The 71,807-nt window shown below is 47.9% G+C and overlaps 4 protein-coding genes and 1 pseudogene across 4 annotated transcripts; 4 read left to right on the top strand and 1 right to left on the bottom strand.

The window, feature by feature from the left end:
• The first annotated feature begins 10,890 nt into the window (after positions 1-10,890).
• On the top strand, positions 10,891-11,334 carry LOC147976277 (uncharacterized). Its single transcript, XM_087520804.1, has one exon. The coding sequence runs from the start codon at positions 10,891-10,893 to the stop codon at positions 11,332-11,334; it is 444 nt and encodes a 147-aa protein (XP_087376930.1).
• An 18,611-nt stretch (positions 11,335-29,945) lies between these two features.
• On the top strand, positions 29,946-30,659 carry LOC147976276 (uncharacterized). Its single transcript, XM_087520803.1, has one exon. It carries the CDS (start codon positions 29,946-29,948, stop codon positions 30,657-30,659), a length of 714 nt encoding a protein of 237 aa, XP_087376929.1.
• Positions 30,660-34,276: 3,617 nt separating this feature from the next.
• LOC147976275 (uncharacterized) lies at positions 34,277-35,375 on the bottom strand (annotated as a pseudogene).
• Positions 35,376-43,585: 8,210 nt separating this feature from the next.
• Positions 43,586-47,928, top strand: LOC125552282 (nucleotide-sensitive chloride conductance regulator (ICln) family protein). The gene is made up of 7 exons (XM_048715781.2): positions 43,586-43,904; positions 44,010-44,133; positions 45,202-45,319; positions 46,463-46,522; positions 46,608-46,697; positions 46,776-46,852; positions 47,569-47,928. Exons 1-7 carry the CDS (start codon positions 43,744-43,746, stop codon positions 47,632-47,634), a joined length of 696 nt encoding a protein of 231 aa, XP_048571738.2. The 5' UTR covers positions 43,586-43,743; the 3' UTR covers positions 47,635-47,928.
• A 4,920-nt stretch (positions 47,929-52,848) lies between these two features.
• Positions 52,849-53,914, top strand: LOC147976274 (uncharacterized). The gene is made up of 2 exons (XM_087520802.1): positions 52,849-53,488; positions 53,874-53,914. The coding sequence occupies exons 1-2, from the start codon at positions 52,849-52,851 to the stop codon at positions 53,912-53,914; spliced, it is 681 nt and encodes a 226-aa protein (XP_087376928.1).
• The last annotated feature ends 17,893 nt before the right edge of the window (positions 53,915-71,807 follow it).

Here is a 71,807-nt window from a genome sequence, read left to right as displayed (position 1 = left end):
ACACTCGGCAGGACTAGGGGTATTATCTCTCCGGAGAGCCCCGAACCTTGGTATGCCCGGCGTCCCGCGCCCGCTCATGCCAACCTCGCCTCTAGAGCCTACCAGCGCCCTCGATCCTCCTCCTCTCTTTAGCCATCCCTTGGCATCTGCCATGCGTCCACCACGACAGTTGGCGCCCACCGTGGGACAGCTCGAGGAGCTGGCCGGGAACATGCTTCAGACGGGGCCCTTCTCCTACACCGACGAGTCTGTCGTGCTGGCGGACGACGTCGTCGGCGTGCTTGTCGCCTCCTTCGCCTCACTGCGCATCTCCGATGCGTTCGCGGCCGGCGAGTACCCCAGCGAGGTGCTCAGCTACTCCGACTCTCCCCTCTCCCTCGGCGGCGGCATTTCCGCCGGGGCAATGGACGTCCACGTGGAGGTCTTTGTCACCGGCGACGGCGCCTCCTCCTCGTCGAGCAAGACGAGGAAGGCCGCCGAAGCTAGGGCCGCAGCGGATCGGATCGAGCCGTTTGATCCGTTGCGCGCCGCGATGCAAAGCCTCCGCATCCCCATCGGCACCGACGTCGACGCCACCAACGTCGCCGAGGTCCGAACCCAGCTCAAGGAAAGGCGCCAGCAGATTCTGGACCTGTCCAAGACGCTTGCCGCCACTCAGCATCGCCTGGACGCGCTCAGCTAGAGCGCGATGCCGCCTACGGATTCACGCCCGCCGCGGCCGACCCAAGCCGGGTCGCCGACGTGCGTGCCCGGGGAGGAGCGATCGGCCGGGCCCTCGGCGCCGTCCCAACCATCTACGAGACCCCAACAAAGAATATGCGCGCTGCCCATGCAGCCGCAGCCGGCCTGGACCAGCTCGCGGGTGAGGAGCTGAAAGAGCGCATCGGGCGGATGCGCGAACTCCTCCACGTCGCCAACACCCAGCAGGACCGCCTCAACCAGTTCGCCAAGCCGGCGGGATCCGGATCCGCCCGCCTTGGCGGGCCTGGCAAACTTCTGCACACCGCTTCCTCGCCACCTGGCGAGGCGCACTCTGGCCGAGCCCGGACTCGGCGCGACCCGGCCGCTACAGCCGCCGGCGGATTGGGCGACGAGTCCGTCCTAGAGATCCAGCGCGGACCCGGCCAGCATGGCCGGCGTCCGGCTCCAACCGACCCGCCCCCCCGTGGCCTGGCCGCAAGTCGACTTGGCCCGCGCGCCATCAACGACGCCGACGCTCGGCACCGCCTCGATCGGCTCGCACGCTCCCTGGAGGTGGAGGAGAGCGGCGCTATCGGGCCGGCGTGCTTTGGCCCGCGCATCCGGGAGGAGCCCTTCCCCAAAGGATTCATGCTCCCCCGCTACACCCCAAAGCACAATGGGATGGTGAAGCCAGAAGACTAGCTCACCGACTACACGACGGCCATTGGCATCACCGGTGCCAATCGTCGTCTCGCCGTGCGCTACGCACCGCTCATGCTCCAAGGGTCGGCCAGCACGTGGTTGAACAGCCTGCCGATGGGCAGCATCAACACGTGGGTGGACTTCAAGGAAGCATTTGTTCGCAACTTCATAGGGACCTACAAGCGGCCCGGCCGCCCTAGCCAGCTCGCCATGTGCGTGCAATGGCCTACGGAAACCGGTCGCGAGTACCTCACACGCTGGACCGAGCTCCGGAACAGCTGCGAGGGCGTCCCTGAAGTCCAGGCGATCCAGTACTTCGTCAGCGGGTGCCGAGACGACACCCTCCTCAAGCACTAGCTCTTACGCTCTGAGCCGGCCACCATGTCCGCGCTCATGGTGACGGCGAACAAGTACACCACCGCCGACTCCGCTATGAAGATCCATGTGGCGTTGGATGAAGCCGGCAAGACAAAGCCGGTTCCCCCTCCGAAGCCGGCCGGCGAAAGCAGCCGGCAGCAGCATCACCAGAACAACAAGCGCAAGGCCGACCAGTCGGCGCCGCGTCACGACAACCGGCTCGTCGCGGCCGCCGAGCTCGCGGCGGACCCGGCGGCGAAGCACTGACAAACCGGCAAGAAGGCATGGCAACCCGCCATGAGCTTCGAGTAGATGCTCGACGCCCCCTGGAAGCACCACAGCGGCGCAAAACCCTCCACGCACACGCTTCGGCAGTGCGCCATCACCAAGCACATCATGAGGGGCGACGTCCCGCCCCCTCCGGCTCCGGCTCCCAGCGCGGGACAACCGCCTCCGCCTACACCGCCGCCTATAGCTGGCGGCGCGATGCGCGACGACGCCTACCCGGACCAGAACGTGGCCTACGTCGTCTTCACCAGCCTCGGTGACGACTGCTACATCTTGAGCTTGCATTGGTTTTCCCCGAAGAGGAAGGGATGATGCAGCAGAGTAGCGTAAGTATTTCCCTCAGTTTTTGAGAACCAAGGTATCAATCCAGTAGGAGCCCACGCTCAAGTCCCTCGTACCTGCACAAAGCGATAGCTACTCGCAACCAACGCGATTAGGGGTTGTCAAGCCCTTCACGGTCACTTACGAGAGTGAGATCTGATAGATAGAATATTTTTGGTATTTTTGATATAAAGATGCAAAGTAAAAAGTAAAAGCAAAGTAAATAGCAAAACAATATAAAAGTGATGGAGACTGATATGATGAGAATAGACCCGGGGGCCATAGGTTTCACTAGTGGCTTCTCTCAAGAGCATAAGTATTCTACGGTGGGTGAACAAATTACTGTTGAGCAATTGATAGAATTGTGCATAATTATGAGAATATCTAGGCATGATCATGTATATAGGCATCACGTCCGTGACAAGTATATCGAAACGATTCTGCATCTACTACTATTACTCCACTCATCGACCGCTATCCAGCATGCATCTAGAGTATTAAGTTAAAAACAGAGTAACGCCTTAAGCAAGATGACATGATGTAGAGAGATAAATTCATGCAATATGAAATAAACCCAATCTTGTTATCCTCGATGGCAACGATACAATACGTGCCTTGCTGCCCCTTCTGTCACTGGGTAAGGACACCGCAAGATCGAACCCAAAGCTAAGCACTTCTCCCATGGCAAGAACTACCAATCTAGTTGGCCAAACCAAACGGATAATTTGAAGAGACTTGTAAAGATAACCAATCATGCATAAAAGAATTCAAAGAAGATTCAAATATTATTCATAGATAGGCTTGATCATAAACCCACAATTCATCGATCTCAACAAACACACCGCAAAAAGAAGATTACATCGAATAGATCTCCACGAGAGAGGGGGAGAACTTTGTATTGAGATTCAAAGAGAGAAAAGAAGCCATATAGCTACTAACTATGGACCTGAAGGTCTGAGGTAAACTACTCACACTTCATCGGAGGGGCTAGAATGATGTAGAAGCCCTCCGTGATGACGGCCCTCTTCCGGCGGAGCTCCGGAACAGGCCCCAAGATGGGATCTCGTGGATACAGAAAGTTGCAGCGGTGGAATTAGGGTTTTGGCTCCTGTTCTGATCGTTTGGGGTACGTGTGTGTATATATAGGAGGAAGCAGTACGTCGGTGGAGCACCGAGGGGCCCATGAGGCAGGGGGCGCGCCCTAGGGGGGGCCCACCCTCGTGACCACCTCTTTGATCCCTTGCAGTAGGGTCCAAGTTTCCTGGATCACGTTCGGTGAGAAAATCACGTTTCCGAAGATTTTATTCCGTTTGGACTCCGTTTGATATTTTGTTTATCCGAAACACTGAAATAGGCAAAAAACAGCAATTCTGGGCTGGGCCTCCGATTAATAGGTTAGTCCCAAAAATAATATAAAAGTGGAAAATAAAGCCCAATATAGTCCAAAACAGTAGATAATATAGCATGGAGCAATAAAAAATTATAGATACGTTGGAGACGTATCAGGCATCCCCAAGCTTAATTCCTGCTCGTCCTCGAGTAGGTAAATGATAAAAAGAGAATTTTTGATGCGGAGTGCTACTTGGCATAATTTCAATGTAAATCTTCTTAATTGTGGTATGAATATTCAGATTAGAAAGATTCAAGACAAAAGTTTATATTGATATAGAAAATAATAATACTTCAAGCATACTAACAAAGCAATTATGTCTTCTGAAAATAACATGGCCAAAGAAAGTTATCCCTACAAAATCATATAGTCTGGCTATGCTCCATCTTCCCCACACAAAGTATTTAAACCATGCACAACCCCGATGACAAGCCAAGCAATTGTTTCATACTCTAACTTTTTCAAAACTTTTTCAATCTTCACGCAATACATGAGCGTGAGCCATGGATATAGCACTATAGGTGGAATAGAATGGTGGTTGTGGAGAAGACAAAAAGGAGAAGATAGTCTCACATCAACTAGGCGTATCAACGGGTTATGGAGATGCCCATTAATAGATATCAATGTGAGTGAGTAGGGATTGCCATGCAATGGATGCACTAGAGCTATAAATGTATGAAAGCTCAACAAAAGAAACTAGTGGGTGTGCATCCAACTTGCTTGCTCACGAAGACCTAGGGCAATTTGAGGAAGTCCATCATTGGAATATACAAGCCAAGTTCTATAACGTAAAATTCCCACTAGTATATGAAAGTGACAACATATGAGACTCTCTATATGAAGAACATGGTGCTACTTTGAAGCACAATATATCAGACTCACTATATCATGGTGCTACTTTAAAGCACAAGTGTGGAAAAAAGGATAGTAGCATTGCCCCTTTTTATTTATTTATATTTTTTTGGGGCCTTTTTTTTCTTTGGCCTTTCTCTTTTTTTGGGGGACAATGCTCTATTGAATGATGACCATCACACTTCTATTTATTTACAACTCAATGATTACAACTCGATACTAAAACAAAGTATGACTCTATATGAATGCCTCCGGTGGTGTACCGGGATATGCAATGAATCACGAGTGACAAGTATGAAAGAATTATGAACGGTGGCTTTGCCAAAAATACTATGTCAACTACATGATCATGCTAAGCAATATGACAATGATGGATATGTCATGATGAACTAGATGGTGGAAAGTTGCATGGCAATATATCTCAAAATGGCTATGGAAATGCCATAATAGGTAGGTATGGTGGCTGTTTTGAGGAAGGTATGGTAGGTGTATGATACCGGAGAAAGTTGCATGGTATTAGAGAGGCTAGCAAGGGTGGAAGGGTGGGAGTGCGTATAATCCATGGACTCAACATTAGTCATAAAGAACTCATATACTTATTGCAAAAATTGAGAAGTTATCAAAGCAAAGTATTACGCGCATGCTCCTAGGGGGATAGATTGGTAGGAAAAGACCATCGCTCGTCCCCGACCGCCACTCATAAGGAAGACAATCAATAAATAAATCATGCTCTGACTTCATCACATAACGGTTCACCATACATGCATGCTACGGGAATCACAAACTTCAACACAAGTATTCTTTAAATTCACAACTACTCAACTAGCATGACTTTAATATTATCACCTCCATATCTCAAAACAATGATCATGCTTCAATCTTTTCTTAGTATTCAACACACTCAAAAGAAAGTTTCACAAATCTTGAATACCAAGCATATTATTATTAGGCAAATTACCATGCTATTAAGAGACTCTCAAATTAATTTAAGTGAAGCATGAGAGATCAATAGTTTCTTTAAAACGAATCCACCACCATGCTCTAAAAGATCTAAGTGAAGCACATAGAGCAAAATTATAACGCTCAAAAGATATAAGTGAAGCACATAGAGCAAAATTATCTAGCTCAAAAGATATAAGTGAAGCACATAGAGCAAAATTATCTAGCTCAAAAGATATAAGTGAAGCACATAGAGAAAAATTATCTAGCTCGAAAGATATAAGTGAAGCACATAGAGCAAAATTATCTAGCTCAAAAGATATAAGTGAAGCACATAGAGCAAAATTATCTAGCTCAAAGGATATAAGTGAAGCACATAGAGCAAAATTATCTAGCTCAAAAGATATAAGTGAAGCACATAGAGCATTCTATCAAATTTTAATTCATGTATGGCTCTCTCAAAAGGTGTGTACAGCAAGGATGATTGTGGCATACTAAAAAACAAAGACACAAATAATACAAGACGCTCCAAGCAAAACACATATCATGTTGGTGAATAAAAATATAGCTCCAAGTAAATTACCGATGGAAGTGGACGAAAGAGGGGATGCCTTCCGGGGGATCCCCAAGCTTTGACTTTTTGGTGTCCTTGGATTATCTTGGGGGTGCCATGGGCATCCCCAAGCTTAGTCTCTTGCCACTCCTTGTTCCATGATCCATCAAAAGAATTCACCCAAAACTTGAAAACTTCACAACACAAAACTCAAAATAGAAAACTCGTGAGCTCCGTTAGCGAAAGAAAACAAAAGACCACTTCAAGGTACTGTAATGAACTCATTATTTATTTATATTGGTGTTAAACCTACTGTATTACAACTTATCTATGGATTATAAACTATTTTACTAGCCATAGATTCATCAAAATAAGCAAACAACACACTAAAAACAGAATCTGTCAAAAACAGAACAGTCTGTAGTAATATGTAGCTAGCGCAAGATCTGGAACCCCAAAAATTCTAAAATAAATTTCTGGACGTGAGGAATTTATCTTAAGCATCTGCAAAAATAATTAACTAAATAGCACTCTTCAAATAAAAATGACAGCAGTTCTCGTGAGTGCTAAAGTTTCTGTTTTTTACAGCAAGTTCAACAAGACTTTCCCCAAGTCTTCCCAACGGTTCTACTTGGCACAAACACTAATTAAACACAAAAAACACAACCAAAACAGAGGCTAAATAATTTATTTATTACTAAACAGGAGAAAAAGGCAAGGAATAAAAATAAAATTGGGTTGCCTCCCAACAAGCGCTATCGTTTAACGCCCCTAGCTAGGCATAACAAACAAGGATAGATCTAGGTATTGCCATCTTTGGTAGGTAATCCATAAGTGGCTCTCATGATAGTTTCATATGGTAATTTTATTTTCTTTCTTGGAAAGTGTTCCATGCCCTTTTTAATTGGAAATTGAAATCTAATATTCCCTTCCTTCATATCAATAATCGCACCAACCGTTCTAAGGAAAGGTCTACCAAGAATAATAGGGCAAGAAGGATTGCAATCTATATCAAGAACAATGAAATCTACGGGCACATAATTCCTATTTGCAACAATAAGAACATCATTAATTCTTCCCATAGGTTTCTTAATAGTGGAATCCGCAAGATGCAAGTTTAGAGAGCAATCATCAAAATTACGTAAATCTAGTAAATCACACAAAGTCTTGGGAATAGTAGAGACACTAGCACCCAAATCACACAAAGCATAAAACTCATGATCTTTAATTTTAATTTTAATAGTTGGTTCCCACTCATCATAGAGTTTTCTAGGGATAGAAACTTTCAACTCAAGTTTTTCTTCATAAGATTGCATCAAGGCATCAACAATATGTTCAGTGAAGGCTTTATTTCGACTATAAGCATGTGGAGAATTTAGCACGGATTGCAACAAGGAAATACAATCAATCAAAGAGCAATTTTCATAATTAAATTCCTTGAAATCTAATATAGTGGGTTTAGCAACATCTAGATTTTTATTTCTTTCAATCCCACTTTCATCAATTTCATCATTAAGATCTAAACACTCCGAATTTTTAGAACGCCTTCTAGGTAAAGGAAGATCATATTCAGTTTCATCAAGATTCATATTGCAAAATAAATATTTAATTGGAGACACATCAATAACTTTTAGGTCTTCATCTTGATTTTCATAGGAATTGGAAGAACAAGCTTTAATAAAGGCATCTTTGGAAGCACGCATCCTAGCGGTTCTTTCCTTACACTCATCAATTGAAATTTTCATGGCTTTTAGAGACTCATTAATATCATGCTTAGGTGGAATAGATCCAAGTTTCAAAGCATCAACATCAAGAGCAATTCTATCAATGTTCCTAGCCAAATCATCAATCTTAAGAAATTTTTCTTCAATCATAGCATGCAAATTCTTTTGCAAAGAAATAAATTCTTCAATATTAGATTCAAAATCAGAGGGCATCTTATTATAATTTCCATAAGAGTTGTTGTAGGAATTCCCATAATTATTAGAAGGATTACTAGGATATGGCCTAGGATTAAAATTCCTTCTATAAGCGTTGTTACGAAAATTATTCCTACCAACAAAATTCACATCCATAGATTCATTATTATTCTCAATCAAAGTAGACAAAGGCATATCATTAGGATCAGAAGAAACACTTTCAGTAGCAAATAATTTCATAAGTTCATCCATCTTTCCACTCAACACATTAGTTTCTTCTATCGCATGCACTTTTTTATTAGAAGTTCTTTCAGTATGCCATTGAGAATAATTAACCATAATATTATCTAGGAGTTTAGTAGCATCTCCTAAAGTGATTTCCATAAAAGTGCCTCCCGCGGCCGAATCTAAAAGATTTCTAGAAGTAAAATTCAATCCAGCATAAAATTTTTGTATAATCATCCACAAATTCAAACCATGAGTAGGGCAATTACGTATCATTAATTTCATTCTCTCCCAAGCTTGTGCAACATGTTCATGATCAAGTTGTTTAAAGTTCATAATATCATTTCTAAGAGAGATGATCTTAGTGGGAGGAAAATACTTAGAGATAAAAGCATCTTTGCATTTGTTCCATGAATCAATACTATTCTTAGGCAAAGATGAAAACCAAGATTTAGCACGATCTCTAAACGAAAAAGGAAATAGCTTCAATTTAACGACATCATTATTGACATCTTTTTTCTTTTGCATATCACATAAATCAACGAAGCTATTCAGATGAGTAGCGGCATCTTCACTAGGAAGGCCGGCGAATTGATCTTTCATAATAAGATTCAACAAAGCAGTATTAATTTCACAAGATTCAGCATTGGTAAGAGGAGCAATCGGAGTGCTAAGGAAATCATTATTATTGGTATTGGTGAAGTCACACAATTTGGTAGCATCTTGAGCCATCGCGACAAACAAGCAAACAAACTAGCACACGAGCAAACAAAAAGGCAAGCGGACAAAAAGAGGCAAATAGACAGGGAGGATAGGGAGAGAGAGGGCGAATAAAACGGCAAGGGTGAATTGGGGGGAGAGGAAAACGAGAGGCAAATGGCAAATAATGTAATGCGAGAGATAGGGATTGTGATGGGTACTTGGTATATGACTTATTGCGTAGACTCCCCGGCAACGGCGCCAGAAATCCTTCTTGCTACGTCTTGAGCTTGCGTTGGTTTTCCCTGAAGAGGAAGGGATGATGCAGCAGAGTAGCGTAAGTATTTCCCTCGGTTTTTGATAACCAAGGTATCAATCCAGTAGGAGCCTACGCTCAAGTCCCTCGTACCTGCACAAAGCGATAGCTACTCGCAACCAACGCGATTAGGGGTTGTCAAGCCCTTCACGGTCACTTACGAGAGTGAGATCTGATAGATAGATTATTTTTGGTATTTTTGATATAAATATGCAAAGTAAAAAAGTAAAAGCAAAGTAAATAGCAAAACAATATAAAAGTGATGGACATTGATATGATGAGAATAGACCTGGGGGCCATATGTTTCACTAGTGGCTTCTCTCAAGAGCATAAGTATTCTACGGTGGGTGAACAAATTATTGTTGAGCAATTGATAGAATTGTGCATAATTATGAGAATATCTAGGCATGATCATGTATATAGGCATCACGTCCATGACAAGTAGATCTAAACGATTCTGCATCTACTACTATTACTCCACTCATCGACCGCTATCCAGCATGCATCTAGAGTATTAAGTTAAAAACAGAGTAACGCCTTAAGCAAGATGACATGGTGTAGAGAGATAAATTCATGCAATATGAAATAAACCCCATCTTGTTATCCTCGATGGCAACGATACAATACGTGCCTTGCTGCCCCTTCTGTCACTGGGTAAGGACACCGCAAGATCGAACCCAAAGATAAGCACTTCTCCCATGGCAAGAACTACCAATCTAGTTGGCCAAACCAAACGGATAATTCGAAGAGACTTGCAAAGATTACCAATCATGCATAAAAGAATTCAGAGAAGATTCAAATATTATTCATAGATAGACTTGATCATAAACCCACAATTCATCGGTCTCAACAAACACACCGCAAAAAGAAGATTACATCGAATAGATCTCCACGAGAGAGGGGGAGAACTTTGTATTGAGATTCAAAGAGAGAGAAGAAGCCATCTAGCTACTAACTATGGACCCGAAGGTCTGAGGTAAACTACTCACACTTCATCGGAGGGGCTAGAATGATGTAGAAGCCCTCCGTGATGACGGCCCTCTTCCGGCGGAGCTCCGGAACAGGCCCCAAGATGGGATCTCGTGGATACAGAAAGTTGCGGCGGTGGAATTAGGGTTTTGGCTCCTGTTCTGATCGTTTGGGGGTACATGTGTATATATAGGAGGAAGGAGTACGTCGGTGGAGCACCGAGGGGCCCACGAGGCAGGGGGCGCGCCCTAGGCGGGGGCGCCCCCACCCTCGTGACCACCTCTTTGATCCCTTGCAGTAGGGTCCAAGTCTCTGGATCACGTTCGGTGAGAAAATCACGTTTCCGAAGATTTTATTCCGTTTGGACTCCGTTTGATATTCTGTTTATCCGAAACACTGAAATAGGCAAAAAAACATCAATTCTGGGCTGGGCCTCCGGTTAATAGGTTAGTCCCAAAAATAATATAAAAGTGGAAAATAAAGCCCAATATAGTCCAAAATAGTAGATAATATAGCATGGAGCAATCAAAAATTATAGATACGTTGGAGACGTATCAACGACAAGCGCAACGAGCGCCTCCTTCAGCAGGAGGTGAACACCGTCGTCCCGACCAAGCCAGAGTTCATGCATTGGTCGGATCGCCCGATCACCTGGACCCGGGAGGATCACCCGGCAGTCATGCCGAGTCCAGGTGGTTACGCCCTCGTCCTCAACCCCACCATCATCGTGCGGCGCACATGCAAGTTTTCCCGAGTCCTCATCGACGGCGGCAACTGCATCAACATCCTCTACCGTGACACGATGACCAAGCTCGGCCTCAAGGCCGAGGACCTGGAGCCGACCCGAACAATCTTCCACGGCATCGTGCCCAGCCTCTCCTGCTCCCCCGTTGGTCGGGTCCGGCTAGATGACATGTTCGGTGACAGCAGCCACTTCCGGCGCGAACCGATCTGGTTCGAGGTGGTGGACCTGTCCAGCACGTATCACGCGTTGCTGGGCCGGCCCGCGCTCGCCAAGTTCATGGCGGTTCCCCACTACGCGTACCTAAAGATGAAGATGTCGAGTACCAAGGGCCTCGTCACCATCATCGACGATTACCGCAAGTCCCTGGAGTGCGCCTGAGACGGCCAAGTTGGCCGATTCGCTGGTCATTGCCGAGGAGCGACGCCAGCTCGACCGGATCGTCGCCCTAGCAGGCGAGGCCTCCGCCGCGTCGATCCCGACCCCGGACCCGGCCGACGAGGCCGCCTTCAAGCCCTCCAAGGAGACCAAGAAAGTGAAGCTCAACCCAGAAGACCCCAGCTGCAGCAAGTACGTTGTCATAGCCCCCGCCTCGACAGCAAATAGGAAGGCGAGCTCATCGACTTCCTCCGTGAGAATCGGGATATCTTCGCATGGACCCCCAAGGACATGCCGGATATCCTGAGGAAGTACGCTGAGCACAAACTTCACATCCGCAAGGAAGCCAAGCCTGTCCGTCAACCCCTACAACAATTTTCCGAAGAGAAGAGAAGAACCATTGGTGAAGAGGTCGCCAAGCTTTTGGCGGCCGGCTTCATAATGGAAGTGTTTCACCCCGAGTGACTGGCCAATCCAGTCCTCGTCCTGAAGAAGAACAAGACCTGGTGCATGTGTATCGACTACACTAGCCTCAACAAGGCCTGTCCCATCTCAATACCTAGTTCAATCTCGTTACCGGCAAGTCTCTTTACTCGTTCCGTAATACATCATCTCGCAACTAACTTATTAGTTGCAATGCTTGCAAGGCTTATGTGATGTGCATTACCGAGAGGGCCCAGAGATACCTCTGCGACAATCGGAGTGACAAATCCTAATCTTGAAATACGCCAACCCAACATGTACCTTTGGAGACACCTGTAGAGCTCCTTTATAATCACCCAGTTACGTTGTGACGTTTGGTAGCACACAAAGTGTTCCTCCGGCAAACGGGAGTTGCATAATCTCATAGTCATAGGAACATGTATAAGTCATGAAGAAAGCAACAGCAACATATTAAATGATCGGGTCCTAAGCTAATGGAATGGGTCATGTCAATCACATCATTCTCCTAATGATGTGATCCCATTAATCAAATGACAACATATGTCTATGGTTAGGAAACATAACCATCTTCGATTAACGAGCTAGTCAAGTAGAGGCATACTAGTGATGTTTGGTTTGTCTATGTATTCACACAAGTATTATGTTTCCGGATAATACAATTCTACCATGAATAATAAACATTTATCATGATATAAGAAAATAAAATAATAACATTATTATTGCCTCTAGGGCATATTTCCTTCAGTCTCCCACTTGCACTAGAGTCAATAATCTAGATTACACAGTAATGATTCTAACATCCATGGAGCTTTGGTGCTGACCATGTTTTGCTCGTGGAAGAGGCTTAGTCAACGGGTCTGCTATATTCAGATCCGTATGTGTCTTGCAAATCTCTATGTCTCCCACCTGGACTAGATCCCGGATGGAATTGAAGCGTCTCTTGATGTGCTTGGTTCTCTTGTGAAATCTGGATTCCTTTGCCAAGGCAATTGCACCAGTATTGTCACAAAAGATTTTCATTGGACCCGATGCACTAGGTATGACACCTCGATCGGATATGAACTCCTTCATCCAGACTCCTTCGTTTGCTGCTTCTGAAGCAGCTATGTACTCCGCTTCACATGTAGATCCCGCCACAACGCTTTGTTTAGAACTGCACCAACTGACAGCTCCACCGTTTAATGTAAACATGTATCCGGTTTGCAATTTAGAATCGTCCGGATCAGTGTTAAAGCTTGCATCAACGTAACCATTTACGATGAGCTCTTTGTCACCTCCATATATGAGAAACATATCCTTAGTCCTTTTCAGGTATTTCAGGATGTTCTTGACCGCTGTCCAGTGATCCACTCCTGGATTACTTTGGTACCTCCCTGCTAGACTTATAACAAGACACACATCAAGTCTGGTACACAGCATTGCATACATGATAGAGCCTATGGCTGAAGCATAGGGAACATCTTTCATTTTCTCTCTATCTTCTGCATTGGTCGGGGATTGAGTCTTACTCAATTTCACACCTTGTAACACAGGCAATAATCCTTTCTTTGCTTGATCCATTTTGAACTTCTTCAAAACTTTGTTAAGGTATGTGCTTTGTGAAAGTCCAATTAAGCGTCTTGATCTATCTCTATAGATCTTAATGCCCAATATGTAAGCAGCTTCACCGAGGTCTTTCATTGAAAAACTCTTATTCAAGTATCCTTTTATGCTATCCAGAAATTCTATATCATTTCCGATTAGCAATATGTCATCTACATATAATATCAGAAATGCTACAGAGCTCCCACTCACTTTCTTGTAAATACAGGCTTCTCCAAAAGTTTGTACAAAACCAAATGCTTTGATCACACTATCAAAGCGTTTATTCCAACTCCGAGAGGCTTGCACCAGTCCATAAATGGATCGCTGGAGCTTGCACACTTTGTTAGCTCCCTTTGGATCGACAAAACCTTCCGGCTGCATCATATACAACTCTTCTTGCAGAAATCCATTCAGGAATGCAGTTTTGACATCCATTTGCCAAATTTCATAATCATAAAATGCGGCAATTTCTAACATGATTCGGACAGACTTAAGCATCGCTACGGGTGAGAAGGTCTCATCGTAGTTAATCCCTTGAACTTGCCGAAAACCTTTTGCGACAAGTCGAGCTTTGTAGACAGTAATATTACCGTCAGTGTCAATCTTCTTCTTGAAGATCCATTTATTCTCAATTGCTTGCCGATCATTGGGCAAGTCAACCAAAGTCCATACTTTGTTCTCATACATGGATCCCATCTCAAATTTCATGGCTTCAAGCCATTTTGCGGAATCTGGGCTCACCATCGCTTCTTCATAGTTCGTAGGTTCATCATGATCTAGTAGCATGACTTCCAGAACAGGATTACCGTACCACTCTGGCGTGGATCTTACTCTGGTTGATCTACGAGGTTCAGTAGTATCTTGTTCTGAAGTTTCATGATCATTATCATTAGCTTCCTCACTAATTGGTGCAGGCGTCACAGAAACTGGTTTCTGTGATGTACTACTTTCCAATAAGGGAGCAGGTATAGTTACCTCGTCAAGTTCTACTTTCCTCCCACTCACTTCTTTCGAGAGAAACTCCTTCTCTAGAAAGTTTCCGAATTTAGCAACAAAAGTCTTTCCTTCGGATCTATGATAGAAGGTGTATCCAATAGTTTCCTTTGGATATCCTATGAAGACACATTTCTCCGATTTGGGTTCGAGCTTATCAGGTTGAAGTTTTTTCACATAAGCATCGCAGCCCCAAACTTTCAGAAACGACAACTTTGGTTTCTTGCCAAACCACAGTTCATATGGCGTCGTCTCAACGGATTTTGATGGTGCCCTATTTAACGTGAATGCGGCCGCCTCTAGAGCATATCCCCAAAACGATAGCGGTAAATCAGTAAGAGACATCATATATAGCACCATATCTAGTAAAGTACGATTACGACATTCGGACACACCATTACGCTGTGGTGTTCCGGGTGGCGTGAGTTGCGAAACTATTCCACATTGTTTTAAATGTACACCAAACTCGTAACTCAAATATTCTCCTCCACGATCAGATCGTAGGAATTTTATTTTCTTGTTACGATGATTTTCAACTTCACTCTGAAATTCTTTGAACTTTTCAAATGTTTCAGACTTATGTTTCATTAAGTAGATATACCCATATCTGCTTAAGTCATCTGTGAAGGTGAGAAAAAAACGATATCCGCCACGAGCCTCAACATTCATCGGACCACATACATCTGTATGTATGATTTCCAATAAATCTGTTGCTCTCTCCATAGTTCCGGAGAACGGTGTTTTTGTCATCTTACCCATAAGGCACGGTTCGCAAGTACCAAGTGATTCATAATCAAGTGGTTCCAAAAGCCCATTAGTATGGAGTTTCTTCATGCGCTTTATACCGATATGACCCAAACGGCGGTGCCACAAATAAGTTGCACTATCATTATCAACTCTGCATCTTTTGGTTTCAACACTATGAATATGTGTGTCACTACTATCGAGATTTAATAAGAATAGACCACTCTTTAAGGGTGCATGACCATAAAAGATATTACTCATGTAAATAGAACAACCATTATTCTCTGATTTAAATGAATAACCGTCTCGCATCAAACAAGATCCAGATATAATGTTCATGCTTAACGCTGGCACCAAATAACAATTATTTAGGTCTAATACTAATCCCGAAGGTAGATGTAGAGGTAGCGTGCCGACTGCGATCACATCGACTTTGGAACCGTTTCCCACGCGCATCGTCACCTCGTCCTTAGCCAATCTTCGCTTAATCTGTAGTCCCTGTTTCGAGTTGCAAATATTAGCAACAGAACCAGTATCAAATACCCAGGTGCTACTGCGAGCATTAGTAAGGTACACATCAATAACATGTATATCACATATACCTTTGTTCACCTTGCCATCCTTCTTATCCGCCAAATACTTGGGGCAGTTCCGCTTCCAGTGACCAGTCTGCTTGCAGTAGAAGCACTCAGTTTCAGGCTTAGGTCCAGGTTTGGGTTTCTTCTCTTGAGTAGCAACTTGCTTGTTGTTCTTTTTGAAGTTCCCCTTCTTCTTCCCTTTGCCCTTTTTCTTGAAACTAGTGGTCTTGTTGACCATCAACACTTGATGCTCCTTCTTGATTTCTACCTCCGCAGCTTTCAGCATTGCGAAGAGCTCGGGAATAGTCTTATTCATCCCTTGCATATTATAGTTCATCACAAAGCTCTTGTAGCTTGGTGGCAGTGATTGGAGAATTCTGTCAATGACGCAATCATCTGGAAGATTAACTCCCAATTGAATCAAGTGATTATTATACCCAGACATTTTGAGTATATGCTCACTAACAGAACTGTTCTCCTCCATCTTGCAGCTATAGAACTTATTGGAGACTTCATATCTCTCAATTCGGGCATTTGCTTGAAATATTAACTTCAACTCCTGGAACATCTCATATGCTCCATGACGTTCAAAACATCGTTGAAGTCCCGATTCTAAGCCATAAAGCATGGCACACTGAACTATCGAGTAGTCATCAGCTTTGCTCTGCCAGACATTTATAACATCTGGTGTTGCTCCAGCAGCAGGCCTGGCACCCAGCGGTGCTTCCAGGACGTAATTCTTCTGTGCAGCAATGAGGATAATCCTCAAGTTACGGACCCAGTCCGTGTAATTGCTACCATCATCTTTCAACTTTGCTTTCTCAAGGAACACATTAAAATTCAACGGAACAATAGCACGGGCCATCTATCTACAATCAAACATAAACAAGCAAGATACTATCAGGTACTAAGTTTCATGATAAATTTAGGTTCAATTAATCATATTACTTAAAGAACTCCCACTTAGATAGACATCCCTCTAATCCTCTAAGTGATTACGTGATCCAAATCAACTAAACCATGTCCGATCATCACGTGAGATGGAGTAGTTTCTTTGGTGAACATCACTATGTTGATCATATCTACTATATGATTCACGCTCGACCTTTCGGTCTCCGTGTTCCGAGGCCATATCTGTATATGCTTGGCTCGTCAAGTATAACCTAAGTATTCTGCGTGTGCAACTGTTTTGCAACCGTTGTATTTGAACGTAGAGCCTATCACACCCGATCATCACGTGGTGTCTCAGCACGAAGAACTTTCGCAACGGTGCATACTCAGGGAGAACACTTCTTGATAATTAGTGAGAGATCATCTTATAATGCTACCGTCAATCAAAGCAAGATAAGATGCATAAAAGATAAACATCACATGCAATCAATACAAGTGATATGATATGGCCATCATCATCTTGTGCTTGTGATCTCCATCTTCGAAGCACCGTCGTGATCACCATCGTCACCGGCGCGACACCTTGATCTCCATCGTAGCATCGTTGTCATCTCGCCAGTCTTATGCTTCCACGACTATCGCTACCGCTTAGTGATAAAGTAAAGCATTACAGCGCGATTGCATTGCATACAATAAAGCGACAACCATATGGCTCCTGCCAGTTGCCGATAACTCGGTTACTAAACATGATCATCTCATACAATAAAATTTAGCATCATGTCTTGACCATATCACATCACAACATGCCCTGCAAAAACAAGTTAGACGTCCTCTACTTTGTTGTTGCAAGTTTTACGTGGCTGCTACGGGCTTAAGCAAGAACCAATCTTACCTACGCATCAAAACCACAACGATAGTTTGTCAAGTTGGTGCTGTTTTAACCTTCGCAAGGACCGGGCGTAGTCACACTCGGTTCAACTAAAGTTGGAGAAACTGTCACCCGCTAGCCACCTTTGTGCAAAGCACGTCGGGAGAACCGGTCTCGCGTAAGCGAACGCGTAATGCCGGTCCGGGCCGCTTCGTCCAACAATACCGCCGAACCAAAGTATGACATGCTGGTAAGCAGTATGACTTATATCGCCCACAACTCCCTTGTGTTCTACTCGTGCATATAACATCAACACATAAAACCTAGGCTCGGATGCCACTGTTGGGGAACGTAGTAATTTCAAAAAAATTCCTACGCACACGCAAGATCATGGTGATGCATAGCAACGAGAGGGGAGAGTGTGATCTACATACCCTTCTAGACCGACAGCGGAAGCGTTAGCACAACGCGGTTGATGTAGTCGTACGTCTTCACGGCCCGACCGATCAAGCACCGAAACTACGGCACCTTCGAGTTCTAGCACACGTTCAGCTCGACGATGATCCCCGGACTCTGATCCAGCAAAGTGTCGGGGAAGAGTTCCGTCAGCACGACGGTGTGGTGACGATCTTGATGTACTACCGTCGCAGGGCTTCGCCTAAGCACCGCTACAATATTATCGAGGATTATGGTGGAAGGGGGCACCACACACGACTAAGAATATGATCACGTGGATCAACTTGTGTGTCTAGGGGTGCCCCCTGCCCCCGTATATAAAGGAGCAGGGGAAGGTGCGGCCGGCCAGGAGGAGGGCGCGCCAGGAGGAGTCCTACTCCCACCGGGAGTAGGATTCCCCCCCTTTCCTAGTTGGAATAGGATTCGGGAGGGGGAAAGAGGAGAGAGAGAAGGAAGGGGGGGCGCCCCCCCCTCTCCTTATCCTATTCGGACTAGGGGGGGAGGGGCGCGCGGCCCAGCCCTGGCCACCTCTCCTCTCTTCCACTAAAGCCCACTAAGGCCCATATACCTCCCGGGGGGTTCCGGTAACCTCCCGGTACTCCGGTAAAATCCCGATTTCACCCAGAACACTTCCGATATCCAAATATAGGCTTCCAATATATCAATCTTTATGTCTTGACCATTTCGAGACTCCTCGTCATGTCCGTGATCACATCCGGGACTCCGAACAAACTTCGGTACATCAAAATGCATAAACTCATAATATAACTGTCATCAAAACCTTAAGCGTGCGGACCCTACGGGTTCGAGAACAATGTAGACATGACCGAGACACGTCTCCGGTCAATAACCAATAGCGGAACCTGGATGCTCATATTGGCTCCCACATATTCTACGAAGATCTTTATCGGTTAGACCGCATAACAACATACGTTGTTCCCTTTGTCATCGGTATGTTACTTGCCCGAGATTCGATCGTCGGTATCTCAATACCTAGTTCAATCTCGTTACCGGCAAGTCTCTTTACTCGTTTCGTAATACATCATCTTGCAACTAACTCATTAGTTGTAATGCTTGCAAGGCTTATGTGATGTGCATTACCGAGAGGGCCCAGAGATACCTCTCCGACAATCGGAGTGACAAATCCTAATCTCGAAATACGCCAACCCAACATGTACCTTTGGAGACACCTGTAGAGCTCCTTTATAATCACCCAGTTACGTTGTGACGTTTGGTAGCACACAAAGTGTTCCTCCGGCAAACGGGAGTTGCATAATCTCATAGTCATAGGAACATGTATAAGTCATGAAGAAAGCAACAACAACATATTAAACGATCAGGTGCTAAGCTAATGGAATGGGTCATGTCAATCACATCATTCTCCTAATGATGTGATCCTATTAATCAAATGACAACATATGTCTATGGTTAGGAAACATAACCATCTTCGATTAACGAGCTAGTCAAGTAGAGGCATACTAGTGACGTTTGGTTTGTCTATGTATTCACACAAGTATTATGTTTTCGGATAATACAATTCTAGCATGAATAATAAACATTCATCATGATATAAGGAAATAAAATAATAACATTATTATTGCCTCTAGGGCATATTTCCTTCAATATCCACATGTACGTGGACGACATCGTGGTGAAGACCAAGCAGCACCTCATGCTCCTCGACGATTTGAAGGAAACATTCGCCAACATCCGCGAATACAAGGTCAAGCTTAACCCAGAAAAATGCGTCTTCGGCGTCCCGGCCAGAAAGCTACTCGGCTTCCTCGTCTCGGAACGCGGCATTGAGGCGAACTCGGAGAAGATCAAGGCCATCGAGCACATGTGCAAGCCGGCTCGGCTGCGCGATGTCCAGAAGTTCACTGGATGCTTGGCCTCGGTCAGCCGGTTCCTAAGCCGGCTGGGCAAGAGGGCGCGCTACCCCTGTACCAGCTGATGAAGAAGACGAGCCCGTTCGAATGGAACGTCAAGGCAGACGAGGCCTTCCAAGACCTCAAGCGCATGCTCTCCATCGCACCAGTCCTGGTCACGCCGACCGACAAGGAGCTGCTGCTGCTCTACATAGCCGCGACCTTGCGGGCGGTCAGCACGGTGCTGGTGGTCGAGCGACCAGAGAAGGGCAAGGTCCAAGCCGTCCAGCACCCAGTCTACTACCTGAGCGAGGTGCTCTCCAACTCCAAGCAGAACTACCCGCACTACCAGAAGATGTGCTACGGCGTGTACTTCACCGCCAAGAAGCTGAAGCAGTATTTCCAAGAGCACGTTGTCAACGTGGTCAGCACGGCGCCTATCGGATAAATCATCGGGTGCCGGGATGCCTCTGGCCGGGTTGCCAAGTGGGCGATCCTCCTAGCCGGCCACACCATTCTCTACGAGCCCCGCACCACGTTCAAGTCTCAAGCCCTGGCTGACTTCCTCATCGACTGGACCGAGACCCAGTACTTGCCGCCGCCTCCCGACTCGACGCATTGGCGCATGCACTTTGACGGGTCCAAGATGCGACTCGACTTAGGGGCTAGATCCACTTTGCCACCTCCGACAACGTCGCCGAGTATGAAGCCCTTGTGCATGGCCTCCGGCTTGCCAAGGAACTCGGCATCCGGCGCATCCTGTGCTACGGCGACTCGGACCTGGTGGTGCAGCAGTGCTTCGGCGAATGGGACGCCCGCAACTCCAACATGGCAAGCTACCGCTTCCTCGTCCAGAAGCTGTCTGGATCCTTTGAGGGCTGCGAGTTCCTCCACGTCCCGCGTGCGGAGAATGAAGCATCCGACACGCTCTCCAAGATCGCCTTGTCATGGCAAGACATCCCATCCAGTGTCTCCCTCGAGCACCTGCGCAAGCCGCCCGTCAAGCCATCACCGGACTCCGAGTCCATCCACGTTCCAGACGACCCGGCCGCACCTCAATCCGGCCTGAGGGCTCCTGAACCCTTCCCGGGGACTGTTGAACCCGGCCCGGGGGCTGCTCAGCTCGACCCGGCCACCATCGTCCCAGACCCGGCCGTCGCCATCCCCGACCCGGGGGCTACCGACTCGGAACCCACCCTAGTGGCCGTCTTCGCCGTGGTTACGGCTCCATCTTGGGCCCTCCCAATATCAAAATTTCTGGAGAACGAGGTTCTCCCCATGGGCGAGACCAAAGCTCGGCAAGTGCAGCGCCGGGCGTCCGCCTACAGCATCATCAACAATGAGCTCGTCAAGCACAGCTCCACCGGCGTGTTCCAGCGCTGCATCGAGCAGGAACGGGGCATCGACATCCTCCTCGACATACATCAGGGCAAGTGCGGGCACCACGCCGCATCACGATCCCTAGTGGCCAAGGCATTGCTCCATGGTTTCTACTGGCCCATGACCCTCCAGGATGTCGAGTCGCTCGTCCTCAAGTGCGAGGGATGCCAGCACTTCAGCAAACGCAGCCACCAGCCGGCGTCAGCACTCCGCACCATACCGATCGCCTGGCCCTTCGCGGTTTGGGGACTCGACATGGTGGGACCCTTCAAAACCGCTCGAGGTGGAATGACGCACTTGCTGGTGGCAGTGGACAAATTCACCAAGTGGATTGAGGCAAGACCAATCAAGAAACTGGACGGGCCAACAGCCGTCCGGTTCATCAAGGACATAGCAGTGCGCTACGCCTGAAGGAAATATGCCCTAGAGGCAATAATAAAGTTATTATTTATTTCTATTTCATGATAAATGTTTATTATTCATGCTAGAATTGTATTAACCTAAAACATAATACATGTGTGAATACATAGACAAACAGAGTGTCACTAGTATGCCTCTACTTGACTAGCTCGTTGATCAAAGATGGTTAAGTTTCCTAACCATAGACATGAGTTGTCATTTGATTAATGGGATCACATCATTAGGAGAATGATGTGATTGACTTCACCCATTCCGTTAGCTTAGCACTTGATCGTTTAGTTTGTTGCTATTGCTTTCTTCATGATTTATACATGTTCCTATGACTATGAGATTATGCAACTCCCGTTTACCGGAGGAACACTTTGTGTGCCACCAAACATCACAACGAAACTAGGTGATTATAAAGGTGCTCTACATGTGTCTCCGAAGGTACTTGTTGGGTTGGCGTATTTTGAGATTAGGATTTGTCACTCTGATTGTCGGAGAGGTATCTCTGGGCCCACTCGGTAATGCATATCACTATAAGCCTTGCAAGCATTGCAACTAATGAGTTAGTTGCGGGATGATGTATTACGGAACAAGTAAAGAGACTTGCCGGTAACGATATTGAACTAGGTATTGAGATACCGACGATCGAATCTCGGGCAAGTAACGTACCGATGACAAAGGGAACAACGTATGTTGTTATGCGGTCTGACCGGTAAAGATCTTCGTAGAATATGTAGGGGCCAATATGGGCATCCAGGTCCCGCTATTGGTTATTGACCAGATAGGTGTCTCGGTCATGTCTACATAGTTCTCGAACCCGTAGGGTCCGCACGCTTAACGTTCGTTGACGATATAGTATTATATGAGTTATGTATGTTGGTGACGAATGTTGTTCGGAGTCCCGGATGAGATCACGGACATGACGAGGAGCTCCGGAATGGTCTGGAGGTAAAGATTCATATATTGGATGATATGGTTTGGCCAAGGGGTCAGGCTCATGGGGCTATAAGTCGGTGCAAAAGGAGTTTTGCGGAGGCCAGGGGGCCAAACGCCGGAGATCCTGGCGTCTGGCTCTGGGCCAGACGCCGAGGCCCATGGCGTCTGGGCCAGACGCCAAGGATTGTGGCGTTTGGTCCTGGAGTCCGTGTGGGACTCTTGCCTTTCGGGCAAAACTGACTTTGAGGAGGCTTTTGCTCCAAGTTTCGACCCCAGGGCTCAACATATAAATAGAGTGGCAGGACTAGCACCAAAGAGACATCAAGAAACACCAAGCCGTGTGCCGGCAACCCCGTCCCCTCTAGTTTTTCATCTGTCATAGTTTTCGTAGTGCTTAGGCGAAGCCCTGCGGAGATTGTTCTTCACCAACACCGCCACCACACCGTCGTGCTGCCGGAACTCATCTACTACTTCGCCCCTCTTGCTGGATCGAGAAGGCGAGGACGTCACCGAGCCGAACATGTGCAGAACTCAGAGGTGCCGTGCTTTCGGTACTTGGATCGGTCGGATCGTGAAGACGTTCGACTACATCAACCGCGTTGATATAACGCTTCCGCGAATGGTCTACGAGGGTACGTAGACAACACTCTCCCCTCTCGTTGCCATGCGTCACCATGATCCTGCGTGTGCGTAGGAAATTTTTGAAATTACTATGTTCCCCAACAATGGCATCCGAGCCAGTTTTTATGCGTAGATGTCTTATGCACGAGTAGAGCACAAGTGAGTTGTGGGCGATATAAGTCCTACTGCTTACCAGCATGTCATACTTTGGTTCGGCGGTATTGTTGGATGAAGCGGCGCGGACCGACATTACGCGTACGCGTACGCGAGACTGGTTCTACCGACGTGCTTTGCACACAGGTGGCTGGCGGGTGACAGTTTCTCCAACTTTCGTTGAACCGAGTGTGGCTACGCCTAGTCCTTGCGAAGGTTAAAACAGCACCAACTTGACAAACTATCGTTGTGGTTTTGATGCGTAGGTAAGAACGGTTCTTGCTAAGCCCGTAGCAGCCACGTAAAATTTGCAACAACAAAGTAGAGGACGTCTAACTTGTTTTTGCAGGGCATGTTGTGATGTGATATGGTCAAGACATGATGCTAAATTTTATTGTATGAGATGATCATGTTTTGTAACCGAGTTATCGACAACTGGCAGGAGCCATATGGTTGTTGCTTAATTGTATGCAATGTAATCGCCCTGTAATGCTTTACTTTATCACTAAGCGGTAGCGATAGTCGTAGAAGCATTAGATTGGCGAGACGACAACGATGCTACGATGGAGATCAAGGTGTCGCGCCGGTGACGATGGTGATCATGAAGGTGCTTCGGAGATGGAGATCACAAGCACAAGATGATGATGGCCATATCATATCACTTATATTGATTGCATGTGATGTTTATCTTTTATGCATCTTATCTTGCTTTGATTGACGGTAGCATTATAAGATGATCCCTCACTAAATTATCAAAGTATAAGTGTTCTCCCTGAGTATGCACCGTTGCAAAAGTTCTTCGTGCTGAGACACCATGTGATGATCGGGTGTGATAGGCTCTACGTTCAAATACAACGGGTGCAAAATAGTTGCACACACGGAATACTCAGGTTAAACTTGACGAGCCTAGCATATAACAGATATGGCCTCGGAACACGGAGACCGAAAGGTCGAGCGTGAATCATATAGTAGATATGATCAACATAGTGATGTTCACCGTTGAAACTACTCCATCTCACGTGATGATCGGACATGGTTTAGTTGATATGGATCACGTGATCACTTAGAGGATTAGAGGGATGTCTATCTAAGTGGGAGTTCTTAAGTAATATGATTAACTGAACTTAAATTTATCATGAACTTAGTACTGGTAGTATTAGCATATCTATGTTGTAGATCAATAGCTCGCATTTAGCTCCCCTGTTTTATTTTTTGATATGTTCCTAGAGAAAACTAAGTTGAAAGATGTTAGTTGCAATGATGCGGATTGGATCTATGATCAGAGGTTTATCCTCATTGCTGCACAGAAGAATTATGTCCTTGATGCACCGCTAGGTGACAAACCTATAGCAGGAGCAGATGTTATATATGATGACTACTTGATAGTTTAGTGCACCATGCTTAAACGGCTTAGAATCGGGACTACAAAGACATTTTAAACATCATGGACCATATGAGATGTTCCAGGAGTTAAAGTTAATATTTCAAGCAAATACCCGAGTTGAGAGATATGAAGTCTCCAACAAGTTCTATAGCTAAAAGATGGAGGAGAATAGCTCAAGAAGTGAGCATGTGCTCAGATTGTCCGGGTACTACAATCGCTTGAATCAAGTGGGAGTTAATCTTCCAGATAAAATAGTGATTGACAGAATTCTCTAGTCACCATCACCAAGTTAGTAGAACTTTGTGATGAACTATAATATGCAAGGGATAACGGAAACGAGTCCCAAGCTCTTCGTGATGCTGAAATCAACGAAGGTAGAAATCAAGAAAAGCATCAAGTGTTGATGGTAAACAAAACCACTAGTTTCAAGTAAAGGGACAAAGGGAAGAAAGGGGAACTTCAAGAAGAACGGCAAGCAAGTTGTTGCTCAAGTGAAAAAACCCAAGTTTGGACCTAAGCCTGAAACTGAGTGCTTCTACTGCAAAGGGACTGGTCACTGGAAGCGGAACTACCCCAAGTAATTAGTGGATAAGAAGGATGGCAAAGTGAACATAGGTATATTTGATATACATGTTATTGATGTGTACTTTACTAGTGTTTATAGCAACCCCTCAATATTTGATACTAGTTCAGCTGCTAAGAATAGTAACTCGAAACAGGAGTTGCAGAATGAACAGGGACTAGTTAAGGGTGAAGTGACGATGTGTATTGGAAATGGTTCCAAGATTGATATGATCATCATCGCGCACTCCTTATACTTTCGAGATTAGTGTTAAACCTAAAGTAAATGTTATTTAGTGTTTGCGTTGAGCATGAATATGGTTGGATCATGTTTATTGCAATATGGTAAGTTAGAGAATAATTGTTGTTCTGTTTACATGAATAAAACCTTCTATGGTCATACACCCAACGAAAATGGTTTGTTGGATCTCGATCGTAATGATACACATATTCATAATTTTGAAGCCAAAAGATGCAAAGTTAATAATGATAGTGCAACTTATTTGTGGCACTGCCGTTTAGGTCATATTGGTGTAAAGCGCATGATGAAAATCCATGCTGATGGACTTTTGGAATCACTTGATTATGAATCAGTTGATGCTTGTGGACCATGCCTCATGGGCAAAGATGAGTAAGACTTCGTTCTCTAGAACAATGGAGCGAGCAACTGACTTATTGGATATAATACATACTGATGTATGAGGTTCGGTGAGTGTTGAGGCTCGCGGCGGGTATCGTTATTTTTATGACCTTCACAGATGATTTGAGCAGATATGGGTATATCTACTTGAAGAAACGTAAGTCTGAAACATTTGAAAAGTTCAAAGAATTTTAGAGTGAAGTCGAAAATCATCGTAACAAGAAAATAAAGTTTCTACGATCTGATCGCAGAGGCGAATATTTGAGTTACGAGTTTGGCCTTCAATTAAAACAATGTGGAATAGTTTCACAAAACTCAAGCCACCTGGAACACCACAGCGTAATGGTGTGTCCGAATGTCATAATCGTACTTTACTAGATATGGTGCGATCTATGATGTCTCTTACTGATTTACCGCTATCATTTTTGGGTTATGCTTTAGAGACGGCTGTATTCACATTAAATAGGGCAGCATCAAAATCCGTTGAGACGACGCCTTATGAACTGTGGTTTGGCAAGAAACCAAAGTTGTCATTTCTTAAAGTTTGGGGCTGCGATGCTTATGTGAAAAAGCTTCAACCTGATAAGCTCGAACCCAAATCGGAGAAATGTGTCTTCATAGGATACCCATAGGAGACTGTTGGGTACACCTTCTATCACAGATCCGAAGGCAAGACATTCGTTGCTAAGAATGGATCCTTTCTAGAGAAGGAGTTTCTCTCGAAAGAAGTGAGTGGGAGGAAAGTAGAATTTGATGAGGTAACTGTACCTGCTCCCTTATTGGAAAATAGTTCATCACAGAAATCTGTTTCTATGAATCCTACACCAATTAGTGAGGAAGCTAATGATGATTATCATGTAACTTCAGATCAAGTTACTACCGAACCTCGTAGGTCAACCAGAGTGAGATCCGCACTAGAGTGGTACGGTAATCCTGTTCTGGAGATCATGTTAATTGACCATGACGAACCTACGAACTATGAGGAAGCGATGATGAGTCCAGATTCCGCGAAATGGCTTGAGGCCATGAAATATGAGATGGGATCCATGTATGAGAACAAAGTGTGGACATTGGATGACTTGCCCGTTGACCGCAAGACATAGAAAATAAATGGATCTTCAAGAGGAAGACGGACGCTGATAGTAGTGTTACTATCTATAAAGCTATACTTGTCGAAAAAGGTTTTGACAAAGTTCAAGGTGTTGACTACGTTGAGATTTTCTCACTCGTATCGATGCTTAAAGTCTGTCCGAATCATGTTAGCGATTGCCGCATTTTATGAAATTTGGCAAATGGATAACAAAACTTCAATCCTTAATGAATTTATTTAAGAAGAGTTGTATATGATGCAACCAGAAGGTTTTGTCAATCCTAAAGGTGTTAACAAAATATGCAAGCTCCAGCGATCCATCTATGGACTGGTGCAAGCATCTTGGAGTTGGAATATATGCTTTGGTAAGTTGATCAAAGCATATTGTTTTATACAGACTTGCGGTGAAGCCTGTATTTACAAGAAAGTGAGTGAGAGCACTATAGCATTTCTGATAAGTATATGTGAATGACATATTGTTGATCGGAGATAATGTAGAATTATTCTGCAAAGCATAAAGGAACGTTTGAAAGGAGTTTTTCAAAGAAAGACCTCGGTGAAACTGCTTACATATTGAGCATCAAGATCTATAGATATAGATCAAGACGCTTGATAAGTTTTTCAATGAGTACATACCTTGACAAGATTTTGAAGTAGTTCAAAATGGTACAGTCAAAGAAGGAGTTCTTGCCTGTGTTACAAGGTGTGAAGTTGAGTAAAGACTCAAAACCCGACCACGGCAGAAGATAGAGAGAGAATGAAAGTCATTCCCTATGCCTCAGCCATAGGTTCTATAAAGTATGCCATGCTATGTACCAGACCTATTGTATACCCTACCCTGAGTTTGGCAAGGGAGTACAATAGTGATCTAGGAGTAGATCACTAGACATTGGTCAAAATTATCCTTAGTGGAGTAAGGATATGTTTCTCGATTATGGAGGTGACAAAAGGTTCATCGTAAAGGGTTATGTCGATGCAAGTTTTGACACTGATCCAGATGACTCTAAGTCTCAATCTGGATACATATTGAAAGTGGGAGCAATTAGCTAGAGTAGCTCCGTGCAGAGCATTGTTGACATAGAAATTTGCAAAATACATACGGATCTGAATGTTGCAGACCCGTTGACTAAACTTCTCTCACAAGCAAAACATGATCACACCTTAGTACTCTTTGGGTGTTAATCACATAGCGATGTGAACTAGATTATTGACTCTAGTAAACCCTTTGGGTGTTGGTCACATGACGATGTGAACTATGGGTGTTAATCACATGGTGATGTGAACTATTGATGTTAAATCACATGGCGATGTGATCTAGATTATTGACTCTAGTGCAAGTGGGAGACTGGAGGAAATATGCCCTGGAGGCAATAATAAAGTTATTATTTATTTCCTTATTTCATGATAAATGTTTATTATTCATGCTAGGATTGTATTAACTGGAAACATAATACATGTGTGAATACATAGACAAACGGAGTGTCACTAGTATGCCTCTACTTGACTAGCTCGTTGATCAAAGATGGTTAAGTTTCCTAACCATAGACATGAGTTGTCATTTGATTAACGGGATCACATCATTAGGAGAATGATGTGATTGACTTGACCCATTCCATTAGCTTAGCACTTGATCGTTTAGTTTGTTGCTATTGCTTTCTTCATGACTTATACATGTTCCTATGACTATGAGATTATGCAACTCCCGTTTACCGGAGGAACACTTTGTGTGCCACCAAACATCACAACGTAACTTGGTGATTATAAAGGTGCTCTACAGGTGTCTCCAAAGGTACTTGTTGGGTTGGCGTATTTCGAGATTAGGATTTGTCACTCCGATTGTCAGAGAGGTATCTCTGGGCCCACTCGGTAATGCACATCACTATAAGCCTTGCAAGCATTGCAACTAATGAGTTAGTTGCGGGATGATGTATTACAGAACGAGTAAAGAGACTTGTCGGTAATGAGATTGAACTAGGTATTGAGATACCAACGATCGAATCTCGGGCAAGTAACATACCGATGACAAAGGGAACAACGTATGTTGTTATGTGGTCTGACCGATAAAGATCTTTGTAGAATATGTAGGAGCCAATATGGGCATCCAGGTCCCGCTATTGGTTATTGACCAGAGAGGTGCCTCGGTCATGTCTACATAGTTCTCGAACCCGTAGGGTCCGCACGCTTAACGTTCGTTGACGATATAGTATTATATGAGTTATGTATGTTGGTGACCGAATGTTGTTCGGAGTCCCGGATGAGATCACGGACATGACGAGGAGCTCCGGAATGGTCCGGAGGTAAAGATTCACATATTGGATGATATGGTTTGGACAAGGGGTCAGGCCCATGGGGCTATAAGTCAGTGCAAAAGGAGTTTTGCGGAGGCCAGGGGGCCAAACGCCGGAGACCCTGGCGTCTGGCCCTAGACCAGACGCCGAGGCCCATGGCATCTGGGCCAGACGCCAAGGATTGTGGCGTTTGGTCCTGGAGTCCGTGTGGGACTCTTACCTTTCGGACAAAACCGACTTTGAGAAGGCTTTTGCTCCAAGTTTCGACCCGAGGGCTCAATATATAAATAGAGGGGCAGGGCTAGCACCAAAGAGACATCAAGAAACACCAAGCCGTGTGCCGGCAACCCCGTCCCCTCTAGTTTGTCCTCTGTCATAGTTTTCGTAGTGCTTAGGTGAAGCCCTGCGGAGATTGTTCTTCACCAACACCGTCACCACGCCGTCGTGCTGCCGGAACTCATCTACTACTTCGCCCCTCTTGCTGGATCGAGAAGGCGAGGACGTCACCGAGCCGAACGTGTGCAGAACTTGGAGGTGCCGTGCTTTCGGTACTTGGATCGGTCGGATCATGAAGACGTTCGACTACATCAACCGCGTTGATATAACGCTTCCGCGAACGGTCTACGAGGGTACGTAGACAACACTCTCCCCTCTCGTTGCTATGCATCACCATGATCCTGCGTGTGCGTAGGAATTTTTTAAAATTATTACGTTCCCCAACAACGGCATGCCGAACAGCATCATCACTGACAATGGCACCAACTTCGCCAAGGGCGCGCTCAAACAATACTGCTCCGTCTCCAGCATCCGCCTCGACCTGGCCTCTGTTGCGCATCCGCAGTCCAACGGGCAGGTCGAGCGGGCCAATGGACTCATCTTGTCCGGTGTCAAGCTGCGACTCGTCGAGCCACTCATCCGCTCACCCGGCAGCTGGCTTGACGAGTTGCCAGCCATTCTCTGGAGTCTATGCACCACGCCGAATCGGTCGACCGGGTTCACCCCGTTCTTCCTCGTCTACGAAGCCGAAGCCGTCATCCCGACCAACGTCGAGTTCGACTCGCCGCGCGTCGCGATGTACACCGAAGCCGAAGTCAGAGAAGCCCGCAAAGATGGCGTCGACCTGCTCGAAGAAGCACGCCTCCTGGCACTCAGTCGCTCAGTCATCTACCAGCAAGGCCTGAGACACTACCACAGCAAGAAGATCAAGCCCCTTGCGTTCCGCGAGGGCGACCTTGTCCTTCGACTCGTCCAGGAGCAGGCAGGCCAGCACAAGCTGTCCGCTCCATGGGAGGGCCCATTCATCGTGAGCAGGGCCTTGCGCGGCCGCAACGCCTACTACCTCATCGATGCACGCAAATCAAGGAAGCGGAAGAAGGACACCGCCGGTGAAGAAACGACCCGACCGTGGAACGTGGAACTCCTCCGCCCGTTTTACAGTTAGCCGCACGAGCGTATGTATCATCGCCTTTTGTAAACGCATGAAACTACAGGGTCCTCGAACAAGACTCGGGAGCTGCCTTTTGTCGACCAATTTATTGTTTCCTATTTTCTTGCATCACTATACCACTTAACCCGGCCACCGGTCCGACTCGCTCGACCCGGGGGCTCGGTGGCTGGCCGGCTCGGTCGCCGCCCCGCCGCCTTACGTGGTGATTCCTGATAAAGTTAGGATGTCGCGGTCCCCCACTTCGCCCTAAAGCCACAGATCCAGCTTTGGCTGTCAGCTGGCAAGCACAACGGGCCAAAGCTCCTTTACGCTTCATACACCAAGTCAAAGACTGCCGGGTCGATCAACCCGGCTAACCATTCATAAAATGAACAGTCGCACGACCGGTTGCTTGCCAACCGGCTTCGCCGGATTGCCGCCAACCGGCCCAGTGGGTGTTTCGCTCGCGCTCAACGTTTCGAGGGACCCAAGTCCTACGCGCTCCTCTCAAAGAACCGAACTCTTTGTCACGGACCAGAGCCTCGGCCGTCTGACTCGCGGGGGGGGGGAGGTTTGAGAAAGGAAAAACGCATGAAATCGGTCCAAAAAAACGGAAGGCAAAAAGCAAAAGCACCCACGACATCTACACAAGTATTTACGAAAAGGCCCACGGCCCGAGTTCATTACACCCTAAAACCCCCAGTGGGTGGGTGGACCTGCTATTTAACAAATTATTACACAAAGTGTCTCAGGCATCTCCAGCGCCGCGTCATGACATCGATGTCTCTCCCCTGGCGGCCTCCGGATCCAGCGAGGCGCCGGTGTCCTCCTCAGCACCCGCGTCGCGGTAGACGCCCGTCTCCTCCGAGCTCCCCTCTGGATCATGGAGGAGCAAGCCGTAGTCTTCACCGTCCACGGCCCTGCCATCTTCCGTCCACTCCGGATGGAACTCATCGTGGAAGGCGAACTCGGTGATGTAGCTGGCTCGGGAGGCGATCCGGCCGGCTTGCTCCTGCAAGTGTTGCTCCGAACCGGCCCGCTGGCCCATCAACGCGTCGAGCTGTAGGTCCGAATGCCAGGACAACGCGAACCAGAGCGCCATCTCAGCACCAGCACGAGTGGCAGAGACGCGCCACTCGCCAAGCCGGTCCGGCCCCATCTCAAACCAACGCGCCAGGCACGAGAAGCTGCTCGGTTGGACGGAGTCCGGTCATAGGGCCGCCGTCATTGCGGTGCCGGCCTGGGACAGCCGCCCCAACTGTGTTCCCAGGACCTGCAGTCGGGCCTCAGCGGCGGCGATGATCTCTGGGAAGGTCCAGGCCACCCGCGGATCCGTCCCGGACCCAACGACGTCGGTCGGGTAGCGCTGATGGCGGACGGCTTCCTTCACCAGCTGCTGCGTCTCCGAGAAGGCCCCTGCCTCAAAGGAAGAAGCAAGTTAGAAGAAGACACAACAAGGAATAAAGACTGGATCCCGACCCGGCGAACGACAAGAAAAATCACTTACTGGAGAAGGACTCTTCCAGGTGCTGTGCCTCAAGCAACGTACCACGCCGCTCCTGTTCGATGGCGCGATCGCACTCCTTGAGCGCCTTCTCCAGATCGGCCGCCTTGGCAAGGGCCGCCTTCAGCTCGGCGTCCTTGTCTTCGGCCGCCTTATCGGCCGCCTCGCGGCGACGGGCCCCGTCCTGGCGGGCCCCCTCAGCCGTGGTGACCTGCGCCCGCGGGCGATCCGCCTCGGCCTGGAGCCGGCCCTTGTCGTCGGCCAGCTGGCCGCGCTGCTGGTCCGCCTCCACCAGGGCCTGCTGCGCCTCTGCCACCTTGGCGGCTTCTGCCTTAAGGTGTTCCAACTCGGCCTCGAGGCGGCTCTTGTGACCCGCCAGCTGCTCATGCAGCCGGTTGGCCTCGTCAAGAGACCGCCGAGTCGCGGTCGCCTCCGCCCTCGCCTGCGCCGCCTCGACGCCAAGACGGCCGGTGTCGGCAATGAGCCGGTCGTAGTGATGACCGGCCCGGAGCAGACGAGTCCGGCAGGACAGCACCTCGGCCGCGAAAAAGAAGGACTCAGCAGAAGAAAAAAGCAAGATTTAAGATTTGGCTCAACTGTTACACAGTTGGCCTGAATCTCGGGGGCTACACCCAGTGAGTGCGCTAGCGCCCCCCACTAGAAAAGAGCACAAGAATACCTGCGGCGACGCGGAGCTCCTCCTCCTTGGCGGCAAGCTGCTCCTTGAGCTCCCGGTGCTTGCCCAGGAGACGATTGTAGGCGGCGACCCGGCAAGCGTCGAGATGCTGAAGAAAGCAGAAGTCAGAATAAGGCCAACACTCTAAAGATTCGACCCAACTACTACGTAGTTGGCCCGAACCTCGGGGGCTACACACAGTGGGTGCGCTGGCGCGCCCCCACAAAGAAGAAATTACAAGAAAACTTACCAGAACGGCGCACTCCAGGTCGCGCGTCCGCTCCACCTCGGCCTGGGCGAAGGCCTCAGGCCATTTCCGTCCGGCCTCGCACGCGGCGACTGACGGCGTCCAGCGCTGCCTCCTCCTGGGTCTGAGGCCCGAAGACAACGGCGCTCCCGCTCCGCGCCGGCTGCGGCACGGCAGCTCGGCGCCCTCCCTGCCGGGGCACCAAGGCGTACTCCCCGCTGGCCCGCTCGCGACGCGGCCAGCACCTCCTCCGACGCCCCTCCCGGCGCCGACGACGACCCGGACGCCGGGACGCCCTGCGTCACCGTCTCCGGCCCAGCTGCCGGGGCGGCCTCCGGCACCGCCGCCCACGGTGCCTCCTCCAAAACCGGCGGCGCCTCCAACACCGCCACCCGCAGTGTCTCTTCCAAAATGGTGCCGCCTCCACCACCATCAGCCCCCGTTCGCCCGACCACGTCGGCCCGCGGCGGGGAGTCATCCGCCACCTCCACGACCGCCCGGTCGGCGATCACCATCGCAGCCCGGCCTCCACGGCTGCGCTACCTCGCCAGCGACGGCTCAAAGACTGTTGCCGCCACCACCGTGCCCTCCGGCATCTCACGCCAGGTCGGCTCCGCGCCGCCTCGCGCCCATGCCGCCGCCGCGTCGGTCCAAGCATGGACCGATGCCGCCTTCAGCTCCGCCTCGGCCCGGTTCCTGTCCCGTCAGGCCATGGCTTCGGCGTCATTCGGATCTAGGCCAAGGTCCGAGTCGGCCTGTTCCTCCACCTCGGCCTAGTCGGCGAGGTCGGACCGGCTCCTGCGGAACTCGGCCCCTTCGGCGGCCGCAGCTTCTGCCGCCGCCCACGCCAGCGCGATTGGCGACCTGAAGAAGAAGACAGAATAAGCAGAAAAGAAACAAGACTAGCTCAAGGAAAAAATCGGAGCGCGAACAAGAGATGAAGCCTACCCCGCCAAGACCGGGACCAGGGTTGGCCTCCCGTCCCTGCCGTCGCGCTTCCTCTTGGTCGGCCTCCCGGCCCTGGCCGGGTCCGTCGTATGCTTCGGGGCATGGGGTCGCAGTGCAACGCTGTCTTTCCCATGCGGGTGGCTCGACGCCATCCCATGCGAGGACCCGGCTCCGCCCGCGTCGCCGCCTCCCTCGCTCAATGCCACTACACCAACAACTGGCGTCAGCATCGGCCGTTTCGTGCCGCGGTCAGCAATTCAAGACACATGAAGAAAAACACGAGACTTGCCTGCGCGACGCCCAGCGCTGGCGTCGGGCTCGGCTTCATCCTCCCCGCCATGAGCCGTGGGCTCCTCTGGCGCCACCAGCGCCACCTGCGACAGGGCCCGGGCGTAAGGATGGCGAATCACATTCAGAAGTACCACCCGCGTCGCGTCAGGACGGATGAAAAGGTGTGCGGCAGCAAAGTAAGAAGGCCAGACACTCACCTGCGGCGCCGGGTTCGACTGGTTGTACGGCGCCTTGCCGAACCGCCAGTCCTCCCCAAGGTTGGCCTTGGAGATGCCATTCACGTCGCGCGCAATCTGCTCCACGGACAGCCGTGTCGCCCCCATGCGGTTGGGGTCTTGAAGGCCGACCATTTCGCCGATGAGGCAGGAGCGCGCCTGAAGTGGAAGGACCCGGCACCTGACGAATGCGGCGAGGAGGTCGGTGCCGGTGAGCCCCTCCTGCACCTCATCACCGTCACCCTCTCGCAGAGATTGATGATCTCCTGCGACGGGCGCCTGGGCGAGTGGCCCCAGTTCATCTTCGCCCGCGGCGGCACGATGGTGAAGGCCGGAAGATTGATGCGATCCGCGCCATGGTTGTGGATGTAGAAGGAGTTCTGCCACTTCTTGGCAGAATCCTCCAGCGGGATCTTGGGGAAATCCGCCCCCGACCATTTCGAGATGACGGTGGCGCCGCAATCGGCGAACTCCCCGGCCGACGGGCCCTGCTGCTTCAAGGAGAAGAAGCGCGCCAGAGGTCGATCGAAGGCTCGACCCCCAGGTACCCCTCGCAAAGGGTGACGAAGCCGGAGAGCTGGACGATGGCGCCGGCGCCAAGATGATGCGGCTGGAGCCCGAAGAACTCCAAGAACGCGCGGAAGAAGGAGCTCACCGGCAGCCCGAACCCGCACTCGAAGTGCGTGAGGAAGACCACGCGTTCCTGCCCCTCAGGCCGAGGCCTCTGCTCGCCGCGCGGCAGGAGGACGCCGACGTCCGTCTCCCGTGGCAGGCGTCGCGTCACCCGGAGTTGGGTGATGTCCTCAGAGGTGACATTCGAAACCATCCAGGAGCCCGATGGCAGCGACATGATCGAAGGAAGAAGAAGGAAGACGGGGAGAGGGAGTTCTGCTCGAAGCAGCGGGCGCCGTAGTACGTCAGTTGGAAAGAGCGGAGCGAGAGCAAAGGGACGGGAGGGCGCGAGCGAGAATAATGTCCGCCGCCCCCTGCCCCCCAATTTATAACCCTCGGTTTGAACGTGGGGAAGTGGGATCGTCTGCACACGCCCGTTCCACTACCCCGCATTAAGTGCGCACGTACACGTGCAGTAACTGCCCGGGGAAGAGCAACCAGCCCCCGGACGCCGCAATAAATCCGCGCGCTTGGGCCGAGGGCGCGCGGCGGTGGGCCCCAACCCGTCGCCCGGTCCCGTCACACGCGTGGCCTGTCAGGCCCCTCCGACTTCTGGGCACCACGTGGCACCCGCGCGAAGCCCGAGGGATTGCCCCGAGATTCAGCGGACTTCTCGGTTCCCGACACGGCCGGGATGCCACGATCCGGTTTCCGAGAAAGCCGGCACACAGTGGGTGTTGCCGGACCCGGCGTTCGCAGGATCCACCTTGCTGAAGGGGGAAACTACGAAGGCCCACTCATCCGAAGACGGCGGACCTTCACAGCTTCGGGGACTACTGTCAGGGGGATGGACCCCGGGCAGGCAACGGAACCCGGATCCTCCTCAAAAAACAACGGGGTTGGCACTGCCCCTCAATACCGGCACGCGCTTGGCCGGGTCGCTCGACCCGGCCAAGCCCCCAAGCCGGCCAGACAAGCCGACTCGGCAAGACGCGTCGACTCGGCCCCAACAACTAGCACAAGACAGCCGAACCCGGCACAACCAAAGCCTCCTCAACAAGCCAACACCACCCGTGACGTGCTACGCAATCCAGCCACGGGTCAACTCCTGTCCCATCTAGGCCGTATGATGGGACGAGACTTCAATCAACGATGACCGAGTTAACAGTGCCCCGCCCATGCCTCTGGTCAGCAGGAACGTGGCAACAGTGCCCCTCACCTACCCGCTGATCAGGGTTGGCGTGGCTACAGTACCCCCGCCTTCACCGCTGATGACAGCAAGCGGCAACCTAACAGAGAGCACTGTACACGATTCGACTCGGCCATGCCCTGACGATCGACAAGACGATGCACAGTCCCCCTAGGCATGCGGGGGCCGCACCTAGGGGAACCCGGTGAATCACAAGCCCTCAGCGGGACCCAGCCCGGGTTCCCGGGCACCGACAATACGGACCCACCAACTTGTAACATTACCATTGTACCCCCGGGGGTTGGACTATAAAACCCCCCGGGAGCCCGCGATCGTGAGACAACAGAACAAGAGAGAAAGAAGAAGACACATATGAGAGAAAGGCAAGCAGGGGAGAAAGCAAAAGACACATACGAGAGAAAAGCAAGCAAGCATAGGACTAGCCACAAAACAACGACACCGGAGAGAAGGAGCAGCCCAAGCCTTGGCCAGCTTCCTTCCTCCTGCATACAGCTCCAGGAGCAACATTGTACTATCGATCATCCAACTACACTCGGCAGGACTAGGGGTATTATCTCTCCAGAGAGCCCCGAACCTGGGTATGTCCGGCGTCCCGCGCCCGCTCATGCCAACCTCGCCTCTGGAGCCCACCAGCGCCCTCGAGCCTCCTCCTCTCTTTAGCCATCCCTTGGCATCTGCCGTGCGCCCACCACGACACTACCGCCAGTGCCCCTAGCGGTAAGGTACTTATGCACGTCAGCACGCGATGACGGCCGCCGTCCCCTCCGTCACACCCTATCGCCAAGGACGCTGGCGGTAGGCTGTCTAACCCTACCGCCAGACGCACTGGCGGTAGCAAAAGGGTCAAATCCCGAAAATATTTCAAACCGGGGTCAGATTTTGATTTTGTTTGGCAAGAAGGTCAAAACATGAAATTTAGCCTTCCGTGAGCCGTGAGCGCCGATGCACATTGAGATTTTTGCCATCAGCACGATGATGCTGCTATAAGCTAGTACAATGTGTACGCAGAACTCTTCGATAAAAATATGTCAAATTCGTGCGAGAATTGAAAATGAGATAGTACGACGACCAGAGATAATAAGGCCAACTGATAATAAGGCCAACTCCACCGCACGACCCCAAACGGACGTCCGGATTGGCCGGATTCTGTCCGTTTGGGGCGCCGATGGGTTCGCCCGTGTCCCGCTTTGTCAGATGGGTCGTGCGTGCGCGCACCGCGCGGCCGCACCCCAAATCGTGTCTGGGGTGGACGTGAATAAAAAAATATAAAAACTGAAATGAATAACTAAAAAGGTAAATAAACACATTTAAAAAACATAAAACATATATAGGGGTCGGCCACAAAACGGTCCAGTTTCCACGGCCACTTAAAAGGCCCAGTTTCATAATTAACATATAAAAACAAAAAAAACTCCTCCCGCGCGCTCCTGCCGCGCCCGTTGGTGCCGTGGCCATCGCCGTCTTCACTGGCCGCCGCTGTCGTCGTCGTCGCTGACGAGGTCGACGTAGGCCGGTGGCGTCCACAGGTGGGCTGGACGGCCGGAGGTGCCTGCACCACCTCCTCCTGTGGCGACGCCTCCCGCTCCGGTGAGCGCGGCGGAGTGGGGCACAAGTTCACGCCCACGCCGGCGGCCATCTCCGGAGCAGTGCAGGACCAGCCCCACCCCTGGCCCAGCAGCTGCTGGAACGCGGCCGGCGGGTCCTCCTCCATCGCCTCCTCCGTGACGGCCGCCATCTGCAACTCCGGGAAGGCGACGTCCCCGGCGGCAGAGAGCGCCATGGCCTCCTCCAGGCCGTTGCACTGCCGCTCGTCGTGCGTGTTCATGGAGTCGTCCATGACACGCTGCAGGAGACGGGCCTCCTCCTCCGCTGTCATGCGAGGAGGTGGAGGGGGTGACGGAGACGGCGAAGGCGACGGCGTGGGCGTCAGGCCGCGCACCCGCGTACGCCCGCGCGCCTCTGCACGTGTCCTCCGCGGCCCCGACACGGTGCCGACGAAGTAGGACGTGCGCCGTGTGTCGTGCTCGTCCTGGAGCCATGTGTCCCACAGCGGGGAGTCGGGGGCATACCTGTCGTCGTAGTACAGGTCGTCGGGGAGGAGGCGGCGGCGGCGCGCGATCTCATCGCACCGGGCACGGCCGGTCGGCGGCACTGGCGGGATGGGGACCCGGTCCGCGGAGAGGTGCCATCCGTTGGGGAGGTGGGCGTCGCTCCACCGGACCGGCGTCCTCGTCTCCCAGTACCTCCGGCACACGTCCGCGCAGATGTACTGCCGGCCGCGGTAGCCGGCGGGCCTGGGGGCAATGGTGAAGGCGGCCAGTGCGGGGGCTCGATGGGAGAAGCGCGGCAGTGACGCGGGGGCTCGACGGGAGGAGCGCGACGGTTACGCGTTCTGCTCCTCCTTCACGAATCCGCGGCGGCGGCCCGAGGAGGAGCCGGCCTCGCGGTCGTGCTTCCCCTTGCGGCCGTAGTTCCAAAGGCCCATGGCTGCGGCCGGCCGGCGAGTTCGAGGACGGGGAGTGGCTAGGGTTTCTAGGGTGTCGGCTTTCGAGGGGGCAGAGAGGGGCCGGAATGGGAAGTGAGGATGACGACCGGTCCACGGGTCCCATTTAGAAAGGACGGCGACCTTCCACTGGGCCGATGACAGATGGGGCCGGCCGCCCGTGCGCATTGATGTTGACGGGTGGAAGGTAGGTGGCCGCTCCGCCACGCGGCCAGACGCGGACGAGCGGCGCGTCCGTTCGGTGTCCGCGGCGACCCAAACCCGGCGCAAGTTTGCGCTCGAAATGGGTCGGCCCGGACACAAAACGGACTAGATGGGTCCGGGCCGTCGCGCGCTGAGCCGTCTCGCTTGTCCATTTTACGCCAAACGGACGGGGTGGACAGGATAGAGTGGCGCGGTGGAGTTGGCCTAATGAACATCATCGTGCAATGCCAACGGTACCGAGACCAGTTTGACGATGGCCACACCGTCACGCCTTGTAGCATGGGCACAGACAGTGCGCTGTCCAAACAAGAAAAAAAATGCACACAGCAGCAGCATGTACAGTAGCTCCAACCTTTCCTTCAAGAGCTAGCTACAAAGCGTGCTGTTGATGACACCCCCCATCAGCAGCAGCAGCAGGGTTGTGCGAGAGAGCGGAGACAGACGGACGGACGGATGGATGGCCTGACGTAGTGGCGTCCGCTGCGCGGGCACAGTGGCGAACCGTACACGCCTCCGTCGTCAGACGTGAGATGCCCGGACGCATGCCGGCATGGGCGACAGAGGGAGAGCTCGCCCGCTGCTCAGGCCTGCCCGGTCAGCCCGGCTCATCCCGTGTCAGCAGCGCGTGGGGCGTGCGCTGCCGCTCCCCTCGTCATTCGCGCCGGCCGGCGTCAGAGGTCCGGGAGTCACGCGCGCAGACGCAGCGGCGTGGCGGTCCAGTCCGGTCTAGCGGTGGCTTGTTTGACTGGCGGGTCAATAGGCCTCGCTCTGACCGGCGCTCCGGTTCGCTTGGCCGCTGGGTCGCCGGTCCCGTCGCACCGTTTGTCCCCCCCCCCCGCCGACGCGACGTGGCCGTGGAAAAAAGGGGCGAGGTTCAGCCGCGGGGGAAGGGGCTCCATTGCTCCAAGGTCCAAGCTGAGGCGTCACACGCACGGAGGGTACCTCGTGCCCTCGGCCGGTCCCGGTGCCGGCGCGATCGAGGTGGGGTCCCGACACCGAGGCATCTGCGGGTTTACTGTACTGCGGTCAACGGAACTGCGGGGGCCTGGTGCAGCGGACTGTAGCTGATCCTATCCTCGTCCTGTAGGATTGCGGCCCCCGTTGCTCCCACGTCCGGAAATACGTTAGTAGTACATGTCTGTGCGGCGACGCTAGTATTTCGACGTTTTATTTATGTCTCGGCGTACGTACCACAGAACCATGATGTTTTCTCCTTGACAGGGAAAGCTCAGTGAAAACACTTCATGCACCGCTCAACTGATGGCTTCAAAGGTTAGGGCATCTCCAATGCTATCCTCAGAAACAAACACGCTATCCTAGAAAACGAACACGCTGTATGTCTGTGGATTAGTGTCCCAACGCCGTCTGCGGACATTATATTAGAGCAGGTCATCCAACCTTATTCCGCAATTATCCGTCTATATTAACTTTTCAAAAATAAACTATAATTTAGTACTTCCTAATGTAGATGTTTTTTAACACTAGACGCTAGTGTTAAAAAACGTCTTACATTATGAGATAAAGGTAGTAGCTTTTTGTTTGACGGAAGGCCATTAATCAGGGCACATTTGTAGCTTCCGCCAAATCTAGTCGTCAAATGGCTTTCGCCAGATGAAAAGCCAAACGAAGCATTTGAACAAAAATGAGAAAAAAGTGAAACAAAGCTATTAGTCACTTTCGTTGTTCATCAAACATGCTATCCGTCAAATGCCAAACATGCTAATCACCTCCCGCCAAATCCAAATAGCAGCGCAACAACAGTCTTCCACCATCTGAGAAAGGTATGTGATGCCTTTTGATTGACCAGACTCCCGCAAACCTTCCAAAAGTTTGCTTCCGGTTTGCGGGAGTTTGGACATGCGGACTGGTAAGCAAACAAGTAGGGGTCCTCTAGGATTGAATAAGTGTCTAGAGTAGGGTAAATAGACAACTAACACAAGCCAATGATCAATTTTAACATTTTTTACATTTGAGCAGATTTTGGCACAAGCTAGATAGCAACAAGTACACACTATAAATGCATTTTTGGAGTATTGGGAGCGGAAAGTAAAGATCATGCACGTGCAATTTGGGACGTATAGTTTTTGCATCCGAGCTCATATGATCCCTTATGAATAGTAAAATCAAAAATAGTAAAAAAAGAAAAGAAAATTCTTAAAAAAATTATAAACATTGATGAAAGTTTTCATTGCATGGAAAAAATGTGACGAAATGACATTCATGAAAATGTGGGAAAAAAATTAAAATTGATGCTTCAAAAAGACTATTGTTGGAAGCATTTTGGAGCATTGATTCTTTTGCCCGCATTTCCACGATGTCATTTTATCACAAATTTTTGCACGCAGTGGAAACTTTCATCAATGTTTATCACCAAAATAAAATTTGATTTTTGATTTTTTTATACTATGTGTTTTTGATTTTACTGTTCATGAGTGAGCATATGAGCTTGGGATCAAAAGAACACTTTAAGTAGAGTTTAGGACAATCGCAAACAATGGTTGATACGGAGGATTTTTGACCCGTGGTTCTGACGCTATCGTACGTTAATGTTGATGGAGGCTTCAGTCACAAGGATTACGACTTCAGATTCCACAGAGGAACCGAGTCCACGAAGGGCTCACACCCATGAATGGTACATGAAGAAGTAACATTGCCTATCCCACCATGGCTCACACGTACGAAGAGTCCACGAAGAAGCAACATTCTATCCCATCATGGCTTACACCCACGAAGGGGTAGCCTCAATCGGGTAGATCTTTACGAAGTAGACGATCTCCTTGCACTAACAAACTTCTTGGTTTTCTTCACACGATTTGAAGACTCCCAAGCACACCTTATCCAATCAAAGAGGCACCACCCTTCAAAAGGTAATGGATGGTGTTTGTTGATAATAAACCTCATACTCTTGTGCTTCAAAAGATAATCTCCTCAACACTTAAACACTATCTCATAGATTTTAGCTTTCTTGTAGAAGAGGATTTGGATGGAAAATAATGATATGCCTAGAAATAAAGGATCAATGGTTGGAGAGGAATCCCTTTGAAACCAGCACAAGGAGTGAGAACTCTCTCTCTCTCTGAAATATGGATGTGTAATGTGTATGCTTTGAGAGACAATGATGAAGCGGGTGGGGGTATATATAGGCATCACAGAAAATATGATTGTCGCTCACCTTTTAGCACATTTCAGTCAGACCGACTAAAACACTCGGTTGGACCGAACAATACAAAAGATTCAAAGTTCAGACATTTCTGTGACTCCTGATGAAATTGTTTGGTGGCTCCCAGTTGTAATGACCTAAGCACTTTCCACACTTTGGTGACTGAGACAGTTCGGACATTCCAAACGAATTTTAGTAGGCAACAGAAGGTTGACAAGAGCTCTTCAGTGAGGTCGAAGGGTTTAGGACATCGGCTATAACAACGTGACTCGGTGACTCCGGTGTATATGGGTTTGGTGAGTCTGAGTTGAACTTTTGGTTTGTGATATAGTGGAAATTTGGGAATTTGTCCGAGGCTTTTGGAGTTTGAGCACTTGAGCAATGAACTCAACATCTCAACATCATACCCTTTTGATAGTATTAACATATCTATGGACTCAGTGTGATCTTTGATCACTAAAATAGAAATGCAGTCTTGAGGCTTAATCCAACACTTGTCTTTAGCATATTGAGATGATGGGTTCATTTGATCATATGTAGTTTGCGTGTATGGATTTGATGCAGATATGTTCATGTGATCGCCTGACAAGGTACAATGGTAATGCAGATTCGGTGTAATGATTTTTTTCGTTTTTCCAAGCATGATTATGTGTAATGATTTGTTTTTTTTTTCAAAATCCATCATAGATCCTTAGAAATTTTGATCTTTGCAAAAGTTGTACCAAGGAGTGATGTCTTGTAAGTGTATATTATTAATTGCTCGACTGAATACCATACACGACTACTACTTGCTCTAAATCCAATACATCATTTTCTATTATCAGCAGCCGTTGTCTCACGATATAGTTCTTCAACCCGACCAACCGTAGTTCGTAGGAATCGGGGGTTTTCTTCCGTTAAACACACGGGGTAGAAATTTCTGTCGAGAGCCCCCCACAAACAAAAAAAGAAACTTCCTTCAAGAGAATTCAGGAACGACATCGCCACAATTGATTAGTTTTATGTATCTTTTGTTATTCAGCAGCATTTGTATCAAACATATTTAATATTGACGTATTCCATGTTAGTGCTAATAAAAGGGATCCCCTAAATAAAAATGAACATCTTGGCAGCTGGGTACTAAGCTCGGAGATGTTCTGCTATCTTTTCAGTTTTGTCATATCGGTTTTTATGTGACTTATACTTTATTCTTCATGATATGAATGAGACACGTATGACCATAAAAAGAAAAAGAACATCCTGGCAGCTGTTAGTTTTTTTTATATGAATGCAGTTTTTTTTTCTGTTGGTAAAATTCGGAAACTGCATTCTGGTCCGTTCTGCGGTCCTTTATAACGGACTGCTTGGGCCATGCTACTGCCTACTGGCCGCAGAGTTTATGCGTAGGAGACCCGCGTATGGCGCGGTCAGGATACAAAGCTGTCTTCCACTGGAGCAACCGCTAAACCCTTTCGAAAGAATCCCCAAATCTCGCACGCTCCAAAGGCCCGAAACCCTAGCTCTCTGCTTTCATCCCCGCCACCGTCCCCATGGCGCCAGGGCTCAAACGCCTCACCGACGTCGCGGTAGACGGCACGCCCCGCCTCGACGACGCCGCCGGCGAGGAGCTCGTGTGCGTGGAGCGCGCCGCCTCGGTCGCCCTCGGCAGCCGCGCGCCGGAGCCCCCGGGAACCCTCTTCATCACCACCAGGTAGAGAGCGAGCCGATGGATTTCGGCGCCCTCCTGCCGCACCGGCACCGCGGCCATCTCTTCCGACGCCTTACTTTTCTTGCCCGTTTGCGTTTCTGTTCCCAGGAGGGTGATTTGGCTCAGCGGGGCGGAGAAGGGCAAAGGATACGCGGTGGGCTTCCTGGACATCACGCTCCACGCAGTGTCGCGCGACCCGGAGGCGTACCCCTCGCCGTGCCTCTACACTCAGGTGATTGAGGGTACAACCGCCCTGTTTGAATTTTGTGGTGTTGGTGACTAATTTGGGAAAAACAGTTGATCAGTTGCATTTCATGTTTTAACATTTGTGGCTTGTTTGAAGTTGGGGTGTGCTTCGACCGACCTGGATCAGTCTTCTGGCCCTGATGTTCTGTTGGTATTTTTTGCCGCAGTTTGTTTTGGTGGCTGTATTGTTAGTTCCCTCAGCAGTCAGCACACAACACGCATGTCAGGGGCCTCATTTGAGCATAGAAAGATTTGTTTGCCGTTTCGTTTATATTAGTGCGTTGTAGCTTGGAGGAATAAGGAGATTTAGGTCGTGGGCAATTTAATGTGGCACATAAGTCATTTAGTGTAAGATTTGTGTCACATGCTGACATGCATTATGTTTATTTTGATATTTGATAATTATAGTGATATGTATGTAACATAAAGCATTGTTTGGCACCATTATGCCTTTGGAATGTCACTTGGTTCAGTGGGATGTTAAGCATGAGAAAATTGATTGGGCTGAATCGTGTGGTTGACCAAATTAGTTACTTAAAACGCAGCTCAGCTCATATAGTTCTGTGGTTGGAGTGGACTAAATTCAACATCACACGGTTCTTGACTCGGATTTACTCTCTGTAATATGCACATGGACCACCGAATGCAGGCTTTGTGTCTCTTCTCTTGATAGCTAGCAGTGATCAGTGCTATCTCACATTGACTTCGCTATTTGCAGCCTTTGTGTCTCTTTTCTTGATAGCTAGCAGTGACCTGTGTTATCTCTCATTGACTTTGCCATTTGCAGCCTATTTGTTAGTCCGCTGCTAGTGTCTTAGGACTTGTATCAGCCCTAGTGTTTGGATGATTGAAGTTTTAAAAAGAAAACTAGTTCTGTCTGTATGCAAAATAAATCTAGTGTTGGTAAAAACGTAAGTTTGTTACTACATTTATACTGATTTTTGGTTGGTTCTGATTTTGATCTTTGTGGTCACTGTTCAGTAGCTAGCTAGCAATAATCTCCTTTTTTAGCGCTATTAGCTCTAATGCGTAACACCCCTCTTTATATTTATAGATTGAAGCCGAAGCTGACTCTGATGAAGAGGATGGTGATTTTGACTCTGAAGCAGGTGGTGACTCACAGCTACCAAAAATCTCTGAGATGCGTATTATATTGGCAGATGCTGCCCAACGTATCCTTCTAAAATTTTCATATATTTTTGCACATTATGGCTGATGCTTTTATCTTGCAATGCCATTTTCTCTGATTTCACTGTTAACATAAAAACCAGTGGACTGATTTAGGCTGCCCTCTTTTTTTTTGCAGTAAATTCCCATTTTTCCATTGTTTACTGTAACAGTGACGCTTTGACTTTCTGTTTTTCCAGTGACTTATCCAGTTAAGCAATTAGTTGTAGAGCAGACATATGGAATTCAAATCTTTCTGTTTTTATCACTGAAGTTTGTCAGTTATGTTTTAAGTTCATTTGCATTGATGGGGAACACTGCATTCTGATTGTGTTTCCATCATTTCCTATTTTCGGGAAATCAAGTCATGGATGGAACATAGTAGTAATATGGATAAAACTATGTAGTGAACTAGTCATATAGATAAATCTCTTATATTTTTTAAAGCAGTTTGCGAGCTAATCAGTTCCTGGGTGCATTATGCAGTGCAAATTAAGAGCCCTGTTTTGCAATGGAGTGGTTTATGACAATCTCATCGGTTTTGGATTTGTTATTTTTTCCTGAATTAAGCTGCAAACTGTTATATATATGTTCTGGATAACATAAAATGCAGTGCGAATATGAGAGGAATGAGCATTGGATAACAGAGGCCCAGTTCTTTTGGCCGATTCTCCCAAAATCTGGATAATCGACCCTCCACCCAGCTTCTCTCAGAATCTTGAACTCATATTTTTTTGATAATCCTAGCTGTTTACATCCTAACTAGCTAGGATTGTGAAAAAGATATGGGTTCAAGATTCTGGGAGAAGCTGGGTGGAGGGTCGATTCTCAAGATTCTGGGGGAAACTGCCAAAAGAACCGGGCCAGAATTAGTTTCCACGGCAGCTTTTAAAATAAGCATCACCCGATATACACTAGCAAGCCCAACTAACCCTAAATCTTGGATGTTTCTTTGGATAACATCATTCAGTTGAAATCATTCGAGCAGACATACACCATTCTTGTAACTCAGTGCCATAGTGACCCGGGAGAATAACTTGTAGGCTCGACACTTTATTTAACTCCCTGTACATTTTTGCTATGAATTATAAAAGCAGCGTTCACCTTCTCGTAAAAATTCATGCTTGATATCCTTGACAGAAGTTCAGTAGATTCACTTTTTAATGCCTTCTGCCATTGTGCTGAACTGAACCCTGATCCTACTGCTGGTAAGTAATTTGAGTTGCAGTTAATACTTGAAAACTGATGTTCAGAAGAACTGTACTAAAATGTGTGTGTTCTTTCAAACTCCAGAAGAAAATGAAGACAGTGACTTGTTCCATGGTGGGGATATGACCAATGGTGGTTGGATTCATGGCGATGAAGATGAACACATGGTTGATGGTAAGTTTTCACAGTACATTTTATTTACATTTTCAGCTATTGTCTGAGCAGAGCTCTGACTTCTTACCTTTCATGCAGGAATCGACCCTGAGTTTTTTATTCCCAACCCGATAGGTCAAAATGGTGGAGATGACCTCAGTTCTTCAGTACTTGAGGTATGCTTTGACGGGATTGATGCTGTTATATTTGTAATGATCAATATCTGAGATGCGTAACCCGCGTTGACCATGGTCCGCATTACAGTGGTATATCTGAGTTTAACTCGCCGTGAAGACAATTAGTAGCATGATTTTATAGAGCTCATGTTTCATGGTTTTGAGCACGTGTGTTTAATTAGAATCACTAGATATTAGTGTAAAAAAGAAAAATCACTTTGTATTATGAAACTATAGTTAGTCGTTGATACCGGCATATTATATTGTATGATCCACTGCAACTTCTAAAATTATTACTCCCTCCGATCCATACTACTTGTCGCTCAAACGGATGTATCTAGACGTATTTCAGTGCTAGATACGTCTGTTTGAGCAACAAGTAATTTGGATTGGAGGGAGTGGCTAAAAACTTGTGCCTTGGTATGGAAGTTAAAATGCTTGCATTGCTATAGATTATTTTGTTGCATGAGTTATTTGTGGTTCAATCTAGTCCTTAACTTTGTGCAAATAAAAATATATGAATACACATTGATTTAATCAAGTAATCAAAAGATTGTGCTAAGACTATATGATATTTGTGGTGATTGATTTCCTGGCAACTTGATAGGCAATCTGGGTGAACATACCGCAACCTACTCAGAGCTTTATAAGAGTGAAGACGAGTTTAGATCTACTTTGTGCCAGTGACCGACTAATGTTGTTATTTATAACTGCAGCTTCAAATCAATGACCAGCGTTTCGAGGATGCGGATGAAGAGGAGGCCCGTGAAAATGGGCATTAGAAGCAGATATATGCTCGTTTTACTTATCATGATCCTCGTGAGGACCATGTCATTAGTTTGGTTGAAGATTGCTGTAGATGCAGCTTGGTTCGCCTCATGCTGTTGTGTCCCACACTTTCCTTTTGTCCTTTAATAGACGCTGCTATAGGATCGAGGACTCTGAGGGCAACCGTGTAGAGTTGCGTCGATGGTAACTTTTATGGGAGAAGGTCTTGCTTACTGGTCAAGAATGTAACATGTAGAGCTTGGTGGAGAATCCGATTGATGGATTTCAATAACTTTTGATCTAACAAATGGAAGGGGGAGATGGGGGAAAGTAGTAGTAACTCTTTTCGAAGGCGTTCTTCTGCCCTAATATCTGTCATGGTGGAAATGTTGTTTGTTGCTGCAGTTCGAACAGCTGAACCATGCTGACGAGTTGTCACGTATAACTCCAGTTGGCCATGAATTGTTTTTCAGCTGACGAATTGCTGCAGGACAGTTCAAGGGGAAAAAGCTTTGCTTGGAACACTGCAGTTTTTGGTTGGGGAGTTGAACAACCGTGCCAGAAAACATCAGCCGCGCCCAGGCAAGGAGCCAGACATCGAGAGCCAGGTAGGTTTTCCCTCTCGTTAGGGTTTAGGTTTTCTCCGAGGTGTTCCGCCGCCGACTGGAGTTTGGCCGTCCCTGCTGTCGCCAATTAACCTCCTCGGCTCGCCCTCGCTGCCCTTGTTGGGGGACGGGTCTGGCTTGCGAGAGAGGGGTGCTCCTAGGGTTCCCTTGTTCTCGACCCGATCTGACCCATCGGGTGAGATTTCGACATGGCGTCCGAAGAAAACCCTAGGGCTACCGGGGTCAGTGACGTAGAGAAGATGATGCAAGAGCTGGGGCTCAAGGAAGAGGATCTGGACGATGTAGTTTTCGACGAGGCTGACATCCCTGAAGACGCAGCTCGCTGGGTTGCTATCGCGAAGGTGAACTCTGTGAAAACCTACAGCCAGACTTGGTTTTTTCGCAATATGAGATCTGCCTGGGACCTTGCCCAGGAGGTCAAATTCAGGCCTTTGGAAGATAATCTGTACACTATCCAATTTTCTTGCCTGGGTGATTGGGAGAGGGTGATGCAAGAAGGGCCTTGGCACTTCAGGGGAGATGCTATCATTATCAAACCATATGATGGGGTGACGAAACCGACTACTATCAAGTTGGATACAATTGATATCTGGATCCAGATCCATGACGTCCCTGACTTGTTTGCTCACCTCATTGAACCGCTTGCTGCCAGGGTTGGAGAAGTTTTGTTTGCTGAACCTCCTTCACAGGATTTTGCTGGAAATTTCCATCGTGTTTGGGTTAGAATCGATGTGACGAAGCCTCTGAAGAATGCGGTGTCAATGGTGAGGGGAGGGAAGCGCCAGATCTATCGGGTGAATATGAGAAGCTGCCCGACTGGTGCACAGTTTGTGGGATGCTGGGCCATCTCTTCAAAGAACATGGGACAGGCTTGCATCCACACTCAGCCTTGGTGTTCAAAGACCTGAGGGCGGGCTGGTACATGAGAACTGGCAGAGGGCCTGTTGGTGGCCGAGGCCGTCACGGTGGCCGAAGAGGTGGACGCATGGGGGGACGAGGGCAGCACCCAGGCAATAACAGCTTCGACGGGGATGCTGGGGAGAACCAGACACATGATGAAGATCAGCTAGAACCGGCTCAAGATACAGACATGGAGGAGGCCTCCCGTAAAAGGGCCAGTGGAACAGGGCAAGCCAGCAACGCTCCAGCTACCAATCATGGGTCTGACTTGGGACCTGATCAGCTCGCCTTAGTGCCTGCGGGGAGCAGCTCAGTGATCAGCCCACCCCCGAAAAGAGATCCCAAATGAACAAGATTGGTGACCACTGGTCAGGAAGGTTTCAATATTTCTGTTAAGAAGTTGGCGGACTCCCTAGAGGAGGACCGCCGGGCCCAATGAGTGCCTTTTGTTGGAACTGTCGTGGAGTGGGTAAACCTGCGACAGTTCGAGAGATTCGCGAGTTCGCGATGAAGTTTACCCCTACCGTGCTATGCATTGTTGAAACACAGTTAAGTGGTGCACGTGTAGAAGCTTTAGCTGGAACTTTGGGTTTTGACAATTCGTATGCAATAAACAGTCAAGGGAGGAGTGGAGGACTTGGTATGTTTTGGAATAACAATTGTGAAGTTGAAATTTTGGGAGATTATGTGTACCACATTGATGCTAGGGTCACGGAAACGGGTCAGGATCCCTGGCGCATCACTTGTGTGTATGGGGAGGCCCGGACACACTTAAGGCACCAGACCTGGGATATCCTTAAGGGAATTAGTACTATGAGCAATTTTCCATGGCTTTGCTTTGGCGATTTCAACGAAGTGCTACTTCCAGAAGAGCACGATGGAGTCGCGGACAGAAGTAACGCGCAAATACAAGCTTTTCGGGATGCTGTTGACGTGTGCATGCTCATGGATCTTGGCTATCAGGGACGGCCCTGGACTTTTGAGAAAAAGGTTACAGGAGGGAACTATTGTAGAGTTCGCCTTGACAGGGCTTTGGCTTCGGCTAGCTGGACAGCTCGGTTTCCACTAGTTACGTTATATCACCTAGACGGATCCACATCAGATCATGGCCCGATTCTGCTGAGGTTCGATGGAACTCAACATGATACAATGAAGAGAAAGATGTTCAGATATGAAACCATGTGGGAGTCGCACGAGGCATGGACGGAGAAGATAACTGACAGCTGGAGTACTCTTGCACCGGGCTATGGTGTGGGCGATTTTCGGGATAAGCTTCTCAGGATTAGTACGGACCTGGCAACGTGGGACAGAGATACGTTTGGAAGTGTTCGGAAGGAAATGAAGGAGATCAAGGCAAAGCTGGAGCAACTGCGAGGCGATCCAATTCGTACTGGCCCGACACATGCTGAACTGAAACTTAACGAGAGGCTAGTGGAACTTCTCCACAGGGAGGAACTCATGTGGCGTCAGAGATCTCGGCTAGAGTGGCTTTCAGCGGGGGATAAAAATACCAGATTTTTTCATATGCGGGCTAGCTTGAGGCGCAAGAAGAATATGATTCGAGCATTATCAAACTCCCTTGGCGTGGTGACAGATGATCCGGCCGAACTTCGGAACATGGTCCAAGATTTCTATACGACATTGTATACGTCTGAGGGAGTGAGCGGAATGGAGGAAGTGCTTCAGCATGTACCCCGCAAGGTTACGCAGGAGATGAACAACACATTAGAGGTGCCCTACTCGAATGCTGAGGTGAAGACGTCACTTTTTCAAATGTTCCCGACCAAAGCCCCGGGTCCCGACGGCTTTCCGACCCACTTTTACCAAAGACATTGGGACCTATGCGGTGATGAAGTGACAACGGTGGTTTTGCGGATCATTAAAGGGGAGGAGAGCCCTGAGGGAGTCAATGACACAGTGTTAGTTTTGATACCAAAGGTTGCTAGTCCGACCCTTTTATCTCAGTTCAGGCCAATAAGCCTTTGCAATGTCTTATATAAAATCGCCTCGAAGGTCGTTGCCAACAGATTGAAGAAGATCTTGCCTGATATTATTTCCGAAGAACAGTCTGCTTTTGTGCCTGGGAGACTTATCACAGATAATATTATTTGTGCTTATGAATGCTTGCACTTCATGAAGAGGAACAAATCTAAGACAAATAGTCTATGTGCCTTGAAGCTAGACATGATGAAAGCGTATGATAGGGTTGAGTGGGATTACCTACATGTGATCATGCTGAAATTGGGCTTCTCCTCAACATGGACTGATATTGTAATGGGAATGGTAAAATCAGTGTCTTTCTCGGTTTTGTTCAACGGAGAAAAGTTGGAGCAATTTAAACCATCCAGAGGTATAAGGCAGGGAGATCCCATTTCCCCTTACCTATTCTTATTGGCAGCAGAGGGCCTTTCGTGCCTCTTAAAAAATAGTTCTCAATCATCGGTGCTTGGTGGCGTGAGGGTGGCACCCACAGCTCCTGTGGTGAATCACCTTCTGTTTGCGGATGACAGCCTGTTGCTATTTAAGTCTAGTGTGGAGGGAGCAAATGCGGTATCAAACCTACTTCGTACTTATTGCGACGCATCCGGCCAAAGAATCAACACTGACAAGTCCTCAATATTCTTTAGCAAAGGGTGCCCCGAGGTTTTGAAGAACCAAGTAAAAAACATCCTTCATGTTTAGAATGAGTCCCTTAGCGAAAAATATCTGGGGATGCCTATAGAGGTTGGTCAGTCAAAGAATGGCACATTCCGTTATCTGAGGGATAGAGTGTGGGAAAAAGTGAAGGGGTGGATGCAGAAACTATTGTCAGCAGCAGGTAAAGAGGTGTTGATAAAATCAGTTGCACATGCCATACCCGTTTTCTCTATGTCTTGCTTCCGCCTCCCGAGGGGTCTATGTGATAGTGTAACGTCAATTATTCGGCAATTTTGGTGGGGCTCAAAAAATGGGAGGAGGAAACCTGCATGGGTATCTTGGGACGTCATGACAAACCCCAAAAACTTGGGTGGTCTTGGTTTTAAGGATATGGAAGTTTTTAACCTGGCTCTACTATCTAGATAGGCTTGGCGGTGCCTGACAGAGCCGCTCTCCTTGAGTGCACGCATTCTAAAGGCGGCTTATTACCCCAACTCATCCATCTTCGAGGCAGAGTTGGGCTCACACCCATCACAGATATGGAGAGCAATTGTTGATGGAAGGGACATAATGAAAATGGGTGCGATTATGCGGATAGGAGATGGGCGCTCGACCAATATTTGGCCGCACAATTGGATTCCAAGGGCAGGTATGATGAGGCCGATTTCTTCCTTGATCCATAACCCTCCAGAAGTAGTTTCAGACTTAATTGATGCATCATCCGCTTCTTGGAGGGAAGGTTTGACCAGGCAAGTTTTTGCTCCAATGGATGCCGAGGCTATCCTGAGGATTCCCATTTGCACCCGTCAAGTTGATGATTTTTGGGCGTGGTCCGAGGACCCGAGAGGCCTTTTCTCTGTCAGGACAGCGTACAAAATGATATACCGCATAAAGAGTGGAAGAGAAGCATGGTTAGAGGAAGGAGAGCATACCTCCAATCTTCGGGGTCTGATGTCGAGTTGGTCGGCCTTATGGAAGCTACAGGTGCCGTCGAAGTTCAAAGTTTTCACTTGGAGACTTGCCCAACACTCACTACCGACAGGAGACTTGCTACAGCACAGAAAGATGTCCACGGCGGATAACTGCGGCGTGTGTGGGGCGCAGGATAGCTGGCGCCACTCACTTCTGGACTGCACCCTATCCAGGAGCATATGGGCTTTGTCAAATGAGGATATGGTGCAGCATATGTCTATGAACCAAAGCGACAATGCAAGAGAGTGGTTATTCTCCATGTTCGAGTCTCTACCGAAGGACGAGCTTGTCACAATGATCGCCACCCTATGGGTGATTTGGGCTGCACGGAGGAAGTTAATACATGAGGGGATTTTCCAAACACCCTTTTCAACTCATGGTTTCATATCAAGCTACCTGTCGGAGCTACAATTTTGGGAGAAGCCAGAGAAGGAGAAGAAGGCACCGGCCCCTAGACCGAATCAGTGGACCCCCCCGCCTGAAAATCACATGAAAATCAACGTTGATGCGGCTGTTGCGCGACATGGTGGTTTTGGGACGGTTTCGGCCATATGCAGAGACGGGAGCGGGGAGTACCAAGGAGCGTCGGTGATCCGTTTCAATAATGTTGATGATCTAGAGATGTTGGAGACCTTGGCGATTCGTGAAGCTTTGGCCCTTGCTGAGGACCTGCTCTTCCATGATATTTCAGTGGCATCGGACTGTAAAGTGGCGGTCGAAGCAATCAAGAGAGGTACAAGTGCACAATATGGAGCCGTGATACATGAAATAATAGACCGCTCTAGAGTTTTTTCTTCTTGTTTGATTAATCATGAGTTTAGGACCTCGAATGTTGAGGCTCACAAGCTTGCAAAGCATGCATTATCCCTGGGTTTTGGCCGCCATGTCTGGTTAGGTCACCCAGGAAATTTGGATTTCGTCCCTGTAAACATTTGTGACGGATGAATAAAAGCTTTGCGAGTTTGTCTAAAAAAAAGACATCGAGAGCCAGGCAACGGAGCGAACCCCACTGCGTCGAGACGGATAAGAACAAAGCAATGGTAAACCACAAACATGGCGCTAGTTGTGCTCCAGATTGCTAGCTTCCGTTATACGCAGCGTGTACTGGTTAATTGCAGTGGAGCTGTTTGTGACGCTTGCTTGCATTTGGGCCAACTAGGCCCGCGCGGGATGGAAACCAGTTGTTTGGTTGACTGGGCTGCACCATGTCCTGACCCGCACGAAACTTAAAGCAGTGCTGCGCCAGGCTTGCGAGCTAGTGCCGAATCGGCAATTTCTTCATAGCTAGGCTGAGCGCGGCCACATGTGCCTCCTCGCTACATGCCTCGGGAAGCGGGGAGACAGACCCGACGGCTCATAACTCCTCTCTCTCGTGTCACTGCCCGCTCTCTTTCACACAATGCTTTCTTACTCCTCTCACCGCCCGTTTCTCTTCTCTCCTCTCCTCTACTTCGATGAGTCACATGTCGCCGCGTCGTCTGCTGTCCCTCATCAGCGCCGGCAACAAGCTCATCCATGAACGGTGGGTTGCCGGCTTGGCGAACTCTGGGGTCGATCTCATGCGGGCTCTACACGCGCCGTCTCCTATCTGCACCAGGCCGCCTCGTCCGGTTAATGCGGTGCCGACCGCTCTGGATCCGTCGCCGTTACCGGACCTCGTGGTACTGGGTTCAGTAGCATTGCCGGTGGTGGCCGCCCCGCCCCGCCGTTGGAGCCCCGTTGGGTGGGGGCGGTTTCTTTACCCCCATCTAAGGGTTTTCTCCGGGCATCGCAGAAGGCCCATGGACAATGACGCCATCCTCCTTGACCGCGTGCGAGGGCATGAGCACCGTCGGCATTGGCGGCTCCTCCTCTTCGCCCGCCATCTCCTTCTCGCCGGGGTTTTCTTCCCGGCCGACGTACGCTCTAGCTCCACCCGCTCAGGTAAGAACCAAAAATCTCCCTTTGCTCGTAGATGTGTAGATTAGGGTTTTCATCATCAGCATGCCATTGAATCGATTCGAATCGATCCGATCTGATTCGATTCGATTCCAATCGAATCGAATCTCGATCTCTTCGTTTGCAGTATTGTTCGTAGGCAAGGTAGTATTCATGCTTTGCTCTATGTTTGATGTGCATGCCTAGTAGTGTTCATAGGCATGCAAGATTGGAGTGTGCTTAGTGCTCATGATGTAGAATGTGTTATGGGGCATGCTTGATAGGTGTTGTGTTTGATGTTCATGCTTAGTAGTATTCATAGGCATGCAAGATTGGAGTGTGCTTAGTGCTCATGATGTAGAATGTGTTCATGGGCATGCTTGATATGTGCTGTGTTTGATGTTCATGCTTAGTAGTGTTCATAGGCATGCAAGATTCGTGTGTGCTTAGTGCTCATGATGTAGAATGTGTTCATGGGCATGGTAGATTGTGTTTGATATTCACGATTAATGCTCATGCGCAGCAATGTGTTCATGATGCTAGCCATATTGTTGTTGTCTTTGATGTTCTTGCTAAGTTTTCATGTGCATGTTATCTAGATTGGTGTGTGTTTCATGTTCATGTTTAGGGTTCATGGGCATGCTAGCTATATTGGTGTTGTGTTGTTTTTGTGAAGGAAATATGTCCTAGAGGCAATAATAAAGTTGTTATTTATATTTCCTTATATCATGATAAATGTTTATTATTCATGCTAGAATTGTATTAACTGGAAACTTAGTACATGTGTGAATACATAGACAAACAGAATGTCACTAGTATGCCTCTTCTTAACTAGCCCGTTAAATCAATGATGGTTATGTTTCCTAACCATAGACATGAGTTGTCATTTGATTAACGGGGTCACATCATTAGAGAATGATGTGATTGACTTGACCCATCCGTTAGCTTAGCACGATGATCATTTAGTTTGTTGCTATTGCTTTCTCCATAACTTATACATGTTCCTATGACTATGAGATCATGCAACTCCCGAATACCGAAGAAACACTTTGTGTGCTACCAAACGTCACAACGTAACTGAGTGATTATAAAGGTGCTCTACAGGTGTCCCCGATGGTGTTTGTTGAGTTGGCATAGATCGAGATAAGGATTTGTCACTCCGATTGTCGAAGAGGTATCTCTGGGCCCTCTCGGTAATGTACATCACTATAAGCCTTGCAAGCAATGTAGCTAATGAGTTAGTTACGGGATGTAGCATTACGGAACGATTAAAGAGACTTGCCGGTAACGAGATTGAACTAGGTATTAAGATACCGACGATCGAATCTCGGGCAAGTAACATACTGATGACAAAGGGAACAACGTATATTGTTATGCGGTTTGACCGATAAAGATCTTCATAGAATATGTGGAAGCCAATATGAACATCCATGTTCCGCTATTGGTTATTGACCAGAGACGTGTCTCGGTCATGTCTGCATAGTTCTCGAACCTGTAGGGTCCGCACGCTTAACGTTCAGTGACGATCGGTATTATGAGTTTATATGTTTTGACGTACCGAAGGTTTTTCGAAGTCCTGGATATGATCACAGACATGACGAGGAGTCTCGAAATGGTAGAGACATAAAGATCGATATATTGGATGACTACGTTTGGACACCGGAATGGTTCCGGGTAAGTTCAGGCATTAACCGGAGTACCGGGGGTTACCGGAACCCCCCCGGGGAGTATATGGGCCCTAATGGGCTTTAGGGGAGAGAGGGAGGGGCTGCCTAGGGCAGGGCACGCGCCCCCCAAGGCCTAGTACGAATTGGACTAGGGGGGAGGGGCGGCGCCCCCTCCTTCCTTCTCTTCTCTCTTCCCTTTCCTTCTCTCCTACTCCTACTACATGGAAGGGGGGAATCCTACTCCCGGTGGGAGTAGGACTCCCCATGGCACGCCATAGTAGAGGGCTGACCCTCCCCCTCCTCCACTCCTTTATATACGGGGGAGGGGGGCACCCCATAGACACACAAGTTGATCATTGATCTCTTAGCCGTGTGCGGTGCCCCCCGCCACCATAATCCACCTCGGTCTTATCATAGCGGTGCTAGGCGAAGCCCTGTTCCGGTAGCATCATCATCACCGTCATCATGCCGTCATGCTGACGAAGCTCTCCCTCCACACTCTGTTGGATCGTGAGTTCGTGGGACGTCACCGAGCCGAACGTTGATATGTCTCCAACGTATCTATAATTTTTGATTGCTCCATGCTATATTATCTACTCTTTTGGACTATATTGGGCTTTATTTTCCACTTTTATATTATTTTTGGGACTAACCTATTAACCGGAGGCCCAGCCCAGAATTGCTGTTTTTTTGCCTATTTCAGTGTTTCGAAGAAATGGAATATCAAACGGAGTCCAAACGGAATAAAATCTTCGGGAACGTGATTTTCTCACCGAACGTGATCCAGGAGACTTGGACCCTGCTCCATGGAACAAAAGAGGCGGTCACGAGGGTGGGGGGCGCCCCCCCTAGGGCGCGCACCCTGCCTCATGGGCCCCTCGTTGCTCCTCCGGCGTACTTCTTCCTCCTATATATACACACGTACCCCCAAACGATTAGAACAGGAGCCAAAAACCTAATTCCACCGCCGCAACTTTCTGTACCCACGAGATCCCATCTTGGGGCCTGTTCCGGAGCTCCGCCAGAAGAGGGCCATCATCACAGAGGGCTTCTAAATCACCATAGCCTCTCCGATGAAGTGTGAGTAGTTTACCTCAGACCTTCGGGTCCATAGTTAGTAGCTAGATGGCTTCTTCTCTCTCTTTGAATCTCAATACAAAGTTCTCCCCCTCTCTCATGGATATCTATTCGATGTAATCTTCTTTTTGCGGTGTGTTTGTTGAGACCGATGAATTGTGGGTTTATGATCAAGTCTATCTATGAATAATATTTGAATCTTCTCTAAATTCTTTTATGTATGATTGGTTATCTTTGCAAGTCTCTTCGAATTATCCGTTTGGTTTGGCCAACTAGATTAGTAGTTCTTGCCATGGCAGAAGTGCTTAGCTTTGGGTTCGATCTTGCGGTGTCCTTACCCAGTGATAGAAGGGGCAGCAAGGCATGTATTGTATCGTTGCCATCGAGGATAACAAGATCGGGTTTATTTCATATTGCATGAATTTATCTCTCTACATCATCTCATCTTGCTTAAGGCGTTACTCTGTTTTAACTTAATACTCTAGATGCATGCTGGATAGCGGTCGATGAGTGGAGTAATAGTAGTAGATGCAGAATCGTTTCGATCTACTTGTCGCAGACGTGATGCCTATATACATGATCATGCCTAGATATTCTCGTAATTATGCACAATTCTATCAATTGCTCAACAGTAATTTGTTCACCCATCGTAGAATACTTATGCTCTTGAGAGAAGGCACTAGTGAAACCTATGGCCCCCGGGTCTATTCTCATCATATCAATCTCCATCACTTTAATATTGTTTTGCTATTTACTTTGCCTTTACTTTTTATCTTGCATCTTTATATCGAAAATACCAAAAATATTCTATCTATCAGATCTCACTCTCGTAAGTGACCGTGAAGGGCTTGACAACCCCTAATCGCGTTGGTTGTGAGTTTCTATCGCTTTGTGCAGGGACGAGGGACTTGAGCATGGCCTCCTACTGGATTGATACCTTGGTTCTCAAAAACTGAGGGAAATACTTATGCTACTCTGCTGCATCATCCCTTCCTCTTCGGGGAAAACCAACGCAAGCTCAAGACATAGCAAACGTGTGCAGATCGCGGAGGTGCCGTACTTTCGGTACTAGGATCGGTCGATCGTGAAGACATACGACTACATCAACTGCGTTGTCATAACGCTTCCACTTACGGTCTACGAGGGTACGTGGACAACACTCTCCCCTCTTGTTGCTATGCATCACCATGATCTTGCGTGTGCGTAGGATTTTTTTTTAAATTACTGCATTCCCCAACAGTGGCATCCGAGGCAGGTTTATGCGTAGATGTTATATGCACGTGTAGAACACAAAGGAGTTGTGGGCATGGGTATATACATATTGCTTGCCGTCACTAGTTGATTCTTGATTCAGCGGTATTGTTGGATGAAGCGACCCAGACCGACATTACGCTTATGCGAGACTGGTTCTACCGACGTGCTTCACACACAGGTTGCTGGTGGGCGTCAGTTTCTCCAACTTTAGTTGAATCGGATTCAATGAACAGGGTTCTTTCTGAAGATCAAAAAGCAATCACTATACCGCGTTGTGGTTTTTGATGCGTAGGTAAGAATGGTTCTTGCTTAGCTCATAGCAGCCACGTAAAACTTGCAACAACAAAGTAGAGGACGTTTAACTTGTTTTTGCATGGCATGTTGTGATGTGATATGGTCAAGACATGATGCTAAATTTTATTGTATGAGATGATCATGTTTTGTAACACAGTTATCGGCAAATGGCAGGAGCCATATGGTTGTCGCTTTATTGTATGAAATGAAATCGCCATGTAATTGCTTTACTTTATCACTAAGCGGTAGCGATAGCCGTAGAAGCAATAGTTGGCGAGACGACAACGATGCTTCGATGGAGATCAAGGTGTCAAGCCGGTGACGATGGTGATCATGACGGTGCTTTGGAGATGGAGATCAAAGGCACAAGATGATGATGGCCATATCATATCACTTATATTGATTGCATGTGATGTTTATACTTTATGCATCTTATTTTGCTTAGTTCGGCAGTAGCATTATAAGATGATCTCTCACTAAATTTCAAGGTATAAGTGTTCTCCCTGAGTATGCATCGTTGCTACAGTTCGTCGTGCCGAGACACCACGTGATGATCGGGTGTGATAAGCTCTACGTTCACATACAATGGGTGCAAGCCAGTTTTGCACACACGGAATACTCGGGTTAAACTTCACGAACCTAGCATATGCAGATATGGCCTCGGAACACTAAGACTGAAAGGTCGAGAGTGAATCATATAGTAGATATGATCAACATAGTGATGTTCACCATTGAAAACTACCCCATCTCACATGATGATCAGACATGGTTTAGTTGATATGGATCACGTGATCACTTAGATGATTAGAGAGATGTCTATCTAAGTGGGAGTTCTTAAGTAATTTGATTAATTGAACTTTAATTTATCATGAACTTAGTACCTGATAGTATTTTGCATGTCTATGTTGTTGTAGATAGATGGCCCGTGCTGTTGTTCCGTAGAATTTTAATGCATTCCTAGAGAAAGCTAAGTTGAAAGATGATGATAGCAATTACACGGACTGGGTCCGTAACTTGAGGATTATCCTCATTGCTACACAGAAGAATTACGTCCTGGAAGCACCGCTAGGTGACAAATCCGCTGCGGAGCAACGCCAGATGTTGTGAACACCTGGCAGAGCAAAGCTGATGACTACTCGATAGTTCAGTGTGCCATGCTTTACGGCTTAGAACCGAGACTTCAACGACGTTTTGAACGTCATGGAGCATATGAGATGTTCCAGGAGCAAATGCCCGGATTGAGAGATATGAAGTCTCCAATAAGTTCTATAGCTGCAAGATGGAGGAGAATAGTTCTGTCAGTGAACATATACTCAGAATGTCGGGGTACCACAACCACTTGACTCAGCTGGGAGTTAATCTTCCTGATGATAGTGTCATTGACAGACTTCTTCAATCACTTCCACCAAGCTACAAGAGCTTCGTGATGAACTATAATATGCAAGGGATGGATAAGATGATTCCTGAGCTCTTCGCAATGCTAAAAGCCACAGAGGTAGAAATCAAGAAGGAACATCAAGTGTTGATGGTCAACAAGACCACCAGTTTCAAGAAAATGGGTAAAGGGAAGAAAGGGAACTTCAAGAAGAACAACAAGCCAGTTGCTGCTCAAGTGAAGAAACTGATACGTCTCCAACGTATCTACAATTTTTTATTGTTCCATGCTATATTATATTATGTTTTGGACATTATTGGGCTTTATTATACACTTTTATATTATTTTTGGGACTAACCTATTAACCAGAGGCCTAGCCCAGAATTGCTGTTTTTTTGCCTATTTTAGGGTTTCGCAGAAAAAGAATATCAAACGGAGTCCAAACGGAATGAAACCTTCAGGAACGTGATTTTCGAAACGAACATGATCCAGAGGACCTGGACCCTACGTCAAGAAATCAACGAGGAAGGCACGAGGTAGGGGGGCGCGCCTACCCCCCAAGCGCGCCCTCCACCCTCGTGGACCCCCTGTTGCTCCACCGACATACTCCTTCCTCCTATATATACCTACGTACCCCCAAACTACCAAATATGGAGCCAAAACCCTAATTCCACCGCCGTAACTTTCTGTATCCACGAGATCCCATCTTGGGGCCTTTTCCGGAGCTCCACCGAAGGAGGCATCGATCACGGAGGGCTTCTACATCAACACCATAGCCTCTCCGATGAAGTGTGAGTAGTTTACTTCAGACCTACGGGTCCATAGTTATTAGCTAGATGGCTTCTTCTCTCTTTTTGGATGTCAATACAAAGTTCTCCCCCTCTCTTGTGAAGATCTATTCGATGTAATATTCTTTTGCGGTGTGTTTGTTGAGACCGATGAATTGTGGGTTTGTGATCAAGTTTATCTATGAACAATATTTGAATCTTCTCTGAATTCTTTTATGTATGATTGGTTATCTTTGCAAGTCTCTTTGAATTATCAGTTTGGTTTGGCCTACTAGATTGATCTTTCTTGCAATGGGAGAAGTGCTAGGCTTTGGGTTCAATCTTGCAGTGTCCTTTTCCAGTGACAGTAGGGGCAGCAAGGCACGTATTGTATTGTTGCCATCGAGGATAACAAGATGGGGTTTATATAATATTGCATGAGTTTATCCCTCTACATCATGTCATCTTGCTTAAAGCGTTACTATGTTCTCTTGAACTTAATACTCTAGATGCATGATGGATAGCAGTCGATGTGTGGAGTAATAGTAGTAGATGCAGGCAGGAGTCGGTCTACTTGTCTCGGACGTGATGCCTATATACATGATCATACCTAGATATTCTCATAACTATGCTCAATTCTGTCAATTGCTCAATAGTAATTTGTTCACCCACCGTAAATACTTATGCTCTTGAGAGAAGCCACTAGTGAAACCTATGGCCCCCAGGTCTATCTTCCATCATATTAATCATCCAATACTTAGTTATTTCCTTTGCCATTTATTTTACTTTGCATCTTTTATTTCTCTTTACCATAAAAATACCAAAAATATTATCTTATCATATCTATCAGATCTCACTCTCGTAAGTGATTGTGTAGGGATTGACAACCCCTTATCGCGTTGGTTGCGAGGATTTATTTGTTTGTGTAGGTGCGAGGGACTTGTGCGTGGCCTCCTACTGGATTGATACCTTGGTTCTCAAAAACTGAGGGAAATACTTATGCTATTTTGTTGCATCACCCTTTCCTCTTCAAGGGAAAACCAACGCAAGTGCTCAAGAGGTAGCAAGAAGGATTTCTGGCGCCGTTGCCGGGGAGGTTCACGCAAGACAAGTCAAGATTTGGCTCCCGACAAGGAGTCACTTGTGGCGCGTTTGCAAGTCAAGACATACCAAGTACCCATCACAAACCCTTATCTCCCGCATTACATTATTTGCGATTTGCCTCTCGTTTTCCTCTCCCCCACTTCACCCTTGCCGTTTTATTCGCCCTCTCTCTCTCCGTCCTCCATCTCTTTCTCTATTTGCCTCTTTTTGCCCGTTTCTTGTTCGCTTGTGTATTGGATTGCTTGCTTGTCATTATGGCTAGTCCCCTATCTTCTCCGTTGTCTTCCGAAAATGAAGTTCTTAATTTTAAGCACAGGGAAGGAGAAAACCTAAAAGACGCTTGGTATATAATTTGCAATGCTCAAAATAGATCTACTAGGAAGCAATCTACTTCTATTCTTCTTCGCAATTTTTATGTAGGTGCTATTCCTTGGCACAGATATGTCCTTGATACCATTACCGGAGGGAACTTCTTGGGTAGTGTAACACCCTGGATATGATTTACCTAATATGTAATCCAACTCTTGCCGTTTCCGGTGTTAAGTTATTTTATTTTCTCGGGTTCGGGTTTTTGTCTCCGTTTGTTATTGTCATTGTCATGCATCTCATATCATGTCATCATGTGCATTGCATTTGCATACGTGTTCGTCTCATGCATGCGAGCTTTTTCCCCGTTGTCCGTTTTGCATTCCGGCGCTCCGTTCTCCTCCGGTGATCATTTCTACCTTTCTTTCATGTATGAGGATTAAACATTTCCGGATTGGACCGAGACTTGTCAAGCGGCCTTGGTTTACTACCGGTAGACCGCCTGTCAAGTTTCGTACCATTTGGACTTCGTTTGATGCTCCAACGGTTAACCGAGGGACCGAGAAGGCCTCGTGTGTGTTGCAGCCCAACACTCTTCCAATTTGGCCCAAAACCCACCAAAACCCTCTCCATCATCTAGAGCGTTCGATCATGATCGCGTGGCTGAAAAACGCACCTCATTTGGACTCTCCTAGCTCCCTCTACCTCTATATATAGACCCCCTCCGAAATTCTCGTTCTCCTCTACCCGAAACCCTAGATCCACCACCTCGCGCCGCGCCGGACACGTCCGGTCCGACCGGACAAAGCGCGCCGCCGCCGCCCGACGAATCGCAGGCCGCCACGTGGCCTCACCGCGCCGCCTCCCACCGCCGGCCCGCGAGGCCCGGGGCCGGCCCTCTCCTCCACCCGACCGGGCCGCGCCGGGGCGCCTCACCGCGCCGCCTCTTCCCCAGCTCCGGGCACCGAGCTGCCGTACCTCCACCTCCGGCCGCCGCGTGAAAGTGCGTTATATCGACTAGAGGGGGGGTGAATAGGTGATTTTTATGAAAGTCTTCAAAACGTGGAAGTTATGAAGACAAACGACAGAAATAAACCTATTACCCTGCAGCGGAAGGTAGACTACACTAGGCAAGCCATAGTCAAGTATTCAATAGAGTGAAAGCACAATGACTAAGAGCAGCAATGTAGTAAGGATCAAGTAGGAAGAAATTATGAAGCCAAACAGAACACGCAGTCACTCAGTGAAGATAAAAGATAGTGCAATCATACAATGTCTTCACAAGGAGTAACAGTACGTAAAGAGAAGGGAAGGATGAAACCAGTGACTTGTTGAAGACAATGATGTGTTGGACCAGTTCCAGTTGCTGTGACAACTGTACGTCTGGTTAGGGCGGCTAGGTATTTAAACCTGAGGACACACAGTCCCGGACACCCAGTCCTGAACACGCAGCTCAGGACACCCAGTTCTCACCGTATTCCCCTTGAGCTAAGGTCACACAGACCTCGCCCAATCACTCTGGTAAGTCTTCAAGGTAGACTCCCAAACCTTCACAGACTTCATTCACCGGAGATCCACAATGTCTCTTGGATGCTCAGAATGCGACGCCTAACCGGCTGGAGGATGCACAGTCCTCAAGTGTAATAAGTCTTCAGACCACACAGACAAGAAGACTTAAGTGATGCCTAATTCTCTTTGGCTTTGGGTGGTTAGGGCTTTATCCTCGCGAGGAATTCTCTCTCAAATGCTTCGAGGTGGGTTGCTCTCAAACGACAAAAGCCGTACACTAACTCTGAGCAGCCAACCGTTTATGGTTGTAGGGGGTGGGCTATTTATAGCCACTAGGAAACCCGACCTGATTTGTCCGAAATGACCCTGGGTCACTAAGGAACTGACACGTGTTCCAACGGTCAGATTTCAAACTCACACGGCAACTTTACTTGGGCTACAAGCAAAGCTGACTTGTCCGACTCTGGACAAGATTCGCTCTCATAGTCTTCACTCGAAGACATAGGTTTTGTTTAAGCATCACTTCGGTCATTCTGAATGGTTCTTTTGGACCCCACTTAACAGTACGGTGGTTCCTATGACTCAACAAAGAAGAAAAAGAACTACGAAAGATCTAAGTCTTCGAGCTCCATAGGCTTCATGCGATGTCTTCTCTTGTCATAGTCTTCAATGTGAATGTCTTCATATACCACGTTTGACTTCAATGTCTTCATACATTTTTAGGGGTTATCTCTGGTAGGAAAACCGAATCAATGAGGGACTTCTACCTGTGTTATCCTGCAATTCTCACAAACACATTAGTCCCTCAACTAGGTTTGTCGTCAATACTCCAAAACCAACTAGGGGTGGCACTAGATGCACTTATAATCTCCCCCTTTTTGGTGATTGATGACAAACTAGTTGAAGTTTTCAACGGGGAATATAATATGTGAAATTGTAAAGGATAAGGAATTGTCTTCATAAGTTGCAAGGGCTCCCCCTGAAGATGTGCATATAAGTAGTTTGCTTTTGGAATGCAAATGCACATGGCAGGTTGTGCTTGTGGAGATCCTTTTCAACCTATGATGACAATCCACTATGCATGAAAAGGGTATGTGAAGATAATGACATGCATAATGGAAAATGGACGTCTGCAAAATGATCTAAGTGCGGAATTTATCATCGCACATGCGGAATTTATCATTGCATCACAAGGTGGCAAATAGGTAGCAAACGACCATCGAGTTTTAAGTGTTACAACTCAAAGAACCAAATGTATCAAAACGAGAGTTGTAAACACGAAGCAAAATATAAAGCACCCGCCCATATGGACCCGCTTGAAGACTATCAAACTCAGCTTCTCCCCCTTTTGTCAGTAAGGACCAAAAAGGTTTGAAGACATAGAGCATCTACTCGTTCCCATGAAGAGTAGGTGAAGCAGCAGGGTCGTTGGTGGTGTTTGGTGGTGCAGAAGAGCTTGGAGCAGAGTCGAAGCGTGCTGAAGGAGGTGGCGGTGAAGTAGCATCGTCTTCATCCTCGATCACTCTGGCATTCATAGTTGCAGCAGAGGAAGAGAACCCAGAGTCTTCAAGAGATGGAGTTCGTCGCAGCACTGCCCGTCGAGGAGGTGTGGAGTCAAACTTGAAGCCCTCAGTGAAGCCATCCTCTTGAAGATCATCTTCAGAACACATCAGTGTCAGCCCTTTCCATGTGCGGCGAGAGGTTTCATGGGCAACAAAAGAATTCTTGGTGGCAAGATTGCGAATGCGATTAACATCCACCAAGAGGCTTTGCATTTGACGCTTCAGCCAGTCATGATGCCTATCCTGTTTCTGATGAAGAGCCACAAGAAGCTCTCGGTCATTGAGAACACGAGTGCGCTTCTTGGGTCGTGGAGCAGTTGTACTGTCAGTGGCTTCAGTGAGAGCAGGATGTGGTGCACGTGTAGTGCCAGCCAAAGGATACACACGAGTGACTGCTTCAACTCCTTCAATGTTCTAAGAAAAACTTTGATGCTCCGCATTCTGAAAACTTAGAGGTTCCTTGGCAGGCTCAGGATAGATGGCTTCAATAAACATATCCACATCAGGCAGAAAAATCCGATGATTGCGAGCAGATGGCTGATATGAGATAGCATAGTGAAGTTTCATCAGCCGTATTATCCATGGGGCGTAGAACTTCAAGCCAAAAAGATCAGAGCCTGATGCAGCAAGTTGGCGAATGAAGAAGTCCTGTGCATTGAAGCATTTTCCATGAAGAATATAGAAGACCAAAGTCTTCATTGCACCTTCAAGCTTGGCATGTGGAGAGTGCCCTTTGATGGGCCAGAGAGTTCGCCTTATGATGTGATAAATAGTCCTTGGCAGATACTCTAGGTCTTCAACAAAGAAATCTTTGGGATATGCAGCATCTTGGGGTAATGGCTTCATCATACTGAGCATCTGACGCATGTTAGGTTCAGGCTTCTGAAAGATGCTCTCCACAGCTTCACTGTGAAGTTGACAGCCAGATTCGTAGAGATCTCCGGGAGTGGGCAGACCAGTGAGCTCAATGATGTCAAAGGCTTTGGCTTCATGATGAACGTTTCCTGTCATCCACTTCAGGACCCAAGTCTTTGGATCTCTGTTATACCCGCGGATGTGAAGTGTGGCATAGAATTGGAGCAGCAACTCTTCATTCCAATGCTCTTGGTCAGTGACGAATGGCAGCAATCCAACTTCTTTGAAGCAATCCAGAGCTTCTTCCAGACAGGGCAGACCAGCTATAGCTTCAATGTCAAGACGCTTGTGTGGGAAGATGCGACCTTGATTGTATAGAATGCAGGAGTAATAGCTTCACTGCAGATAGCTCCAGAACTGATCAGATGATATTCTTTCCCTTGAGTAGGGGTTCCTGGAGCTATTGAAGAATGTGTTGTCTGCTCTGAAGCCATTGATATTGAAGGATCCAGGTGCTGATGCAGGACCTGGGAACCTGGGCAATCTTGGGATTGGCTTCTGTACCTGAGGCCTGTGCTCAACATGATAGTCGAACTGGGGACCGGCAGCAGGTGTAGGAACAGAAGCAGTGGGATCAGTGGCTTCGCTGACTTCTGATGCTTTTGTTGGGGAGGGCTCCACATTAGCTTCAGCCATGACAACGTCAGTGGCTTCATTGGTGGTGGTGGTGGCAGCCTCAAGATTTTCAACCTCCACTTGACAAGCTGGAGGGTCGGTCACAATCACGTTCTCCTCGAGAACCGCTTCTTGGTGGGACAGGGGAGTAGCAGCTTGTGGGACTTCTTCTTCATCAGCTGATGCAGCCGGAATATCTTTAGCAGTTTCAGCTTCAGACGCAGAGACTGGAGGCCTAGGTCCTTTGCGAAGCCTGCGCAACGCAGGCGACGCCTGTGTAGTTGGAGTTGGCTGGGCCTCAAAATCTTCTTCCTCTTGTGGGCGATCAGCCTATGAAGCATCCTGAGCGATTGGCGTCAGAGGACGATCAATGCTGATGAGTTCGCTGTGCTCGAGCTGAGGAAGGACTGCACCATCTTCTACATGGTCATGTTGACCAATGCCTTCAGCAGCGATGGGATCTGCTGCTGGAAAGTCTTCAGCTTCATGAGCCTCTGTGAAAGCAGGCTCATGGATTGTCAGTTGGCGTTCAGCGTCAGGACGAACTATGGAAATGGGTTCAACTATCAAAGGCTCTGTGGGAGCAGCCCGTTCTTTCTTGGTCTTCCTCTTTTTCTTGGAGGCGGCAGTAGGAAAGGCTTCAGGATGTTTCCTCTTCCTAGCTTCAGCCTCAGCAGTCCTCGTCTTCTTGAGCTCTGAAGCGGTTGACCGGCTTTTTGGCTTCGAGCCAGTCATTCTAGTTGGGAAGACAATGGGATCTTCTTCCTGCCTTGGTGCGTCAGGTTCAGCCGTAGCGGGCTTCTTCATCTTCTTTGCGGCCATCCTGGGGTCGATGCCAGGACGCCCAAGGGCCTTGCGCTTCTCAGCCTCATTGTAGGCCTGCACACATTTGTCAGCCAGAACCTTCATGCGCTCATGAGAACCCTGAGCTTCTGTACGTTTCTTGAGAAAGGCTTCCTTGAGCTCATGCAGCATAATCTTGAAGTTCTTCACCTCTTGCACGCTGAGCTTGGCCATATGCTTCTTGAACTGAGCCTTTCATAGTCAATCTTTTGCTTCAGTTCAACAATGCGCTGGGCGATAGCTAACTCGGAAGCAATGGCGCCATGGAAGGCGACACTGAGGCCAATGGGTAGTTGCAGATCGTCGAAGCTGATGTTTGGCGTGTCAAACCATTCATCAATGAAGTTGTGGATGATTGTTACATCAAAGAGAGGCAGATCATTGAAGATTTCTGCTTCTTCTTTGCTCTTGATGAGTTGCTCAAGAGCGTCATCTGCAAGATCTTCATCACTTGATAGATCAATGGCATCATTGCGCAGAATGGCAGCAGCTGTTAGCTCTTGGCCGGTGTGTGGCAGAGGCATCTTGACCTTCTGGGGCTTGGAGATGCGTGACAAATCTTCAGACTGCACACTGTCTTCAGGAGGTGCAGTTGCCAGTGGCTTCACCCGTGAGAGTTTTGGAGCAGAGGCAGACTTTGAAGCTTTTGGCTGCTTCTTTGGCTTCGGTGCTGCAGGCGCTTCATCTGATTCAGCGTCATCTGCGGGCTCGTTCACGGCTGTCCCTTGAACCAAGATATGGGTGATGAGACCTTCAAGGTTGTAGAAAGGACCAACGACATTGGGTTCTGCATCACGTGTGCCGTCAGCCCTTGGAGCAGAAGGACCAGGGTTGAAGTCTAGTCCCAATGTCTTCTTGTTTTGCTTTGCTGAGTTCTGGGCAAACTGGAAGTTGCACTTGAATAGAATGTCGTCACGACACCATAGCAGGGACGATGGGTCAGCATCCGCAGGTTGTGGTCCACGGACCATGCAGGGATAGAAGCCTTGTTCAATGGCTTCATCTCTGGTCCTGGGTTGAAGATTTTTGTAGAGGATGTCTCCCCATGGTCGCTTGATGGCATTTTTTTCAGCATATTCCTTGGTCACAAATCTATACTTGAACCACTGTTCTGCCCAATAGCGTCGAATCCATTGGATTCGTGTCTTGCGCTGATTGTAATCGTCTTCAGGATCTGTCTTGTACAGCTCTGAGAGGTCATCGGGCAGATCTCTTGATGTCTCTCCTCGACGCTTTCTGCCACCCTTCCTTGCTGATTTTTCCGAAGCCATGAACCTTAATCTGAAAGGCTTCAATACGTTCAGAGGCTTCAAAGGTTTTCGCTTGCTGGACAAACAGGAACTGGCTTCGGGAGAATTTATGTGATGCTGTAAGAATTCTGCAAATGAATGCAGACTATGAGAATCAAAGGATTCTCCCACGGACATGTACCTGTGACAGCATTAAGGTGCGAGGTAAGGGGAAAAGGTCATATGCATTCTCAGAAGATTTTGAAGATAAATCAGTTTAGAAGACATTGACCTCATCGTGCGAAGACATTCACTCATAGATAAGGAGTTGGTTCCAGATTTGTACGAATCCACGGATCAGTACAAGTGAGGAATCTAACTACTTTGTGAAGCATAAGTGAATATACTAGGCATGTTATGAGATGCAGTATGAAAGGGATCCAACTTGTGTGAATAGAAACTGCTTGTGGTAGAAAGTGATAAAGCTATAGGATCAAAGGGGGCCGTAAAAAGGAGGTTTTATTTACCACACGAAGAACTGCTAGACGGAGTGGAAGAGGAGGCCGAGCAGTTCGATCTTCCGTGCCCTAACTTGGCGACGGAGGACACCTACGGTGACGGCGGAGAGGACGATGTCCGCGGTCGGCGTGAAGACGGCGTCGGAGAGGTTGCGGCAGTGAAGCGCTTCGTCGCCGGCGTCGTCGAGTGCTAGCGGTGGCTCTAGGTTCGTGCGAGAGGGGAAGAAGAGATAATGACTGTGGTGAGGCGTGTATTTATAGGTACAGGGGCTGCACTGCGTTATTACACAGGTGCCCCTGGCGATTCACATCTGATGGGCACGTGGCCGTCATGCAGCATATCGGGGGTTGTTCCACGTCCCATGCACGCCTGGATTGTCGGGTAGTCGTTCCCACTTCTCCGGGTTTCAGGTGAAGGAATGAGCATTGAAAACAGACTTAATGGTTGTCTCTGTATCTTCTGCTGACAAGGATGCAGAGAAGACATTCGACAGTTTCAATAGAATGCATATGATTTGGAGAGATAGAGTCTGAGATAGAAAGCATAGAGAGGTTAGGGTCCGATCACATTCACTAAGTTCAAAAGATTCAACAAGAAGACATAGCTATAAGTGAATGCTGTAGAGGACAGAACACTAGTATATGTATATATATAATCAACATAGTGAAGATAATCATGAAGACATGTTGAGATTGAAGCCAAACCAAATGTGAAGACATAGCTAATGTAACACCATGAGTGAAGCACTTCAAACAGAAAGTTTGGTGGTGGCGTTACCCACCGTATAGGAAGTATTAGACCCAGACACGGCGCACAATTATCGTGGCTCTCTGAAGTCAAATTCCACATCAATGTATTCACACTTAGAATGTATGTCCTCATTGATTGAAGATATACTTTTCTTCGTGTGTTGCACATCTAAGTCATCAATATGCATAAGTGTTAGGATGTGTGCCTGATCACAGGACATTTGAGGATTCCAAGATATTTAGCTCACACCGTAACTTGCAAAATCTCTTGTCATCCAAGGGCTTGGTGAAGATATCTGCCAATTGCTCTTCAGTGTTGACGTGTATGATATCAATATCTTCCTTCACAACATGATCTCTGAGAAAGTGATGACGAATTTCAATGTGCTTTGTCTTCGAGTGCTGAACTGGGTTGTTGGCAACCTTGATGGCGCTTTCGTTGTCGCAGTAGAGTGGCACTTGCTTCAGATGAATGCCATAGTCCTTGAGTGTTTGCTTCATCCATAGAAGCTGAGCGCAGCAAGATCCAGTAGCAATGTATTCAGACTCAGCAGTGGAGAGAGATACACAGTTCTGCTTCTTTGAAGACCAACATACAAGTGATCGTCCCAGAAAATGACATGTGCCTGATGTAGACTTGCGATCCACCTTGTCACCAGCATAATCAGCATCCGAGAATCCAACGAGATCAAACTCTGAGCCCTTTGGATACCATAATCCTAGAGTTGGGGTGTGAGCCAAATATCGAAGAATTCGCTTCACAGCTAAGTGATGCGACTCCTTTGGTGCCGCTTGGAATCGAGCACACATGCAAACACTAAGCATAATATCTGGCCTAGATGCACATAGATAAAGTAAAGAACCAATCATGGAGCGGTATACCTTTTGATCGAACTCTTTACCATTGTCGTCGGGACCCAGATGATGTTTGGCTGGCATTGGCGTCGTGAAGCCTTTGCAGTCTTGCATACCAAACTTCTTCAGGCAATCTTTGAGATACTTCTCTTGAGATATGTAGATGCCGTTGCGTTGCTGTCGTATTTGAAGACCGAGGAAGAACTTCAGCTCTCCCATCATGGACATATGATATTGCTCTTGCATCATATATCGAAACTCTTCACTGTACTTCTCATTGGTGCAGCCGAAGATAATGTCATCCACATATATTTGGCACACAAACAGTTCACCATCATATGTCTTCGTGAAGAGAGTGGGGTCGAGGGAACCAGGTATGAAGCCTTTGCTCTTCAGGAAGTATTTGAATGTGTCATACCAAGCCTGAGGGGCTTGTTTGAGGCCATACAGTGCCTTGTTGAGCTTGTATACCATGTCAGGATGTTTTGGATCTTC

Source organism: Triticum urartu, chromosome 4A (assembly GCF_056163025.1).
Source record: "Triticum urartu cultivar PI428250 chromosome 4A, HENAU_Tu73, whole genome shotgun sequence".
In the NCBI taxonomy this organism is placed as follows: Eukaryota; Viridiplantae; Streptophyta; class Magnoliopsida; order Poales; family Poaceae; genus Triticum; species Triticum urartu.
This window is presented reverse-complemented; position numbering and strand designations above follow the sequence as displayed.

Bases quoted from the DNA above. Each gene is read 5' to 3' on its own strand.
- LOC147976277 (XM_087520804.1), top strand. From the start codon at position 10,891: ATGCCGAGTCCAGGTGGTTACGCCCTCGTCCTCAACCCCACCATCATC.
- LOC147976276 (XM_087520803.1), top strand. From the start codon at position 29,946: ATGCCGAACAGCATCATCACTGACAATGGCACCAACTTCGCCAAGGGC.
- LOC125552282 (XM_048715781.2), top strand. From the start codon at position 43,744: ATGGCGCCAGGGCTCAAACGCCTCACCGACGTCGCGGTAGACGGCACG. The intron at 45,320-46,462 runs GTATCCTTCTAA...ACAGAAGTTCAG, and splicing joins ATTGGCAGATGCTGCCCAAC to TAGATTCACTTTTTAATGCC. The intron at 46,523-46,607 runs GTAAGTAATTTG...TTCAAACTCCAG, and splicing joins GAACCCTGATCCTACTGCTG to AAGAAAATGAAGACAGTGAC.
- LOC147976274 (XM_087520802.1), top strand. From the start codon at position 52,849: ATGTCCACGGCGGATAACTGCGGCGTGTGTGGGGCGCAGGATAGCTGG. The intron at 53,489-53,873 runs GTACAAGTGCAC...GGTTAATTGCAG, and splicing joins GGTCGAAGCAATCAAGAGAG to TGGAGCTGTTTGTGACGCTT.